The sequence below is a fragment of the Cajanus cajan genome, chromosome 8 (assembly GCF_000230855.2).
Source record: "Cajanus cajan strain Asha chromosome 8, NIPB_CcT2T_4, whole genome shotgun sequence".
NCBI lineage: Eukaryota > Viridiplantae > Streptophyta > Magnoliopsida > Fabales > Fabaceae > Cajanus > Cajanus cajan.
In genome coordinates this window covers 49,184,639-49,252,012 of record NC_138524.1, presented here as the reverse complement: position 1 = coordinate 49,252,012, position 67,374 = coordinate 49,184,639, and the positions used below count along the sequence as shown (strand labels likewise).

Sequence of the window (67,374 nt, the reverse complement as noted above, 5' to 3'; positions counted from 1 at the left end):
TAACCCTTGGTCCGAGAGCGAAGAGAAGTAGATGCCGACCTCCCCGTCTACCCACTCATACCCGGGCATCTCCACCGTGCCATAATCAATCTTTACCTTAGCCTGAGTACTCGGACCACCCACGCCCTTGCCTCGGGCATCACCGAGTACCTCCAACTCATCTCCACTTGCCTCGGCATGAACGGTTTCAGCGCATACTACATGGTGGTCGACCTGGTTGGAAACCCGAGCATCCACTTCAGTAGCCCGTGCCAAAGCCACTGCTAACGTCACCGGCAGCGACACCTCAACCACCTCATCCCCGTTATCCTCTTGCTCGGCAAAGTCCAAGGGAAAGACCACCTCGCACTGCAAGGGAGGCAACCTTGACACTTCACTTGAACCCGACCCCTCTTTTTCCGACGTAGCACCCGACGCCTCCGATGACATCCAGCTCCTAGCCGAGGAGTAACCTTCGTCCATTTATTACCAAAAATAAAGAATACAAAATTTACCTTGATCGGTGTGTTCGGACGAATCTGAATTCGAGAGCGTTCGATAAATTTACAGCAAGTAAATTCCCACGCAGCCCCCTATTTATAGGCAAGGTAAATGGAGGAGGTGAAAAGACGTCCCGAAACCGCAACCGTTCGATCTAGATCATCCAATGGTCCAGATTTAGTAACCGTTGGGCCTATAACCGTTAAGGCCAACGTGGCAGGCCACACCCACCGAGGTCTCGGCGTAGGCTCCAACCGCTCGAGGTCTCGGTGTAGGCCTCATCTGTCTAAGGTCTCAACATAGGCTTCGTCCAGCCGGAACCTCGGGTCGGCCACACTCACCAAGGTCTCGGCGTAGGCTTCAACTGCTCGAGGTCTCGATGTAGGCTGCATCTGTCTAAAGTCTCGGCATAGGCTCCATCAGTCTGAAGTCTCTGCATAGGCTCCATCAGTCTGAAGTCTCGGCATAACCTCCATCAGTCTGAGGTCTCAGCATACCATTAGAGATCAGCCTTATCGACCCGGCCTTTAACTTTAGAGCTCGGCCACTATCGTCACTCCTGAATAAGGATCGCGTTTTTGGCTAAAGTAGTCGGTAATACATGATAGTTGACGACCACAAATGCAACGTCCCGGTACAACTATCGAGGTCATTGAAAACTAGCTACACCAGGAACACGCACATTATCAATAGCGGTCGGAATCAACCTCTATCCTTCCACGCCGAGAACCACAGCCCTATGCATTTAGACCGTCTTTGTCTTTAACATCCTCGACGCTGCGGGGGTTGTATACCGTATGGTAACTGACTAGGCCTAATACCCAAGTCCATAGCCGACTAGGCCAAAAACCTGAATACCTAAGTCCATGGCCGACTAGGCCGAAGACCCGAATACCCAAGCCCACCGACCACTCACAATCTGAACAGAGCATGTCGGTGTGCTCGGCCAAGCCCTGTACTTATGCCAGGGTGATTACGGAGAGGTTAATTTACGTAATGCACTGGATTAACCCCCTAATCTCTCGGGGCCCAATCCTTAATCACGGCCCAATAAGAACCACTATAAATAAGACTCTAACGAGGTATGTAACTAACTTTGAACTACCACATTTATTATGCCGAGCACTTACTTGAGCGTTGGAGTGTCTTTGCAGGCGCACCCCCCCCCCCTCATATCGGACTACCCGGATTGGAACGAGAAGACTGAGACCCAGGATCTGACCCGCTACTACAAGGATAATTGAAGTGTGTATCCTAACACAGGAACAGAATTCATCACTAAGATTTTGGTTGCTTGAAATGTTGAGATTAAAATAGCGACCAACGGTTTTGTCTCTAAGTCGATCACTGGACTAAAAAAATTGAAAGATGCATATACGCAGTTCAGTCACTGATTTTGGTGACTAAAATAGGGACCGAATTATCTCTGGCTAATTAGGAACTGAATTATTTCGGTTGCTATATATAATGAAGAATTTTTTATAAAAAAAAGTTAGTGATCATTTGTTATTTTTTCTATTTAGTAGTATTTTTTTCTTTTTTTCTTTTTATATTTTTATAGCCTGTTTATTAATTAAAACTAAATAGCAAAAGGTAAATAATAAAACTATGAAAGTAAAAAAAAAAAAAATGTTAAAATTAATTTATAAATAAATTTGAGTTACACAATATGTAAATTTTAATACACATTGAAAAGTAGTTCACGGAAATACAGAAATAACATAATATACATAATTCATAACACGAAAAATAAAATTAACTAAATAGTTACCCATTACTTTATTACATAATCTTGGACAAGACGATTAGACTTTATTAGTAAAATGTCTTAAATCTTTTGACAATTGTCTTCGATCCATTGACAAATCTAAATTAGTCACCTGAAATAAAAATAAAATAAAATAAAATAAGGTAAAAAGTTAAATATGAATCATTGATTACTTAATAATGTTATCGCATAATTTTAGTAATAAATACTTTATCGAATTTTCCTTAAGATTCTATAAGTGAATTTATATACATATTTATAGAAATAGTACGCATACAGTTACCTGCCTTTCCATATATTATATGATTATGGGAAAATAACCAAAATAGTAATTAGTATTGCTGAAAAATTAAAAGGGTAAAGAGCCTTTTTTTATAATCAGGAAACAGGTCTATTGAGCCAAATAAATTTCAGATATACTAACTGAAATATAACAAATGCTTTTTTATGCGTATAGTTTATAATATTAAATTTTATCTTTTATAAATTTAAACTGTTTTTTTTATAATAATGGAAATAAAAATAGTAGTAACAATGTAGAGAAAAAAAAATTGATGAAAAGGAAATGTATCATATTTATTTATTTGCCAGTGTGAATATAATAAGGAACTATAAAGTAAAAACGAAAATCTGCATGCATATAAGTCATAAATTTCCTTTAGTCATGCTTCACATTATACAACATTTAAAAAAAAATACAAGCCCAATTATGATCGCATACATAATCATATTAAGTTTAATTGAGCTAATTCATATATACTTATTCATAAAAAGTTAACGTCTATTAAAGATAAAATATAATTTTATAATTTTATAATTTTAAATTTTACACTTGATTTATTATTATTTTCAAGATATTTTATATATGTTTTATATCTAACACTACAAGAAAAGTGTCATTTTTCTGCGACTTTTTTTACAAAAAAATATTTGTAGAAATTTTTTACTAATTTTCTTGCAATAATAATTTTACAAAAAACATTTATGAATTTATTTGCGAAAAATAATTTACAGATATTTCTTACAAATTTTTTTATGAAAAATAATCTACAAGAAATTTTTGCAAATTTTGCTACAATTTTAATGATCAAAGAAATTTTTTTTGTAACGCCATGGAAATACCGAGCTATTTGGTAGATATACTATATATATATATATATATATATATATATATATATATGTATGTATATGTTGTTTATATGGATATGGATTGGATTATGGAGATGTGGATTTGAAATGTACTTATCTCTGTGCATGTTGTATGTTGATGTGGTTTTGATTAGTTGTTTAAGCATGGTAGTGATTTTATAGTATGAGATGAGAGGTTGATGTTTTGAGAGGTTTATATAGGCATGTGTGTACATTTGTTTGGTGAATGATGCATTGTACACGATTATACTAAATTGGTACTAAGAGGGAAGAAGACTGATCACCTTCCTTCTCATCTTGGTTAAGTGAAGTATTATGGCATGTAACTCATTATTCCAAGCATATGTATCTGAAAGTGATGTTTGTTTGTGTGTTGATACATGTTTCATTTCATATGGTGGTGAGTTGTGAGTATTGCACGGAAAGGAATAAGATGGGTAGGAGATTGAAGGATAGGAACATAAGATAAATTCGGTCTTTCTGAGTGAATTTGAGGTTGTTTTAGAGCTTAGGGAGTTGAAATACTTCAAGGAATAGGATATTTGAGGTGAATAGGTGCTAAAGGTGAAATTTGGAAATTTCAAAAAATTGCTATATATAGGGACTTAGGACCGGAGGGTCTCATTTGTTAGACAGGGATAGTTCTAGAGAGAGAAAGTAGAGAGAGAGGCTCTGATCCGGAGGGAAGCTGAGGACACATTTGGGAAGCTTATCAAGCTAGGATCAATCTTCACAACTAGAGTTTCAAGAGATTCAACCTTTAAAGCCTTGAAAAGTGAGATTGAAGTTTGAATTGGGAATTTGAGGGTTTTGTTCAAATCTTCCATTTCTGAAGTTTCTGAGGTAAGGGTAGTACTTATAAGACTTAATCTGCTGTGTATGGGTTTGAAATATCACATTGATTTCATGTTTTAGGCATGATTGAGGTTGGATTGACTGGAAAGGGTTTCGGTAGGGTTTCCCTATGATTTCCATGGATTAATGGTTAATACTTGATTTTATTGCTTAAAATGTTGTTTTTGGATATTGTTTATGCTTTATAATGGTTCGAACTCATGTAATTTGGATTGGATTCATGATTGAAATGAATTTTCAAGGTTATTCGAGGGTTTATGGTTGTAAATGCGCCAGGTGCAGTTTTTGGTGCCAGGCGTGAATTCATTAGAGACCATCATTGCCAAATCATGCCAGGTGCGAGTTTAGTCAGGTCGGGCGCAATTTGGTTACTGATATTGCGCCGGGTGCAGCATAATTGCGCCGGGCGCAATGACCTCTGTAGGTCTCTGTTTGAGTTTTGCGCCGGGCGTGATATTAGTGAGCCGTGCGTGAGTAATTTGGTCTTGAAGTCTTCATAAAAGTTGTAGCCTTGGATGTTAGCTTTCCAATGGCGTTGGAATCACCCATAAAGGAGGTCTAGAACTCTAGATATGACTATTTTAGTGAACAGGGGTCAAGCTGCCAGCATTGGTTATAGCTGTTGCGGTTTTTAGAATTTTTAACAAAGTAGATGATGGAATTAGGACTTGATGTCTTCATAAGAGTTGTAGGAAATACTCTTATCTTTCATATGAGATAAGTATGATCATGATAGGAGCAGTATAACTCTTAATATGCTATTTTATGTGAAGATTATCATTTCACAAAGGGTAATTTGGTTAAGTTGATAGTTGTTTTGGGTGTTTAATTATTTATGTTGTTATATTGAGTAATTTGGCATGGTTATGGAAAATTTTGTATGTAATTATGGAATATTCTATGTGTGTTTGGTTTGGAAAAATATGGTATGGATTAGGAGATCTCTTGGTGAGATCAGGATATAATCTTTGGAAAAATATGGAATTTGGGAGTCCGATGGTGAGGATTTCAATATGGAACTTTTCCAAAGATTATATAATAAACCACTTTAGATGTTAGGTGGATTCTGAATTACTCTTCTAAGTATTATATTTGCTATCGGTATGGGGGCAAGGCCGAGTCATACCGATGGATGAAGTGGTCGCGATCATCAGGGTTACGTGACGACGTAACCCAACTGTATATTTTTCATGAGAGGTTAGGTGTGTGACATGGGCAGGTGACATGTTCAGGAATTCAATACTTAGTTTAGATGTGTTGAGGTCAAAATTTGGTTTGGATGTGTTGGCTACTTCATAGGATTATACAGTGGTGTGACTTTGGTTTGGATGTGGAATATGTATGCATTTGGTATGGATTGTATACATTGGTTATGGATTCTTTATTATCATAGAATATGTATGCATTGATATGGATGTGTATACATTGGACTTTGGATTGGTTTATATTTGGCATGGAAATGACTGGTTATCATGTTGTCATTCCCTTAATATGGATACACATTGTTGTTGAATATCTAGTTTAATGATATTTCATTTTATTGTACTATGGTTGGTTTTATACGTGCTAACCCTTATATTTCCATGATGTGGACTGTGATGATCTCACTATGTGGGGGAGCAGATCAGGTGTGAGGCTTTGGGATGGCAAGGAGTCTTTTGGTAGCTGCTTTGAGAAGTGGCTAGACTTAGAGCTTGACCAGCACCTAGGGTGTCCCTTTTGATGTTGTCATGATGTTGTACATTCATTATCTTTTTGGATGACTGTATAACCCTACTGATGATGACCCTGTTATAAAATTATGTTTTATATGATGAAAACAATTTACATGTCATTTTATATTTACACTCTAGTGTAGTTGGCCTTTTCTCTATTTTCTTTATTATATATTATATGTGTTTTAGTTGTCATATTGGTTGTTGATGTGATGGCCTAAGGCGAGTCATTACACTTGTTGGTATCAGAGCTGGTCAAGTCTCTTTAGGGTTTATGGGAAATCATAGGGAAACCCTACCAAAACCCTTTCCACTCAATCTAGCCTCAATAATGCCTAAAACATGGAATCAATGTGATATTTCAAACCCATACACAACAGATTAAGTCTTTTAAGTACTACCCTTACCTCAGAAACTTTAGAAATGCAAGATTTGAACAAAACCCTCAAATTTCCAATTCAAACTTCAATCTAACTTTTCAAGGCTTTAAAGGTTGAATCTCTTGAAACTCTAGTTGTGAAGATTGATCCTGGCTTGATAAGCTTCCCAAATGTGTCCTCAGCTTCCCTCTAGACCAGAGCCTCTCTCTCTACTTTCTCTCTCTAGAATTGTCCCTTTCTAACAAATGAGACCCTCCGGTCCTAAGTCCCTATATATAGCCATTTTTTGAAATTTCCAAATTTCACCCTTAGCACCTATTCACCTCAAATATCCTATTCCTTGAAGTATTTCAACTCCCTAAGCTTTAAAACAACCTCAAATTCACTCAGAAAGACCGGATTTATCTTATGTTCCTATCCTTCAATTTCCTACCCATCCTATTCCTTTCCATGCAATACTCACAACTCACCACCATATGAAATGCAACATGTATCAACACACAAACAAACATCACTTTCAGATACATATGCTTGGAATAATGAGTTGCATGCCATAATACTTCACTTAACCAAGATGAGAAGGAAGGTGATCAGTCTTCTTCCCTCTTAGTACCAATTCAGTATAATGGTGTACAATGCATCATTCACCAAATTCATGCACACACATGCCTATATAAACCTCTCAAAACATCAACCTCTCATCTCATACTATAAAATCACTACCATGCTTAAATAACTAATCAAAACCACATCAACATACAACATGCACAGAGGTAAGTACATTTCGAATTCACATCTCCATAATCCAATCCAAATCCATATAAACAACATATACATACATGCATACATACATATATATATATATAGTATATCTATCAAATAGCTCGGTATTTCCATGACATTACATTTTTCCATTGTAAAAATTTGCAAAAAATATTGTAAGAATTTTATTTTGTTTATTGCAGATTTTCTTGCAAAAATAAATTTGCAAGTAATGTTTACTAAATGGTAGAAAAAGTTTGCAAGTAACTTTTCTTGCGGATTTTCCCTCCAATTTTAATTCACAGGAAAAATCAAAAAAATATTTAAATTTATATGTTTAATATTTTAAGAAAACTTCAAGTCCCACATCGATTAAAAATAAAACAATTAAAGAGTATATAAGTTGGGGCAACACTTACCTTACAAATTGATTTGTATGGTTGAGTATTAGGCTTATAATCTACGATCTTAAAGTTTAAAAGATTATGTATCACATGTTGGAGGCTTTCCTAATTATCCACGAATGTATTATTTGTGGATAAAATTCGTAGGAATAATGTTTGCTGCGAATTTTAATATAAAATTCGTATAAAAAAATCGCATGTAATAAAAGAAATTCTAGTAGTATAATAACAATCATAGTGTTCACTCTCCCAATTTTTTCATATCTCTTTTTCCATTGTGCATATGAATCAATACATATATTTCATAAGTAATTAAGCCTACTAATATGATTTATAAGAAGCTATAACTCGTGAGGAATAAAATTGTTAGACCAAACCCGAAAATCTCAAGGCAAATATAGAATGATAATTTTAAAAATATTCTTTGGCTTAACGGCTCTATGCACTATGACAGCAATGTGCTTGGATATAAGAAGTATATTATCATATCATCATTAATGAAAAGGCAGAATATATAAACATTGAAATATTAGTAAAGCAAAAACACAGGTAACTACTGAAGTGTAGACACAATCAAAGCTAAAACCAATTCGATGAAAATCCATAGCTATAAATGTCAGCCTACAAAATATGTTTTGTTTGGTTTGGCAATTTATTCCCTTACTAGATACACCCCCTGGACTAAATTAATCGGCAGCCTAAAAAATTTGCTAAATGTCACACCTCCCAATTATTATGTATAACCCTTTATAGGTTTTTTCTAAAGTCCAAACAAATTTTCTTTATTTTTAACATTAGTATACTAGATTAGTACATATAATCTAATTACATATTATGAATTATTTAAAATGAAACGGAATTAAATTACAATATCTTGTAATTAATTTCCTTTGGATCAAAACCTTATTATAAGAAACTATTTTTATTCCAAATTTTTATCTAAACAAATGGAATAATTAAGTTTATTAAAAACAAGTTGAAAAAAGTGGTATATTCCTATAAGGTGAAAATTGAGTCATTACCATCATAATTAAAGCATGGGTATAAGTCGACACATTCTCAAATAAACTTCGATCAACATACATCAAATCGTAGCAACATCTTTGCAGTTCAAAAGGTCCTGATAGTTGTTTGTCTTTCCAACTAGCTTGTTCCTATCACCCAGAATCTTACCCTCCAGGACATATTATATACAAATTCCCTCCACTCTCAACTCTTTTCAACGGTGGAAAATATCACTTATAATCAAAGAGGAATTTCTAGATAGAAAAATTTAACTATTCTTATGTCCTGTCTTTATATTGTAAGGGGATATGACAACATCTATCAAGGCAACTCTTAGCAAGTAGATTAACTGTCCATCATCCAAATGCATTTACCATATTTCACCATCCTTAAATGTTAGTGATGCTCTTTAAGAGTTACATCTTAATATGCATAATTGTTAATTATTACTTATAGTGCTTCGTCAATTAAGGAATCCAAGACAAGTCTACCACATTCTTTTTAACTAACTTATTATTTCCAGGCAAAGTGTTAATATTGTGCCATGTGATTTCTCTACTGCCACACATGACAACAAAAGATAGACGACAGCATGAAAGGGCAGGAATGAGTTCTATTATATTTTTAATCTAGTTAGCCCATAAATTGTACAACCTTTTTATATCAAGCCTATAATTGGTCAGTCATCTGTCATTTACCAATTTACAATCAATCAATCAAAAAAGTTAAGAACATCTAGTTGAGAGCTAATCCTTTATATGATGTTTCAAAACATAGAGCTTGTAAAGTAAACGCATTTACAAAGCTGACTGATTTACAAGAGTTAAATTTGAGGGAAGCCTTAATTGCCCCTAGGAACAGAATCATCTTTTGGAAGAGCAACATAGTTCACTGGAATTATGTTATTCACTCTTCCACTCTCTCTACGATCCTTTCCTCCTGAGGTTCGATGGTGGCCGGAAGGAGTAAGCATTCGGCGGCCGATGGGTGTCCCAACATTGGTGTTAGCATTAGTGCTCTGACCTAGAGGCTTTTTGGTTGCAGACCTTGAACCATAAAGTGCCTCTTGCTCTACAGCATGTTGTTCCTGTAGTCGCTTCTGCTCCTGTTAAGTATATCAGATTAAGCAGTTGTGTAACAAAAAGTTCAAAGTTGGTGAAAACAACCAATTGTCATTCAAATTGATGTCATGTACATAAAAACTGGAATACTTGGTCATGAAGTGCACAACACTGCATCAGTAAATGATTGTGTAACATGCAAAAATACAAAAGGGAAAAATTCTCACAAGGTGAAGCAAAAAATTGCAGCCAACTTTCCAGTACAAAAAAAAAAAATCAAACTTAATATTAAAAGTGATTGGAACGAAAGATTCTATTAAAGATGGTCAGCCAAATTCTTCGACAGAGATTAGGCATTGACAAAATCAGTGGATACTCCATACCAATGAATAGTTTCCAAATAAAAGTAGTTCAGACCAAGATCTTCATAACAGATATATGGTAGATGCTCTGCTTTATATTTCAAAGATGAAACCCAACATTCTGCACTTTTTTACGTTTTACTCATTTTAATGCTTATCCATAGCTAAAAATACTTACCAAAATTTTTCACCTAAGCAAATGAGGAGCATAACCATAACAAGAACTGGCAGTAAAAAATTATTCGATAATATTATTAACCATGTGAAACAGAGTATTTCTAGATTCGTGAACATATAGACAATTCACATAATTATAGACAATGTTCAAATACAATTAGCGCAATAAGCAAATAAGATCAACAGGAACAACACATGCCCATACCAGGAAATCCAAATCAATTTTCATTTTGAATAGTCAAAAAATAAATAATTCAAGAGTTTTCTTTTTCCAATTGACATAAACGATGAAGGATTTAAGAGTAGAAATAGAAGAAAAGTTTCGGCAGCTAGGAATACCCGAGATTTGCGCTTCTCTTCTTCTCTCAGTTGCCGTTGCAAAATATATTCATCCAAGTTATGTAACAAAGGAACCTGAAAAACAATTGAGTTGGAAGTTGAAACTTGAGTACTCACTCCACATATCGCAATAAAAAATATAAAATAGAGATGATCATCACCTTTTCATATAAGAAGGGTATTCCTTTTTCCATTTCCCAGGCTTTTATTTTTGCAGTCAGATTCTCCACCATAGCTACCCAGAAAGTTAAACCAATGAGAACATTAGCTGGAAGAATTTTACGAGCAACAACCTAGAATCCTAGATATCCTTGGTGCCTATGCTTTATATATAAACTTTTCTCAGTTGAACCTTTTTGTCAATCCTTTATCGATAATATTCAAACTGCTGGAAACAAGATTAATCACCTAATTACACTAATCAGCAGGCTTGTATACTTAAAACTAAGGTTTTCATTTATTAACTGGACTTTCAGTTTTGTTCCAAATTAAACAATTATATATATAGGGGATAAAAAAGAACTAAATAGTCACTTTGGTGCTGATTCTTTCATATAAGATAACTATGGCTAAGTTTCAAACAGCAAAGCTTCAAATGAATATCAAACATTGCACAGGAAAACAGTTTGTAGAAACATCGAACAATAATACGATTTAGTTATAATATGATAACAATATCTTAGTTATTTTACCTCATTCATTACTAGATACACGTATTCCAAAATTAAATAGTCCTATTATGTCTTTAAAATTATACAGAATCTAACCTGAAATACCTATATGTAGCTTTGTGTTAGCTATTCTTAAAATTTGAGCTTAGTGCCTAACTCAACACCATAAGACTAACTTGTAAGTGAGGATTGTCCAAGCTTTATAACTTGTATTTAAGTTTTATCGATGTAGGACTAACCACCACCCATCAAGGTAAAAATTAAGGTAAACCACAAAGAGACCACAACTAAGGCGAGACTAGGAATGATCTTAATTAAGGCATCTTTCCAGACACTCTCCCTTACACCCAGGGCTATGGCTATCAGCCTAGAGCATGGAAAAAATGTAGGTGGTCCAACAATAAATCTAAAATAAACTCTAATACTATATTAGAATTCGAACTTAAAATCTAACTTAACCTCATAAAACTGACATAGAAAGATAGAAATGCTCAAACTTTTTAAGCTCTATTTAAGTGTTCTCTATAGTCGATGCGAGACTAACCTCCACCCATGAGGCTGCAATTAATTAAGGCAATTCCCAAAAAGGTCACAACTAAGGTGGGTTAAGGGTGACTGCAATTAAGGCGGCTAAACCCTAAGCAGTTATTCATGGATTAGAAATTTATAATTAGCAAATTATAGCAGCTTAAGGGATGCAGATTCACTACCTACAAACCAACCTTTGTGGCCTTATCAGGTTATGATTTTTCAAATAGATCAAAGTTTCTGTTAGGACCCTAGAAATATAAGAATACTTTATTGAATAAAAAAGAATTACAGGTAGTGATCACCTTTCTCTTTTTCCCAGAACATAGGCTCCTAACAATTTCTTAAAGAATAACTTTTCTCTCTTTGTTTTCCCCGAGACTGCCCCTAACCCCTTTTTTATATACCTCCTAGCAAACTTCCTAGATAATCTTATCTATTATTAACTTCCTAGATAATCCTTACTTTAATTTAAAAAGATAAAACAAAAATAATTATCAACTTCCTAAATAGATAACAAACAGATAATAAACTATTAAATCTTATTCCTCCTAGTGTAGACTCTCCACACCTTGGGCCTGCTATCTTGCCTTACTAATTGGGCTCTATCATTGCCCTCTCCTATGAAAGCAGCCTTGTCCTCAAGGCTGAAGGAAGGAAATTGACTAAGTATGACAAACTCGTCTTCCCATGTAGCATCCTCCATAGGCTTGTTCTTCCATTTCACAAGAAGTTGGTGAGTTTGTCTCACCTTGTTTGGATGACTTTCTTGCAGCAATGATGCTCTCTGGTTCTACAAACTCTGGTATCTCCAATTCTAGCCCTTGTGGAAGGTCTGGCTCTACAGAATAATTGTCAATTTCCTTCTTTTATTGGGATAAGTGGAGGATAGGGTGTACCCTAGAGGAAGGAGGCAACTTTAGCTTATATGCAACTAGTCCACAACGTTCTAGAACTTGGAAAGGGCCACAAAAGCGGGTAGCAAGCTTCTGATTTACTCTCTTGACTACTAATTGCTGACGGTGAGGCCTTAATTTCAAAAATACCCACTCACCTGTTTCGAAGGACAAATTTCTTCGCTTTTGGTCAACATATTTTTTCATTTTTTGTTGTGCACGATGCAAGTAATATTTTAGTTGTCTTAGAATCTCATCCCTATCTACCAACTCCCTTGCTACTGCCTCAACTCTGGTTTCTCTTGGAAGGTAACGAGTCAGGCTAGGAGGGTTTCTACCATACACCACTTCAAAGGGAGTAGATTTTGTGGAAATATGAAAGGCGGTGTTGTACCACAATTCTACCCAAGATACCAATTGAGACCAGGCCCTTGGTTGCTCTAAAATAAAACATCTTAAGTATGTCTTTAGGCAACGATTAACAACTTTTGTTTAACCATCGGTCTCAGGGTGATATGTAGAGCTCATTCTAAGGGTTGTACCTTGAAGTCGAAAGAGTTCTCGCCAAAAATTGCTAATAAATAGGGGGTCTCAATCACTAACAATAGAATTACAGATTCCATGTAGTCTAACAATTTTTCTTGCAAAACATTCTGCAATTCCCTTAGCTGTATAAGGGTGTTTCAAAGGAAGAAAATGAGCGTACTTTGCTAATCGATCAACCACGACAAGAATGGCTTCAAATCCTCTAGACTTGGGAAGACTTGTGATGAAGTCCATGTAGAGGTCCTCCCATATTTGATTAGGGATGTCTAGTGGTTGCAAGAAAACCCCTAGAGAGAGCTGCATATTTCTATCGTTGACAAACATCATAAGACTAGACATAGTCTTGGACATGCTTCTTCATACCTACCGAATATAGATTTGCTGCCAACCTTCGGTATGTTCACAGAAACCCCGAATGTCCTCCATGTGGTGTAGCATGGAATTCAGCTGGGGAATCTTAGGAGATTTTGCTGGTATTACCAATCTACCTTTGTAGAGGATTCCCTATTTATACTTGTTAGATATAGTTTGACCACTTGGGCTTAGGCCCATTACTTTGTATATAAACATATCTTTTATTTTGCAAGACACAAGGAAATGTTCATTGCATTTACCATTTCTCTCAACATGGTATCATAATCTAATCCTTGACCTCTAGGTGGACCATTGTTCATCAGTGCCTGGAAAATGTGTCTCATTCCATTTTCCGGCTACCCACCTCGCCGTGCTTCTTTCTGGCTATTTTTCTCTACTTTTCCGGCATTTTTCATCGCTGTCACCGTCATCCACCGTTGCCGTCGTCTGCTTTCTGGCCAGCGACCCACCCACCCAGGTCGCCTTGCTCTGGCAACCCCAACGCCACCAGCCGCGCCGCGAACGGAGGTCGCACGCGTCCACACGCGCCGATCCCGTTCTCGCGCGTTACTCTCTCCTCCCTATCGGTGCCGGACTCGTCCCAACGTCCTCTACGCCGATCTGTAATTTGTTTCGTGATCGGACTTGGTTTGTCACGGGTCCCTTCCTTCTCATTCCTTTTTCTCTCTCCTGTTGCTGTTTCTCTCTCCTCTTCCACCATATATGGCTTCTCCTGCTGATGTCCGACCTGACTCCTCTATTTTTACTAACTATGTCAATGTCCCTCTTTCCATTGACAAGTTAGATGGAACCAATTATGACACTCGGGCTTCCAATATCAAGCTGTGGCTTAAGGGACAGGATTATGTTTCTCACCTTACACAGTGAACTGCTTCCGTTGATGAGAAAGATCGTCCTCATTGGTCGAAAATTGATGCTCAAATTTGTAGTGTCCTTAAATCGACCATTCATCCCTCCCTCAAGCAAATTTTTTGTGCTCATGAGACATGTGTTGATGTATGGGAACAGGCACGATTTTTGTACACCAATGATACTCAACGTCTCTATGGTGTGTCAAAATCTCCAGAGTATCTATACAACAATCATACCCAAGTTGTGGGGTACTCAGATGCAGATTGGGCAGGCTCTCCCTCTGACAAGAGATCCACATCAGGTTATTGTGTCTTTATTGGTGATAACTTGATTTCCTGGAAAAATAAGAAGCAGAATGTAGTGGCAAGATCTAGTGCAGAAGCAAAATATCGTGCTATGGCCTCTGCTATGTGTGAGCTTATTTGGCTTAAACAGTTGCTTAAAGAACTGAGATTTGGCGAAGTTACACAGATGACTCTCATATGTGATAATCAAGCTGCCCTTCATATTGCCTCAAATCCAGTATTTCACGAGAGGACCAAACACATTGAAATAGATTGTCACTTCATTCGTGAGAAGATTTTATCTGGTGACATTACTACTCAGTTTGTTAACTCTACTAATCAGTTGGCAGATGTCTTCACCAAATCATTACAGAGTCCTAGGATTGATTATATTTGTAACAAGCTTGGTGCATATGATCTATGTACACCAACTTGAGGGGGAGTGTTAGACATAGTTTTATCTTATGAGCCTAGGGCCACTACTTTGTATATAAACAATCTTTTTGCTTTGCAATACACAAGGAATATGTTCTCTCCATTTACCATTTCTCTCAACAACCCCAATGGAAGTTGTCTTTTTTTGGTCAACTCGATCAAGGGTTTTGCTATCTTACCATAATCTTTGATGAACTTTCGATAATACCCGGTGAGACCCAAAAAACCTCTCACTCCCTTCACATTCTTTGGAGTAGGCCAATGTAGCACACCGACAATTTTTTCTGGATCCATGGACACCCCTTCCCCTAAGATTTGGGGACCTAAATAATCTATTGATTTCCTACCAAAACTGCACTTCTTTTTATTTACCACAAGTCTATTAATTTTCAGCAACTATAACACCTCAGCCAAATGCAATAGATGTGTTTCCCAATTTGGACCGTAGACCAAAATATCATCAAAAAAAACAAAAAAACAAATTTGCGTAAATAAGATCTAAACACATCATTCATCGTGGACTGAAATGTGGCAGGAGCATTCATTAATCCAAATGGCATGACCAAGTACTCAGTGGCCATTATGAGTTCAAAAAGCCGTTTTATGGATATCTTCATCCTTTACTCTAATTTGGTTAAAACCTGATTTGAGGTCAAGTTTAGAGAATACCCAAGCTCCATGAAACTCATCAAGGAGTTCCTCCACCATTGGAATAAGATATTTTTCTGGAATTGTAACATTATTTAGAGCCCTGTAATCCACACACACCCTCCACAAGTTGCCCTTTTTCTTTACCAAGATGATTGGGGTAGAGAAAGAACTATTATTGGCCCGAATTAACCCTTTCTGCAGTAGCTCTAAAGCCTATCGTTCAATTTCATCCTTATGGTGATGAGGGTACCTATAGGGCCTGGCGCTTATAGGTCCCTTTCCTAGGTCCCTTTCCTGTTTGAAGAACAATTGCATGATCATTGTCTCTATGTGGTGGTAAGCCTTGAGCTTCAGTGAATACAATTGGAAATTGAACTATTAATTGTTGGATCTTCTCATGTTGTTCTTGCGGTAAATCTCCATATTGGACTACCTCTTGATCTTGAACCTGTATATTCCAAAATAACCTGTCAAAGGACAACCCTTGCTAGCAATTAAGTTATGCAAGGAAGAAGTGGATGTTACCACCTCCGATTTAATGCCACACAAGGTGATCAACTCACTCTTGTTGTAGAAAGTCATTGTCATTTGCCCCCAATCTGTTTGCACCAATCCTAATGTTTCCAACCATTTAATCCCCAAGATTAAATCTAAGCCACCTATTTCAAAAACATAGGCAGTCACAAATGCTTCCATTGGGCCTAAATCAACCTTCAAGTTGCAAGTTCCCTTTGTCAATACACGATGACCATCACCCAGCCGTATGGCTACACTTGAGGCATCTTGCACAGGCAGATTCAAAGCCTTCACAACACGTCTTGATACAAAATTATGGCTAGCACCGCTATCCACTAAAATTAAAATTGGTAATTCATTCAATTGTCCCTTTAATTTCATGACTTTAGGACTAGAAACTACTTCTTTAGTGGAATGGAATAAGCTCATAGCAGTGCATTTCACTTCCCCAAGAGTGTCGTCATTGTCACCTTTAGCAGATTCGATCTCACCCTCTTCGTTGAAAATCTCGTCCTCTGCAAGCAATTTGAGTATGACCTGTTTTTCTGGGCATTGATGCATAGGATGGTATTGTTGACCACACCTAAATCCCAGCCCCTTTTTCTTTCTATCAAACAATTCTTGGGTAGATAAGTGGCGGATCCCTCTACTCTTTGTATCTCCAGGGCAGCTAGTAACAAACCCAGATCCATGTGACTTGGAGTCATTTTTCCCATTCTGGGAGTTATCTTGCTGATAAAGGGCACTTTTTTTATTTGAAAATACAACACCAAATTTATGCAAATTTGATCCATTGTTGACCATAGATTTTCGATTAGAAATTTGGCCCTTGCTATCAAACTCCTCGTATATTGCACACTCTACATCTCGAGCTAGAGAGATAGCCCTATTAGTTGTTTCTGGTTGGTGAATATGCATCCAACGTCTAATTTCAGGCTTTAACCCATGCATAAAATATCCGATGGCTTGTGGTGCAAGTAGGCAAGGGACTTGGGAGGACAAAACTCATATTCTTCAATAAATTCTGCCACAGAATGCTCCTGTGTAAGTGCAGCCAGTTGTTCATAAGGATTTCGGGTATTTATGTCTCCGAAGCGATCGAGCAACGCCTCCTTTAACTTTTCCCACGAAAGCCCTGGGTCACCCTCCCATAACAAGAAAAACCAATGGATGACATGCCCTTCCGTTGACAATTGGGCAAGAGGAATTTTTGTTTCTGGTGGGGTACCATACACACGAAAATACATTTCTGCCCGAACGATCCAACAGCGTGGGTCCGTACCATCAAAGGAAGGCAATTCAACCTTTCTCGTTACGAGCCGATAGTCATCAGAGAGGACTAAGGGGGGAGGAGGAATTTTAGGAGGGTTATTAGCCTTGTGGGACTGTGATGAAGATCATCAGACTGATTATCTCCATTCCGTTTTAACCACTGAGTGATCATGGATCGAAACTCAGCATTTTCACGAGTCTCATTCGCATGTGCTTCCTTGATGACAGATTGCTGGGGATCAGCAACCGAGGATTGTAATTCCTGAAGTTGAGCGTCTAAAGTTGTGACTTTGGATTCCAATCCATTGACCTTAGAGACCATGTTGAGGAATCCGACAGGTCGAACCAAAGGACCCTAGAAATATAAGAATACTTTATTAAATAAAAAAGAATTACTAGTGATCTGCTTTCTCTTTTTTCCAGAGTGTAGGCTCCGAACAATTTCTTAAAGAATAACTTTTCTCTCTCTGTTTTCCCCCAAACTTCTCCTAACCTCTTTTTTATATTTCTAGATAATTTTATTTATTATTAACTTCCTAGATAATCCTTACTTTAATTTAAAAAGATAAAACAGATAATTATCAACTTCCTAAATAGATAACAAATAGATAATAAACTGTTAAATCTTATTCCTCCTAGTATAGACTCTCCACACCTTGAATCTGCTATCTTGCCTTACTAATTGGGCTGTATCAGTTTCTCAATCATTTGATTTTTATTTAAACTTTTAGAAATAGTGAATCTTAGAAATTTGTAATTAGCAAGTCATATCATTTAAAAATATTATGTAAAGTAGAAGATATTTTTTGTTCGGTTACAATTATAAAAAAGAATTTTTAATTTGGAAAACGAAGCCATAATTATAGCTTTTTTCCTCAAGTTAATCAAAGTAGCTTCACAAAATTAAAAATAATTCAGCTTCTGATTCTTATCGAAAACACACTGATAAAACATGAAAGTGTTTTTTCTAAAAATAGAAGCGATTTTTCATGGAAAAAAACCTGAAACAAAAAGCTATTGTGTCTACCTGTGAATTTTAGCTTCTGTTTTGCTTGCTACATTTTGATATGCCATCAAAGAGCATTGCATTTCAAGTGCACACTCTCAAATAGTTGGTCAGAATGGATATAATTGGATTTTGGTGACTTCTTTCACTTAATAAAATAAGACAAAAAGGTCAACACAAAATCGAAATACATTCACTAATACTCTCAATGATCCATGGAACTGCTATAAATATTGAGCAATATTATTCATTCAAGCTTGTCGACATCATGCACTGGTCTACAATCTTGCGTTGCTTAGTATTTAAATATTTAATATCATTTTAAAACTACTAATATCATAAAGGTTTTCAGACTCAACTCTTCGAATATAAGCAGGTTCTAATTACCACAAGAATCCAAATTGTAGATCTTCCTGAACTCATATGAATACAAAATAAATTAAAATAAAAACATATGACTACTTACATGGTATCTTGCTGACAAGAATCCGTGCTTTCTCAGCGCGCTTCAAATTTTTGTGTGCTCCTCTTACTGCACTATATCGATTTTCATCCTGAAAAGAGGATATGAAATGATATAAGAATATTTACAAAATATCACGGTACAGAATGGTGCACAATAGATTAGGATAATAATACATATTATTTTAGGGACAATTGTGTTACCTAATTTTTTAGGGATTTTATCCTTTTAGGATCGTTATCTTATTCTTAGGGTTTTATCTTTTAATTAATTAGGATTAGGAGTCTAGTGTTGGTATATAAATAAAACTGCTAGGTTAGCATTTTGTAACACATTACAACACTTGGGAATATGCTGTCTATGTACTCTGAATTTCCTCCCTCAATGCCTAAAATCCTATAATTTCAACATGATGCGAAATTGCAAGTGGCCTATCTTCCATGTATGTTTGTCTAAATAAATCTAAAAATAATGCAGACAATATAACACATTTAACGCATCTTTTATCAATCAATGGAATATAAAACATTTGTAACTGCTGCATTAACCACAGATATCAAAGTCAAAATAATCAAATGACATTAATCTCCGTCGTAGATAGCTTAGAATTGCTGTCTGTAATAAGTAAATATTTTATTTTCCAGATAATGCAAAATGAGCGAAGTAGAGAATGCTTAAAATCCAAAATTTCTTTTAGAGATCCAAGCGCCATATAGAATGGGAGATACCACTACCATATCTACACTACACAATCAACATAACCAAGCAAAGTCAGCTATGAACAGTTCAAAATCTACAAATTCCTTATAGAACCAATATGGTGTTATACCATCCACGTGCATATATTACATGTAAATTGTCAATGATTAACTCTCCTAATAGCTTCCGTTGTACCCTCCTATTAACTCTCATCAATGATTTTAGGTCCCCTGCTAAACCACACAAGAACTTTTGGGGTTTGAAGCATGTATAATGCTAAGGCCCATCCTGCCATGTTTTGAAATTTAACTTCCATTTAGAAAAATGGGGGAGGCAACTTTCAAGGATCAAACCCTTGAATCTTGGTGTTGATACTATGTCAAAGATGACCAAAACGCTTAAGTCATTAAGTGAGGACTCATGAACAGTTGCATATATTTTAAAAAAAACAAAGAAACTCAATCGACTCACCATGTAACAATTAAAATATAATGACCAACGTGCACATGACAGACATTAGATTTGCTTCTCCCTTTATAAAGTGACATTTAGTTGGCAACACTAAGCTATAGATATTGATTAAAAACATTATTAATGAAAGTATTTGAATATATTAAATACCATATATCGATCTCCATACATAGTAATAAATTTTAAGCCGATTAAGTTGTGACTTATTTATTAATAATAAGCTTTTTAAAAAAAAAGTTATATACCCTTTCATATTCATCTAACCACTTTTCCTCCTCAGCTGCAAATTTCCATTTCTCTACCCTATCTAAGATATCTCTTCTGCTTAGAGCTTGCTCTTTGGCTTTTCTGATTTGATCATCCATGCTATGAAGCAAATTAGACAGATCAATATTACCTACAAAGCCATAAAAGCTAGTGGTCAAGGAAAAATAAAAGCTCGGAACAGACATTATGGACACATTTATAACAATAATTCTAAAAAGTATTTAAGAGGAAAGACTAAAAAAATAAAGGACTGTGTAAGCCTTCATAAATAATTTTGGAAAAAGAGAAAAATTTCAATAATAATATACCAGATTCAATGAGGCTAGTCAAAATCTGTCTAGCAGCTTCACTATCTACATCCATGTGAACTCCTCTGTAAATTTCTTCAAGCTCATTCTGCCTCTTAAACACTAAATCCTTCATCTTACTGGCTTTCACAACATTTAAGCGCTGAACTTCAACCTCGACCTGCAAAAATATAAATAATCAAGCAACTAGAACTCAAATCTTGAAGTGAGCCACTGCATGGGTATGTTCGAGTCAACACAAGTTTCACCTTCTCAATGACATCTGCAGAAAGGCATCCTTGTGTTGACACTTCATCAACTGATGCTGAAATTAATCTAATAACATGGCTAAAGGCCTTTTGCTCTTCAATTGGTGTCTCCATAAGATCCCATAGCTCTACCATAAATTTGGCAAGCTCTTGTATCTACAAGAAAGTAAAATAAGATGAATGAATCTTTAAAAACCTGTCGGAAATAAAGTGCTCAGCCAATAAAAAAAATTAGGAACATTCATTTTTATATGTTCATATGGGTTAAAACAGTAATACCTTCCAACCATATGATACATCTTCTAGCCATAGGGAAAAAAAAAAAGGAAAACCCAGTTACTTATACAAAATCCCTTCCACAATTTTGTTTCATTTATTGGTCTAAAACTTTTCATAACAGAAAACTAGAATTGGTTCTTGTAATTCTTAGAATTAGTTAGAAAAGAAGCTCTAGCAAGCAGTGAGAACAACATTCCTTATCATGAAGCTGGATACTTGATCATATGATGTAAGTTCACAAATATTATAAATAAAATCACTTAGACTCCGACAGTAGTGAATTTATTATTTATCTCTGGCATTAGATACACTTGAATCTGAATGATTTTCATGTTATTGAATTGATGGGTACAATAAAATAAATAGGCATAAAACATAATCAATCCCTAAAGTTTAGGGATTTAGATAAAACTGACTAAGGAAACTAAACTAGAAATTAAGAGAGGATAAACTAGTATATCTAAACTATATCTTATAGAATTATCTTAACACTCCCCCTCAGGCTGGAGCCTATATATCATATGCATCTAGCTTGTTACATATATATGTTATCCTAGGACCTCGTAAAGATTTAGTAAAGATATTTGCAAGTTGATCCTTGGAGCAAACTGAGGAGGTCTTGATGATACTGGAGAGGATCTTTTCTCTGATGAAATGGCAGTCAACCTCTATATGCTTTGTTCTCTCATGAAAAACTGCATTAGAGGAGAGGTATAAAGCTGACTGGTTATCACAAACTAGTTTCATATGACCAACCTTGCAAAACTGCAACTCTTGAATTAAGAATTTTAGCCACGAGCTCACATGTGGTGTGAGCCATAGCACGGTATTCTGCTTCTGTACTTGATCATGCAACAACACTTTGCTTTTTACTCTTCCATGAGACAAGATTACCACCCAAGAAGACACAATAGCCTGATGTTGACCGTCTATCACTTGCATCACCTGCCCAATCTGCATCTGAATATCCAACAATGTTTGTATGTCTTCTATCATTGTAAACAAGTCCTTTTCCTAGTGATCTTTTGATGTATCTAAGGATTCGAACAACTGCAAGCCAATGACTCTCACAGGGAGAGTTAAGAAACTGACTTACAACACTGACAGGAAAAGATATATTAGGTCTGGTCGTGGTGTTATAATTCAATTTTCCCACTAATCTCCGATATCTCCCTGGGTCAGGATAAGGCTCCCCTTGATTAGGCATAAGCTTCACATTAGGATCCACGGGAGTGTCAACTGGCTTACAATCTGTAAGTCCGGTCTCTTCTAGAATATCAAGGGCATATTTTCTCTGAGAAATAACAATACCGGACTTTGATTGAGCGACCTCAATCCCAAGGAAATAACGTAGGGGACCTAAATCCTTAGTTTGAAAGTGTTTAAATAAATGTTGCTTCAGAGCCTTGATGCCCTCCTGATCATCATCTGTAATGACGATATCATCTACATAAACAACAAGATAGATAAATCTATGTGTCGATGAGCGTCTAAAGAAGACAGAGTGGTCTGCCTCGCAGCGGATCATTCCAAATTCCTGTATAACTTTGCTAAACTGACCAAACCAAGCACGAGGTGATTGTTTGAGGCCATACAAGGACTTTTGTAATTTACATACAAGACCAGACCCCCCTTGAGCAACAAACCCAGGAGGTTGATCCATATAAATCTCCTCCTCCAAATCACCATGTAAGAAGGAATTTTTGATGTCTAATTGAAACAAAAGCCAATGCCTCATAGCAGCCATGGCTAGGAATAGACGAACTGAGGCCATCTTCGCAACTGGAGAGAAAGTGTCGCTATAATCCAAACCATATACTTGCGTGTATCCTTTAACCTCAAGACGAGATTTCAATCTATCCACTTGTTCATCAGGGCCCACTTTAACATTAAATACCCACCGACAACCAACAACAAATTTTCCAGGCAGAGGTGAGACAACTACCCAAGTGTGGTTGGAGTCTAAAGTTGTCATCTCATCAATCATTGCTTGTCGCCATCCTGGATGGGTTAAGGCCTCCTGTACTGTCTTGGGAATGGTAATAGAGGAAATAGCAGAGATAAAAGCATAACAGCTAGGAGACAAACGGTGATATGAAAGAAAGTTATAAATAGGATGAGGATTACAAGTAGAACGACTACCTTTACGAAGAGCAATGGGCAAGTCAACTGAGGTAAGTGAGGCCGGAGTAGGTGAGGAGACTAAAGCAAGAGTAGAATCACATGGCTCAATTGTAGAATCATTGGGAGGAACAACAGTATGTGATCGACGCTCATAGGTTATCCCAAATCGGTGTAGAGGATGGTCAGACCCTGGTAGCGTGGGAGGATCTAGTGCCTCTAAAGTAGCAGGTGTGGTAGGACGCACACTATAATCAAAATGAGGAATAGGCAATACCTGAGAGAGGAGATCTGAGTCAACTGGAGAGACATTTGTGGCAATAAAATATGGTGTATCTTCAAAGAAAGTGACATTTGCACTAGTGTAAAATCAATGCGTAGCAAGAGAGTTACAACGGTACCCCTTTTGGACACGGGAGTATCCTAAGAACACACATTTGATGGCCCGAGCAGACAACTTATCACGTCCTGAGAAAAGATCATGAACAAAACAAGTACAACCAAAGACACGAGGATGAACAGGGTAAAGGGGATCCAATAGGTATAATAGGGAATGAGGTACTTGATCATTCAAGACAGACGATGGCATTCGATTTATTAGATACCCTGCAGTGAGGACAGCATCGCCCCACAACTTTGGGGGTGCATTGGCATTCAATAAAAGAGTACAAGCAGTGTCTACAATATGTCTATGTTTTCACTCAGCTACACCATTTTGTTGAGGTGTATGAGGGCAACTAGATTGATGTAGAATGCCATGAGAAGCCATAAATGATTTGAAGCAATCTGAAAAATATTCTTTAGCATTATCGCTTCATAAAATTCGAATTACTTTGCCAAATTGAGTTTTGATCTCCGAATAGAAACTTAGAAAAATATTGAATAACTCAGAACGATTTTTCATTAAAAATATCCAAGTACATCTAGAAAAATCATCAATAAAGGTGATATAATACCTATGCCCCAAAAGAGAAGGAACACGACTAGGACCCCAAACATCAGAATGAATAACATCAAAAAGAGACATAGCTCGACTATTAACACTATTAGGAAAAGAAGCTCTAACATGCTTTCCTAATTGACACGACTCACACTCTAAAGACTCTAACCGTGAGAGATGAGGTACCATTTTCTTTAATTTATTCAAGCTTGGATGACCCAGGCGATGGTGGATTAAACCAGGAGACTCAATAGATGCACATATGGTAGAGGTAGAAGGCTGAAGGTAGTAGAGACCATGTGATTTAGATCCGGCTCCAATCGTCTGTCCCGTACTCCGGTCCTATATCAAGAAAGAATCAGAAGTGAAGGTTATGACACAGTTTAGTGACCGAGTCAACTTACTTATAGAAATCAAATTAAAGGGACATCCAGGAACTAGTAAAACAGATTTTAATGGTAGTGATGGAAGAGGTGATATTTGACCAATACCAGTGGCTTGGACTTTTGACCCATCTGCAAGAGTGATATGATGTGGAGTTTTAGGTGATGATAGGTTACGGAAAAGGGAGACATTACCAATTAGGTGATCAAAAGCACCGGAGTCCAAAACCCAAGGTCCAATAGACGTAGAATGAGAGAGACAGACTGTAGAATTACCAGTATGAGCAACAGCGATAGAGGAAGGGGCCTGTTTAGTCGCCTTCAGTTGAAGATACTCTTTGTAATCATCAGCAGATAATGTGATTGGATGATTGCTCTTGGGTTCAATCTTGACTTCTAGAGCCGAAGTCGGAGATTGAGCCACTTTAGATGTCTTGCTCAGAAAGCCATGCAAGGAATAACACATGTCTCGTGTATGTCCATCTCTTTGGAAGTAGGTACAATGGAGGTTTCCTCTACCCCCTTTACCACGACCACGACCACGACCTCAACCACGCCCTCGACTTCCACGGTCAGTTGAACTAGAGACAAAAGCAGAAGGTGTGTCATTCTTGGAAATCTCTGCCATGAAGAGAAAAAGGAGAAGAACAGCAACCAAATAATCCCGAAAGACCTCCGAGACAGCAACCAAACAGTTTCAAAATTCCGTGGTAGCAACCAAACAACCACGAAATTCCAAGCAGCAACCAAACGACCACCTACAGTGTGACCCACAACCTGAAAAGGGTCAAAACAAGAAAAGGGAGGGCTGGCGAGTCCAACGGTGCAAACGGCATCGCAAACGGAGGCCTGGAGGGAGGCACGTGAACCCCACACGTCGGCGAGCTTTTTTGACAAAAAACCGCGCGTGAGAGCGCGTGAGACATCGGTCTGGAGGCGGCTCGCGACGGAAAGGCCGATCGGCGACCTCTGAACACTCAGGCGGCGTCAACTTTGACGACCGCTGACAAAATTCGAAAAAACCCTAGATGCCTTGGTGGCGGCTGGGTTAGGGTTTCCAAACCAGGACCAGAATGCTCTGGTACCAACTTGAATCTGAATGATTTTCATGTTATTGAATTGATGGGTACAATAAAATAAATAGGCATAAAACATAATCAATCCCTAAAGTTTAGGGATTTAGATAAAACTGACTAAGGAAACTAAACTAAAAATTAGGAGAGGATAAACTAGTATATCTAAACTATATCTTATAGAATTATCTTAACAGATACATTTTTATCTTGGAAAGAGCACAACCAGCAGGAATGGATTTCTGAACCCGTGTAGTTTGTTAATTTATAGCATGTGCAACTGCAAATAAAACTTGTGCTTTAAGATTTGAAATTACATGTAGAATTTTACATACCAAAACAACAGACCATACCATATAACAACCTAAAACATAGACTAGAAACCTCCCCAATTAACTAGCAAAGATTGATAATTGGTAGTCACTTGTATCCCAAGCTGAGATAAAACACACTCATAGGAGACTAATAAACATTAGTCTTCCCACACAAATCCATAATTTCATCTGAATTCAAAGTTAACATGGGTATCACTCATCACGTTCAGTATAGAAGAAGAATTCGGGCTTCAATTGCTAACACATGCAACTACAATTTAGAACACAGTTAACTACTCATGATTTAGAGGTAAGTGTTGTAAAGTTTTATTCAATCAATAAGATAGTCCCGGCAAAACATTGACAAGCAACTTTCAGGCTGCAGCTGGAAAAATATTTCCTATGAAAAATGTTTCAATGCAAGAAGCCTAGAAGCTAATTAAAATGCCAATAACCATTTGAAATTAAACAGCAACTACTGATACAACTTCAAGAGTGATCATTTGCTGTATATCAAACAGAGATTAGATGATACACACACCTACATCTAAATTATTTACAACAGTAAGGCACATATATACACATGCAGTGATGCACAGACAAGTACAAATTCATTTGCATTTCCACTATTTCATCTAGATCAGAACAATTCACCTTTTGTAGCCTTTGTTGCTTCTCCCGCTTTAATGAATGAATGACCCCAGTTAATCTGGCAAGAGTATCATTGCTGATGCTCTGTAGCGTACCTTTTGATGAATCACCCAAACTTGGGTGAATTTCATTTAATGTCTTCCAAAAATCAATTGACATTACTCCTGTAAACTCACTAATAGTACTGATATGATTCTTCACTTTCTGCTGGCGCAAGATCTGGTGGGAGAAAAAAAAGAAAGCAGTAAGCGAATAGTGGGTAAAATATCTGGAGCTATCAATGTTATATATGACTATTTTTTGAATTAGTGGAACCTTTTCATTCTGAAGCTCCTGGAGATGCGACTTGAGTTCCCCTAGTTTTTTTGTTGTCAGATCACTTTCATTACCATCTGAATCTGTGACACTTTTGTACGATCCACAGCCAGCTATTTCAGTACATATCTGAGTAATTTGGGACTTTATCTCTGAAAACTCAATGACTCTATCATCTTTCTTTGACCTCAAGTCCTCTAGGACAGGTCTAATGGTAGCTATTTGCTGCTTCAGAGTTCCCTTCCCCTATCAAATGCAGAATCAAATTAGTCGAATAGGTATCTTGCTGAGGGACAAACACAAGATCTTGGAAACATCATGCAGGAACTGTAGTAAATAATTCAAAAATGAGAAAGAAAAAATCAATTATAGAATATCATAATGTCTACACTAAACAGTAAACACTGTTAAAAATCGCATAAAATACCATGTTATAAAAATATAATACATTTGTAGAATTCACTTTCACAAATTAAAGTACAAAGAGGCACATTAACGCTTCTTATACAGTCATTATTAAGAGTTAAGACTGCCTAGTGTTTCTATCCCAACGAGGGAAAGCTGCGTAGTTGATGTTCAGCATCTGCCAAAATTTCATTTTCACTTACATTGTTACATAAAAGACAACAGAAGACAGCATCTCACACCAGCACATTGAAATTCTCATTCCCAACACTACAAAAGTGTGCAACCAAACCAATAGACAGCACAAAACAAAACGGTACTTGAACCTAACCAAACCAAACCTACCCTTGGGAGCACGGTACATTCTTCAAGGGAAGAAACAATATTTGCAACTTCAGTTTCTGCTTCAGCCAACCACTGATACAACTCAGCCTTGTGCTTCCTCGTCTCCTCAACTCTCCGGTGATAAATGTCAAGGCACTCTTGCTCCAGTTGAAGAAGCATGTTGTCCCTATCACTGTCACTTTCCCCAATCTCATCCCATATCATCTATCAAAACAATTCACAAACCAAATGTCATCCCCAAACACACCACATACACTTGACACCATCTTTCAACAATCTAACACATCACATTCATGACTAAATTGCACAATAACAACAAAATGAGAATTTTTTTAATTATTATTAATAAATAAAAAAAAAAACACAAATTGAAAGATTAGGGGAAAAAAACTTGAAGTGCGAAACCGAGTGAAGAACCTGCAATTGGCGGAGGAGAGAGGCGCATGTTGTGCCAGAGGGAGAAAAGGAAGCCATTTTTGGGAGGAAAAGGGGGAGAAAGTGGATTGTGAAAACCCTAATTGAGAGAGAGTGTGATGATGAAGAAGAAGAAGAAGAAGAAATCAGAGTTTTGAAAACTGCAAGCGTTACGCGCGGTGATGAAAATAGTTGACTTTGACCAGAGGAAGTATTAGGGAAGATCCTATGATTTGAATGTTTTTGACAGAAACAGAAATATTCCTCTGTTTAGTGATACTGCACGCTTTCGATTTGGATTTTGGCGCCAACTCACATGTCCTTCAAATTTTGTCACTCTCATTAACCTTTTAATTAATATTTCACTATCATATTATCCTTTTACTAAAGCAATAATAATAAGTTGTGTCTCGTAATGATATTTTTTTAATGTTTTCTTAATTATTTTTTTGATTTTATGTGAACAAATATTAATAATAAATATTTAAAAATATTATAACTAATTATGAATATTAATATACATTAAAATAATTCTATATTCATATGTCTTAATTATAATACTTTATTTTATATAAATAATGTATGTTTCAAATAATATTATCTTTATAATATATTTTTCTTTTCTTTGTGTGTGTGTGTGAAGCATTAAAAAAAACTGGATAATAATATAAATAAATAAAAAACTGTGTTAACATTGATTTTTATTTAAGTTTTTACTTAATACAATAGAAATGGGAAATTTCTTAGTTTTTATTTTTTATCTGTGTCTTTTTAATATTTTAGTTGTCTTTATTTTTAAATTAAGTGTATTTGGTCTTTAATTTAAAAATAAATAAATATGTATAAGCGTAAATTAACAATTTTTTTAACAGAAAAGTGGTATCAGTGATCGAAATCATGAAAATCATCAAAACCATTAATCAATTGAATTAATATGCAATGATTGTAATTATATAAAGTAAGTCTATCAAATGGTGGATTGTATAAGATTGAACGCTTAAATATTATACGATATTATTGATCTTATTTTGTTTTGGCTAATAAGTAAGATACTCATAATTTTTTCTCTTATGTATATTATAGGACACAAATAACAATTAAATGACATACCATTAAAATTTTAAAATAAAAAAAATACAATATATATTAATTTGGATGAGTATTGATATATCGACAAATATATTTTAAACAAATTAACAAAAAAATAATAATTTTGAAAACTAACGCAATAGGACCGTAAATAAAAAATAAAAAATGAAAACTTTGGAAACGTTTGTTACATGAAATAATATTGTATTCCTGTAAATCATATTCTTAAGAATAAGATAACCTCAAATATTATTCTTAGGAATATAAGAAGAGCTGATTAGTTCATTTTAATATTTCTAAGAATATTTTTAAAGTTTAAAATAATTTAAATAAAAATAGAAATTATAAAGGTTATAAAAAATAATTTTTAACATTTTCATGAGAATATCACTTATTCATCTCTTTATCATGGGAATAAATTTTTCTTACCCATAAAAATATCATTTTATCATAAATAAAAGATATTCATAAATATTATTACATAATCTTCTAGCAAACATAGAAATAAATATTCTCATCTTCATATTTTTAAAAATAGAAAAGACAAGCCGAAATAAAAACGTTTTGATATTAACAATAAAAAGTTGCTTTTATCATCGGAAGACGAAAAATGATTTTGGTTCTCAATTTCTCATCTCATGTTTTTATGTAACTCCTCTCTGCATGCTTTAACTGTCTAAATTTTAAAGTTAGTGTATGTGCCCTTGTTTTATATATATATATATATATATATATATATATATATATATATATATATATATATATATATATATATATATATATATATATATATATATTACTGAAGAGTGAATCAATGATAATAATTATGATAATATTCTAATTAATTAAGGCATGTATTATATTAGATTTTTTTAAAAATTATTATAAAAAATTGTGATATTTAATTAAAAAATTAATATAAAAAAGTCATATAGTATCTAATAAAAAAAATTCGTAATTTTTTTAAAAGTGTGTCAAAATCTGATAATATTTTATTAATATTTTACATAGAAATTGAATAATGGATTTTGTGAGAATTTTTAATAGACTTTATATGTAGTTCACTCATCTAACAATCTCATCAAAATCTTTGAGATTTTACATGATTTTTTTCTTTTCTATTTCTCCTCTTCCTTTTTTGAATTTAAGCAACCTTGGTTGCCTAACTTACTCCAAAATCTTCCTAACTCTATATAAGGCCTTTTCCCATTGTAACTTGTCACTTCCTAACTTGCCTTCTGAAATCTCTTGAGTCACTTAGGAGAATTTCTCTCCTTAAGTACTTTCATCAAGGAAATACTCTTTATGGCAAGCACATCGTCTCTAGCTTATCCCTTCCTTTGGAAAGTGGTGCACCAACTTCACTTTCTTTCTCACCATTTGATTCATTTTCTTTGAGTTTTTGGATACATGGAAGCAACTTGAAGAGCAATGAGTCTTCTAAGGAGAATTCAAATTCCATTCACCTTAGAGATTCCATCACCAAAGGCACTCCAAATATAAGGCAGCCTAGGAGCATAGAGACTAAATCATCACACACTATGTGACCTTTTCAATCCACTCTCAATTAGTGGAGATCTATCAAGATCTAGACAAAGCATTATAGTCGGTCATGGTCACCTCCCTTACTAGTTAAAGGTTCCTTACCATAATGCCCCAAGGCCAAGGTAAAAGACCATAAAAACCCTCTTGCATAGATTTGCACCACGTCCCAAAGAAAATATGCATGAATGCATGGACTCTTATACAATATCATAAAATATAACAAATAATGGAAATGCTTGACACCAACATCATCAATTTTCCAAACCTTTATATTTAGATTCCTCCTCAAGATCAAGTCTTGCCTGGATTTCATCATCTCATCACCAACATCACCTCAAATACACCAAACATCTCAAACGTTGCACATAAGGTCCTAAAATGAATCAATACATGCATCTTATAATGTTCTCGTATCACACCTCATCACACACATTATGCATGAGCATCTCATACCACACATTATCATCATCTCATATATATATCATCACTCACCAACATCTCAAATATTGAATACAATATTTTTAAGTCAAACATCAATATTTCACATCACATCATGCACAACCATCTTATATTACATATAGGCACAAAGTCTTGAGCATAAAGTCTTACAAACATAATTTTACATCTTCATCATAACCCACTCATCACTCATCCACAAATATCCCCTCTAACATTACAAGTCACAAACTATCTCTTCATATTTTAAACTTCTATGACATTGTGTGGTCTAAACACGATATCTAAAGTTATACTTATGATATCATCTTGATCATAATTTTATTGAAAAGATAAGACAATTATCAATGACTTTTATGTTGACCTCGAGAGTTGATTTTACCATCTACTATTTTTAAAAATTACAAAAAAAAAAGTATTTAAGCCTAAATATGACAGTTTGACCTTCTTTCACTTATTTGATCACAACTTGAGTTTTAGACCTCATTTTTTGATGATTACAGCACCAATGAAAAGTTAACATCTAAGACTATATAGTAACAACTTAGAAACATCTGAACAAGAAAGACCTAGAGATTCGTATAGGTGTGAGATTGTAAAGTTGAGGATGACTTAAAGTAATTAATTAGTACTATATATACCAACAACATACATCTACTTTTAATAACTCCATAATTAAACATGCTTGACTTAGAATGATTTAAGAATGGGTGACCTTCTAGAAAGTTTCCCAAAAATGTGTGTGAGTGAAGACAAAGTACATTAAAAAGTCTTGTGTTGGTTTTTAGGGACAATCGTTGATCCTAAAGACAGTCAAACATCTTAGAAAAGGTTACTCGTGGAGGGTTTTGACCGATGAAGGGTGAGGAGTTGTGAAGTGTCACCATGTGAAGAGTCATAGAGTGGAGTTGTTGAGATGTCAATCTTAAGGGATATTACACACAATATTTATGAATACCACGAAACTTAATTCGATCACTTAAGACTCATTGCAAGGCTTACAAGGTACAAAGATTACTTTTTGCACACTATACATGAGTCTCATCTTCTAACTCGCGTAACTCAATCATTTCTTAAAATTTTTATGTGATTCTTGATTCTAACTAGTTGCCCCAAATGTCTATTTTCTAGCCCAATAAATGAAACTTTATTTGGTTAATCATACAAATAGTAATCTCATAAATATTAGACATGTTCATACAAAAAATTTTAGAATCAATCAAATTGCACAGATATTCAATTGTACAACACATTATCATAATCATACCCTTCCAATAACAATAACAACAACTTCGTATAATTAATGCATGCACCAAACAAATTTCAACCAATTATCCTATGAGGCTTAGGGGTTGTCTCACTACCCATATCCCTTATAAGTGCCCACAAGTGAGATATCCTTTTACTCCCCCTCTTACCTTAGATGATGATCTTCAAGGCACAGGCACACTCCTTTGCCATCTTTGTATCTACTTCACGCACTCCTCAAGGTTTCCTCCACAAACACTCGTAGGATTTAAAAATAGACATGCAAAACTGACCTAACTCTCTTCCTCTCACTTTAATAAGACTACAAGTTAGGCTTAAGAGTTCAAACCCAAAGGCTCCTATCTAATCCACCACTTATTTATATTTTATTTTATTTATTAAAAACCTATTTTTTATATTATAAGCTCAATTAAATAAATTAATTTAGTCTATATTATAAAAATATTATTTAACAATTTTATTTTATTATTTATTTTTTAAAAGAAAAATGATGTTACAACTTTCTCTAACTTACTAAAAATTTGTCCTTAAATTTTACTTGTAACAAGCAACTCAAGATACATTTCCTTCATCTTGCTCTACAACTTCGAAGTAGCACTCTTAGAAACAGTTCCTTTCTAAATAACCTTAACTAAAGGGTATCCTTACCTTTGAGATATTTAACCATTTGGTCTACAACGCTTACTGATAGGCTCAAAAGTCAAGTTGTATTTAACCTCAAGATTGACTCAATCACATGTGACAAATCATAGGCATACTTGCAAAATTAGGACATGGAAGACACTATGAAGGTTTGACAAGTGTGGAAGTAAAACAACTTGGTAAGCTATTTCACTAACCCTCTTGAGAATCTATAATATAAACAATTGAAGGAATCACAGACGAAAAAAAAAAACACACGTCACTAGCAGAGTAAACCACCAAAGGAAAAGGAGTTCAAAAATTATCTACAAAAGGAAAAAAGGAAATGAATACGAAACTAAAGCCCAAAAATTCAACTGTGGACAAAATCATGAAGCCCACTTTGTACAACCATAAGTCCATCTCATTCATTTCTCATGCTATATCTTGAACTCTCATTCTCCAACTCATTCATTTCTTATTTGCAAAAAGTGAGCTAAAACGTATTTGGCAAATGGACACATATTTGATAGTTATGAAATACATATTTGGCATCGTGGTTTGCTCACTTTTGGTCCTAAACAGGGTAAATTTGAGGTCTATCAAGGTATTCTTGTATTGCACGTCAACCATCTAAGCATGGAAGAAGAAAGATTATGCTTTCCCTACTTTTCTTTTTGTTGAACAATTTTATAGCTTTGTGACTGTCCCCAAATTTTGGTTTTGTCATTAGGATTTGAATAAACAACAAAATGCAATTATTTGGGCTCTTGACAAGGTTGTAGCCTGCAGGTGTATGACAAAAAGCTTGAATAAGTAAGTTTTGTCTTTCATTGCGAATTTCATATTTCAAAATGAATCATTTTAATATTTTGATTTAAAAATTTGAATGTTTGTCCTACCTTATTAGGGTTTTGATAAACATAGAAATGGAAATGTTTTGTGTTGTTAGGTACGTAGTATAGTCCATGTTTATGACAGTAAGCTTCATTAATTAATTCATTCGCTATATTTCAATTCTCACATTTCAAATTTGAATTTTTTAGATCTTTTACTATAAATTTTGAATGTCTGGCTTTTCTACTAGCCTACTTTTGGGGCTATATAAATTATGTTGTCCTGAGGTGAGTTGTGCAAACAACATTCTGTCATTTGAAATCATGGCCAACCAATTCAACACAATTTTTGAGTTGTGTCTCGATAAGTAAAATTGGAAAATCAGGATAAGGGTAATTCGTGCATGGACAGTCTTTGATTTCAACAAGCAAGCTATCCCTTTCTCTATGGAGTTGGTTTTGGTGGAATGGTAAACTTTGCATTAGCTCACTTTGCTATATGCAATTATTATAACTTCTTGAAGCTATGATTTCATTTTTTGTATGCATGGAGATAGAATACATGCCTCTGTTTGGAAGACACTAATCTACAAGTTTTAGAAAGACATAAAAGAAGGATTTGTATACTCCATTCAGTGCTTTGGATTCTCTCTAAACAAAGGTTCTATTAAGACCTCAAATCATGCCTACAAGATTAATTTCCAATATTGTACGAAGGTCACAATGTTGGACAATGGAGTAGTGCCCTCAAAATATCTTCCAATTTATTTCTATTAGTTAAATCAAGAGTGGTGATTGGGATTTTGACTACTTAGTAGGTAAGTGTTTTTGCAATTGTGATTGATTATTTTATCAAAAAAGTAGTAATAGACATGTGAATTTATGCAATACTTTAACTTAGTACTAACAATATCTATTTTTGCTAGATGTGATATGTTTGTTCACTGGTGTTGGTACGAAGAGAGAGCATGAAAAAAATGGTACCAAAACAAAGATGAATGTCAAATGTTTAGAGGTTGATCGGTAAACTTTGTTATATCTATAATATGTAATATGTGATATTTAATATGTGAATAGAATAAATGATACTCCTATATTCATTTGATGTTATCAATAGTGATCGTATCGAATGTACTTTTTTTAAAAATTATGTTGATGAACTAAATGCATTTCTTGTATCTAGAGAAGTACAAAATGTTGTAGTTATAGTACAGTTAGCAAAATTGAAAAGCTGGAAAGGTATAAAGTTATTCTTTTGCATTTTTAATTAAATAAAATTAAATAATCTATAAATTAATAATGTTTGTTGTGGACCAAAAATACTTGCAAAACTGTATAAATTGTACAAAGCTAATTTTCAGGGCAGAATGTGAGGAAGCTATAAATATAGCAAAAAGGTTATTTTTGTCCGTTAATAAGACTATTACTTATTCTAATGTGTTTCTTGATTTTTTATTTTTTTAATCCTTTTTTATTTTTTTTTATTTATGTTGTAGGATGTTTTAAAATATGGAGTTACCTACACAAGGTTTGAGCTAACTCTCTACAAAGGTTTCAATGACGGAAGAGTTCTTGGATTCTTCTAAAAAAACAACCTTACAAGGTTGCAAAGATGGAAACAAGGTTTAATGATGACGATTGTTTCTTTTTTTAAGTTGACACATTATTTCATGCTTCTTTCATTTATATATCATGATATTGTTTAATAAGATATATGTTATGTGGTATTTGATACCATAAATAACATATTTGTTCAATGATGTTGAAGAATCTCAAAATCTAAAAAAAAAATAATTATGAAGGATTTGACATGTTGAAGAATTCATCCATATAATTCCATCTGAATGTGGTTCTGCAACTCAGAAGAAGGAAAAAAATGACAATGATGTTGTGACAAAGCAAATGATTTTAGAAAATGGTGTGCTGCAAATTGATGAAGTTAAGGGCTATGTTGATGCAAATGAAATGACAACTCTAGATATCACTGTTCCACTCAAGTTGTTGAAGAAGAAAATCAAGGTTGAAAAAAATAAAGTTATAGATTGTAATACTGTAATTTATTTAAGTTTTTGATTTCTTACATTTTATATTTATGTTGTTTATTTGTTATGGAGACTTTTTGTAAGGGTAATAATTTTAAGATCGATTCTATATTGTACTACCTTCTCTATGATCATATTCTTGGGCAACTCCTTTATGTGTACTACCTTCTCTATATGTCACTCCCATGAGTTAGAGAAAGTAAGATATTTGGTTTAGGGTTTCTTGGTCAATCATCTAGATGTTTTAAAAAAAAGGCACCTTTTTTAACAACTCATGTTATTATTTTTTAATAGAATATTTCAAAAATCTTTAGTGTAAAAAAATGGCATGAAGAAACAAAACTTGAGTCAAACCTATTTGCATCTATGCAAATAACTAATAAATGACCCATTTGAGTTCAAAAATCTTATGAGAATCAAGTGGAAAAGTTAATAAATTAATAAATCATCGAATAAAATGATATAAATGGCTCGGTGTCGGCCTGATGTTGAGAAACCGACATAATTATCGAAACTCTTGCATAGCGGCCCAGCTATTGGGATGAAGCTGTGTCGGCGCTACATTAAGAAGCCGAAGGACGCCCATAAAAAATTCATCAAAAGGGAGAGTCACTCCCAGATCCCAGAACAAATAGTCATATACATAAAAGTATTGATATTTGCGATTCCCCTGATCCAAAAAGACGAAGTCAGGATTCGACCCTCCATCGTTTCGGTAGGGCTGAAAGAAAATGGGCGACAACTCTTCATCCGACCGAAACTTCACGAACTTCTCGACATCAACCAACAAAGATATGGAATTCCTGTCGGTATACCGAGAGAATACACTCCCCACCACCCCATGCACCCACTTAAAACCTGGAATCTTAATGGGAGGGAAACGGCGGGAGGCTGACCCAACCTTATGCATGGACGACCCTCGGACACGGAAGCCGATGATGACTCCTCCCTACTCTCGGCATGCTCAAACTCTTGGATGATCTCCACATTCCACGAGTCATTCAAAGTCGAAGCCAAAGCATCAGATCAGACAGAAGATGGACCCGACCTAGTATCGGCAGAACCATTTGTATCCTTAGAAGAACTGACCTGCACAACCCCGACACCTGCCACTCCCTCAATGTCGGCCATTACAACGTACCTTGAGCTGATTTGGTGTTGGTAAGTAGTCTTGGTTCGGAGTGCTCAACCTAGTCCTTGATATCGGCTCGGAGCAAGTGAACAATGTAGGTGTGCATTGGTCCCCACCACACGCCTATTTATAGCATTTATGAGAAGAGAATTCCAAACGACGCACCCTTTCAACCGTTGGATCAGATTGATCCAACGGTCATAAGTCAACACCTCTTCACATCCCCTTCTCTTAAATGTGCAACCGTTACAACCAAAGGGACACGTCGACACCCCTTCAAATTCCTTCCCTTAAACGCTCAACGGTTATAACCCCAGGAACACCTTGGCACCCCCTCACGTTCTGACACCCAACCGCCACGGATGAAGAGCCAAGTCTACCCTTTACGTCGCTTCGCTCCTCAAGGCTGGGGGACTTGTGTACCGGAAGGGTCCTATCAACCACATGGAATGGCACGTGCCCTCGTATCGGCCACTGAGATGGCTGAAACATAAGATGTTTACGCACTAGCCTCGGCCATCTTGATCGCCGATATGACTGGACCATAAAGATAGCTAGTTCGACATGTCTCTCGGACACGACAATGGCCGTGATAGCGAACCTACGAGACCATCAAAAGCTTGGCTAGAATAGCGTAACTTGCTAGCCTTCTTAACAACGTCTCGGCTCGGCAAGAGGCCGAAACCCGAAAATGCAACCCTGATCTTATATTTCTCGGCTCAGCTAGTCGTTGATAAGACCAAACAAGGATTAAGATGACAATTATGATTAATAAGGACAAACACGTGATTAAGACATAATCAGTCGATTAGCACCGTATTACCTAATTTGGTAAGTGTCAGAAGAGGCCCACCACGTTCAGGGCTCATCACAAGTAGTATAAATAGGTCACGTAAAATGAGGTATGTTACTGTTCATTTATTATTATCGAGATTCATGCTTATCCTTACTTGAGCGTCGGAGTACCTTTTGGAGGTACCTTCCCCTTGTGAAACATCCGCTCAGAGCTCTCATTCGACCCTCAAATTACTAGAAAATTACGAGTGTACCTTTAAACAGGCATACATATACAATTTGTAATTTTGGATTTTTGGGAATCTTAGAGTCTCTTAATTGTACTTAAACTTCCAATACAAATAGACATATTAATTTATCTCGTTATTAGACTGAAATTTTTCATATTTTTAGAAACATTCATTTCAAGTTTAAATATTATAAAAATTAAAACACGACAAAACGACTAAGGATTAGACTGCATAAAATAATAATTTAAAAGATTAAATATATTTTAATCTTTGATATTTTTCTTCAAATAAAATAATAATAATTGATACAAATAAAATAACAATAATTGATACAAGCATCAAAATTTTAATGAAAAAAAACATTTAATGATTAAAAGTAAAAATTACCAAAATAAAAATAAAAATTAGAGACTAAAATTAGTAAAATATTTATTTAAGAACTAAAAAAATTAATAAAAATTTAAAGACTAAAAGTATATATAATTTAAATTTAAAATATCAATAGAGAAAAATATATTTTAATTAAATAAAAATAATAACTAGTAATAACTAGAATAATGCAATTTAGGATGTCTATCCGCCTTCGACTCCCCTATTACGTGAACTTTGCAAGGAAATCTGACACTCCTTTCATAGTGCGAGTTTTTAGTTTTTCATGTACTACTATTATTTTAGCATGATAACTAAATTTTATAATATAAAATAAATTATATGTACAAATAAATACTATATTTAAATATATAAATTATATTTAAAATTTATATAAATAAATATTTTAAATATATAAATTATATTTTAATTTAAAATAAACAACTTGTATTACAACATAAATTTATCTAAATTATTAAAATTTATTTTAAAAATATTAAACTTGAACTCTAAATAAATAATAAATAAAAATGAATGAAATAAGAAATTAAAAATTCTTTTGAAAATACTCTTATAAAAAAATAGTTTATGCAATATAATCTTTAAGGTTTAAGATATTTTACCAATACTATTAACTGAGTAAAGTTATTTTTTTTTTTTTTCTCTATTCCATCATTAAAATTTCAAGACTAGGGAACTGAATCCATACCAGGGCCTTATCAATATGCACTTCAGCTGCTATGAAATCTGGAACCCATTCTCGAACTGCGAGATAATGATCAAACATCATCCATGGCCCTCCAGTAATGACTTTATCTCTATCCTCCTGCATATCAAATTTGACCAAGAAGAAGTCATGGCCAATATCAAATTTTATTAATTTTTTAAAAAATTTAAGAAATGAAAAAAATGATAACCATAGAGGAGACACGTGTTGGCGTGTGAGCACCGTTTTGAGTCGGTTAAGATTGAAGAAAAGCAGCATGAAGCGACGCGTGTGAGAAAATATCAAAGGAAGTAAACGTGGCGTCCCAACCAAGGCAGCGCGTGAGTGAGCGCAGTTACAAACGCTTTAGTGCATCACACAAAGTTACAAAGCAAAAAAAGAGAGAAACCGAATGAGAGCGCCCTCTTCAACATCAACACTTTACTCCTTCCTCTTCCTCTTCCTCTTCCTTTTCCTAACCCTTCCATCATCCTTAGGGGACGACTGCTCCCAATACCACCACGCGCCCATGGCCACGCTCGGAGGCCTTCGCGACTCCCAACCCTCTCAGAACGCCTTAGAAACCGAACCACTCGCGCGATTCGCCGTCGATCAACATAACAAGAAACAGGTTCCTAACCCACCTTTTTTTTAAAAAAATTTCATCAGAATAATTAAACAAAATTGTGTTTACTGTTTAACTTGTTATTCGGCATTTGGGATGATGCATGTTGGATGGGTAATATGTCAGCTAAATTATGTATAGTGATATTGCGTGTGTGTGTGTTGAATTGAACATTTTATCATCTATAAATAATCTTGATCAAAGCTTTTTTTTTTTTTTTTTTTTTTTAAAATTTGAATTTTAAAGTTTTTTGTTGAATAGAAATATAAAAACCTAGAAGTAAGGACATGTTTCTGAACAATTATGTGAATGTTTTGGTGTTTTTACGTTGTCACTGTCATATAATTAAAAATTATTAGCTTTTATTAGTTTAATAGTCATCCACTGTCGAATATCGATCAAACTCTTAAGTTAGGTATTACAAAAATCAACAAATTATCATGTACGGTAGTTTGTTTAAAAATATTTATCATTATTATTTATATTTATTCTTATGAATTATAATAATACTGTAAAACTTGTATTTAAAGTGATCCTAAGTAGCCATGCTTCTGTCGTTGATTTGCCATCAATACCAAAAATATTCCATTTCGAAATCTGGTGCGTCAATTGATATGCCAAATAAAAAGAGACAGTAGTATGGAAAGGCTTGCTGAGTTTGTATATTCAAATTGGGAGTCTAGGCTCTAGAGTGTATTCTCTGACTTGGGCAGAAAGGAACCTTTTCTTGTTTGAGGAGCTCTTGCTCTAGGATTACAAGAGTTTATCTTGTAATATTTATTACATTTTCAATCAATAATATAGTTTCCGTCCTAAATCAGGTTCCTGTCAGCTTACATATTAATTGGATTGCTGAACTTGTTGTTGTGATCGCAGTATTTGTTCTTCTTTGTCATGTCTTTTGTTCAGTATGATGAACAATGTTTTATTTGAACTAAAAGTGTTGACTTGTGCTGGTTGGTGTTGAAGAATTCGCTCCTAGAGTTTTCTAGGGTGGTGAGGGCACGGGAACAGGTTGTTGCAGGTACCCTGCATTACCTTACCCTTGAGGCTATTGAAGCTGGTGAGAAGAAGATTTATGAAGCCAAGGTGTGGGTGAAACCCTGGATGAACTTCAAAGAACTGCAAGAGTTCAAGCCTGCTGGTGATGCATCAGTATTTACCTCTGCTGATCTTGGTGTCAAAAAGGGTATGACAGTTTCTCAATCAACCATTTGTGGCCTTTCTATGACTAAGAATTTAAGATTCAAAATTGGGGTATTTATTATTTTTTTATCCTCCAAAATTGATACTGTAATACTAGCAGCAGGGAAAATGTCATTCTCTGGTTTCTGTATTATTTTTATGTGGCAAGTATGAAGTGGGTCTTTTCTTCCTACAATATTCGCTAGTTGCACACATCAAGCAAGGTTCAACAATATCATGTTTATATTGGTAATTGCTGGATAGCAATAAATGTTCAGTGCAGGTGAGTGATTATGTTAGGAACCAAGAATTAGGAAAGAGAAAGAAAAGAAAGGTTTTATTGAGTACGTTGAAAAGAACACAAAATAGGAAAGAAATATCTCCTCCAAGGGTTTTCCCTTCACAAAGGATTTCTCCTTTCACTGAGGAGTGAATGCTCAGTTTACAAATGTGAACAAATCACCATCTTCCCTCTACCAAGTAACCTCCTATTTATAGATGTGATGGCCTAGTCCATGATATCTTTCTGACTAATAACTATTCTAGTTCCCTTTATTCTATATCCTAACAGATTACAAGACTCTCAAAAGGCCAATATCTTGTGCATCATTATAGATGCTTCTTGTGTCATTCTCAAGTTTAGTGCACCACTAGGATGTGAATATTTTGAGTTCTCGTTATGGTGGAATTTCCACGCACTGCTATTTCTTCACGAGCAATTTCCATTAAACGCCTTGGAGTTGCTTGCTTTCAGTGTGTTGGATTATAGTTACAGTTACGGAGGATATTCTTAATATAATCAGTTACAAACTCATAATTAATGTACATGCATTTGGTTGCCGTCATTCTCATGTTCATGTATCTCTTGTAGAATGTTTAAATTCAAAGTGATTATTAACGCCATCTACTGTTTTGTTTTTGTCATCAGATGGCCACAAGCCAGGATTGCAATCTGTGCCAACACATGACCCTCAAGTTCAGGATGCAGCAAATCATGCAATCAAGACAATCCAGCAAAGGTCTAATTCATTAGTACCCTATGAACTTCATGAGGTTGCAGATGCTAAGGCTGAGGTCAGTGCCTTATTTTTGTTCGTTGTAGTTTTCTTGATCCAGTTTGTCTACTCAACTGGTTTTGGAATGTCAAATGGTTGAATTGGATTGCATTGTTGGTTGTAATTTGATGTTTAAATTTGTAGTAATAGAAAAGTTATTCGCAGAAAATTAATTCTTTCTAGGAAAATTTCATCGATGGTCTTGAGTTTTGGGCAGATTTGTGATATTTTTTGTTTGTGGTCTGGTTTTTTGTTTGTTCATCTCGTGTAGGTCTTTGTTGCTTGTATTCTTTGGCTGTATTATCTTACCTGCATGCTTAATTGTTTACCAGAAACCTTTTTGTGAAATATTTGTCATATAGCATGTATAGGATTATGCTATAGTCTTCTTATAATGTACATTGGAAGCTGCTTTTATGTCTTGCTCACAAGTTTCTGGGACCAGTGAAGTACTGATTAGTAGTTAGTTGAGTGTGAATTTTGTTGTGTTTTATGGTTGATGTTTTTTAAATGATTATATACTGAAACCAAAGATGTATCACTAAAACCTTAGATAAGAAAATCTTCATTTGGGAATATAGCTTACAAGCTTATTTTTATAACTGTTGTGGTGTATCCTGAGGGTAGAGTTATCGGTGTCCCATGGCTGACGGATGTATAAATTCCTATGCAGGTCATTGATGATTTTGCCAAGTTTAATCTGCTTCTCAAGGTCAAGCGGGGAGAGAAGGAAGAGAAGTTCAAGGTAGAGGTACACAAGAATAACCAAGGTGGCTTCCATCTAAATCAAATGGAACAAGATCATTCCTAATTCTGATCTGAAGCAATATAGGCCTGGGTGACTTTTAAACTATACTTTCTTTTTCAATATGGGGTGTACGAGTCATTACGACTCATTATCTATATGTTTCACAGAATTTATACTTCTCGGGTATTGCTCTTATTTCTGTCTCAACAAGTATACTGGTTCTTACCCGTCTCTCTGGGCCTTGGCAAATAAAACGTGTGTATTGAGTACCGACTTTGTTTACAGGGAAGCTATAGCTACCATGAAGTATTACATTAGTAACTCTTTTTAACGAATGTATTGCATTAGTAACCTAAAAAACTGTGGATGTTGACCATTTGTTTTTAATATTTTTTTTCATCAAATTTTAACATTTAATATGAATAATACTTTATTTTGAACCCAAATGATTTATGTATATTGTTACGTTATTAACTACAGTTTTTGATTTGTTTTCAATAGTGAGGAAAACTTATGTCAAAACCAGACTATAATAGCTAATAAGGAGAAACCAAAGCTAAAAGAATATTGGACTTAAGGCTTCCCAAATAGTTTTTGATATTGATTGGATTAGTTTTTTTTTTTTTTTTTTTTTAATGTTTTTGATGAACAAGGAGAATAGAGATGGCCATGCGAAAAACTCGCTTTACCGTTTGCGTTTGGTGCTGCGTTGTATTTCTTTTGACGTGCGTTACAACGGAAGCTACAAACATACATTTATACGCTATTAACCTTGTTTGACATGATTTTATTCTCGTATTTTTACACGATGCAATCATATTAATTCGTTTGTAATGACAGATCTGTACGAGTAAGCTTTTTCAAAAATATTTCTATAAGAAAAAAAATTGGAAATATATTTTTTCATTGATTTATGCATAAATTAAAAAATAAGATTTTAGAAAAAGTTAATAAGTTAATTTTTCTAAAAATTAATTATGCACAATTTAATTTTAATTTACTGAATAACTTATGCTATTTTTTTTCTCTAAGAAGAGTTTCTAGTTAAAATTGAGGATATATTAAAATATTTATGAAAACTTGGTATGTAATTGACTCGGTATATTTTGTAAAGATAATTACTTGTTAGTTAGAGAGAACTTTAAATAAATGTGACATGAAGTAAGTTTTATACAAAGTTGCATTAAAATTAAAGTATTTTTAACTTTAAAAGGCAGTTATAATTTAGGTAATTTTGGTATATTAATCAAAATGACTTGTGAAAATAATAAGTTACGTTAAAAAATGATTTTTCACACGGTTGTAGCAACAATATTTTGTAGTAATATTTTCTTTTACAAAATAAAAATGTTCTTTCACAAAAAATCCGAAACAAAGGAACGTAAAGATTGTTTCCGCGGGCTCACTAGCATCCAGAAAACTACTCTCGTTGCACGAGAATGATTCAGCATGGTAGGCATTATACATGCAAATTTTCTTCAAACAATTTGACAAATTTGCTAGTACTTACTGATATCGATACTGATAGACATGCTAATAAGTGGAGTTTCAATTTCTGAAAAGGGTTACAGACATTTAGCTAGACTAACAAATAGTTATTCAGCAATACTAAATTTGGTTTGGATGCATAAATTTCACTCCATCTAAAATTGTGATATACATTGTAGGCCTAAAAGTACACGAAGCTAACATTGCTGGTCAAGAGAAAGATACATCAAAGCTACAAGAAAACATACTAACACAGACAAACCGGATTATAAAAAAGAACATTCAGATATCTCCAACATGACATGTTTCGAGAGCGAGAGCTAGAGGGTACTCAATCATAGCACTAGTATGTACTTATTCTACAGTTATGAGCATTTCACTAATCTAATCACCCAAAGACAATTATTCACCCCTCCTCCTCGTCATAATCTTCCTCATCCTCTTCTAGTGGCCTACTTAGTTGTGCAAGGTTCATTGAATCAATGGCCATCTTGTCCACATCAGAAAGGGACCACCCCGGAATTTCTTCATGCTTGCTCTCTGTTGGAGGTTCAGGTAACGGGGCATCAGGTTCAGGCAATGAGGCATCAGCTGTTGTGCTAGCCTTTTTATCATCGCTTTCATTTGTACTGGCGTTCAGATCAATATTCCGCAGAGAATCAGAGCTTACAGCAGCAACTGCAATATTCTCCTTTGATATCTCCTTTGGCTCAGAACCACCAGATACTGCCACATTTGTGTTTGTATTTTGATGGTTGCCCAGCTGAACTGAAGTGCATGGCTCAGATTCAGCATCCTGATGATATGTATCTCTTTGTAGAGGTGGTCGCCCTCGGCCACGACCTCTTCCTCTGCCTCGACCTCTTCCCCTACCAGTACTGCCAGTGTGGCTCATCTCATGCTGGAATAGAAGAAAAACATTATTGAGCAAAACATGGGATATTAAGGGATAGCCAGGCATATACTCTTCTCGCACAGGAAATTATAATTCTAGCAATATTTAGGGATTTAATTGTGTTCCACAGATGACAAACTAGGCTAAAAGCAATGGTACAGTCTTGGAGAGGCAGAGACCAAAAATGTGTTTACTCACAACCTAAGGGAAGAAAATGCATTGTTATGCAATTGTTCTAGGCAAGGTTGTCAAACTCGTTAAATTGCTTCTTAACTCGAAGAGTTTATAAAAATTTACACAAGTTTATTCAGAAAAGAGTTTGCTATAGAGTTAACTTGTTTCTTACTTAGGATCATAAAGTCATAAGTGTTTACTAGTTAACTCAAGAGTTTGACAACCTTGGTTCTTGGGACTTCCTTTTTCAATAAAAGTTAGAAATAACTGGGCTTTTATGTTACTGATACGAGGTTTTTTGTGGAAAATTGATTTGAGTTAATCATGATTCATTGGTTGGTGCAGAACTATGCCCAAGATACTAAACACAGGGAACTTTGTAAGCAGAAGGGGAAAAACTGGTCGCCCCAAACAATAATGCAGAAAGATAACATGTTATTAAGGATTTTTGTGCAAATACAAGGAAAAATGCAATTACCATCTTGCTCCTCTTAGCCTCTTCATCACTGTCATTACCATCATCACCAACAGCTTTCCTGGAAAAGTATATAGCTTTGCTAAATGTCAAGTGCACCAATAACATGTATATCAGAAGAGTAAAACAACAAAACAGAACAAAACAAAAAATATTGAACTTCAGACCTTCTTTTTGAAATGGCCCGATCATCAGGACCAGCCTCAGCATGGCCATGACCATGGCCGTAGTCAGGAACCCTGCTAACAACGTCCCTCAGAAAGTCAAAGACATTATAGCTTTGTACACAGTGTTTTCTGCAATTTACATTCACGACTAGTTAGACTTGACTTCAGAGTTCATAGTACTTTTAGAAGGCAAATGAGAGAAACAGTATAATATTGTAACAAACAGGATCTGAAAATTACAGTAAAATTAATCAACTTAGAAAGAGATGTATGAGAACACAAATGAGAACTGCTAGGGGCTGTTAAAGGCAGTTTTCCAGTGCCATCAATTCCTTAGATTTCTGGGTCAGCAAAGTTAATCACCTCAAAAATATAGCACACAATTCAGAAAAATGCAGGCTATGCATTTTGTAACCTCTCCATCACCACATGTGTGTCATATGACTGAAGAAACTTCTCCAAGAGTTAAAGTTTTGTAAAGTAGGCCCTATGAGTCTTGGGTGATACTCAGGCATCCTTGCACATTGTTTCCTTTCCAGTTTTTCATAAGCAAATGAAGCATATATAGATTGACTGTCATTTTATTTGTGAGAAGACTAATTTGGGGATACCACTACATTTGTTGGTTCCAATGATTAACTGCAGATATCTTCACTAAATCACTAAAATGGGACTATGGGAGATTGAAGAAAAGTAATACATAGCATAACAGACTTACAAATGCAATGAATTCATGGTCTTTGCTCCTCTTTGAAGAGTTATTTCATAAGTGCGGTCACAAAGATCTTGCAAAAATAGTTCTAGTGCTTTAGCTGAAATGCATTCAAGAACAATGTCAAAAACATGTATAAGAGAAACAAACAAGCCACAGCCTAAAGCTAACAACATAGTGAGTAAAAGCAACTCACAAACTAAAACAGGCACAGCCAGTGCTATCTTTCCAACATCCTCATCTGCTTGCATTATCTTCTTTATTCGAGCCTGCAATTTGAAGATTTCATCCCATCAAATAGTTATTTTAAGAGAGCTTACTTATTGTTAAACTTAATAGATAAGTAGAAGAATTTAACAGAGTCCAAATTAAAAATTAAAAATATAATTACAACTTAAAACTTGATTATAGAAGCAGTGTCTCTCCCTGTCAGCCCCCTTTCTTGAAATTAGGAAAAATTATTATTATGCCTCCCGACTCTCTAATAAACAATAGCTACTGTAAGTTTTTTTATTAACTATACATGATGACTTTTGTATGCAGGGAAAGTATAATGAATAAAACTACTAGATAACTGATAGAAGCAAGATATTTATAACAGAGAAATACGTATAAACCCCAATTACTGAAATCAGAATCGCTCACAAAACTAGAAAACAAAATATAGTACGCTACAAAACTTATGCATCTATCTTTTCAAAGGCCTCAAAAGTTAAGCAGAAGATCTATTTCAGAGAAATTATATCAATACAAATTATGATTCACAATTCAAAAATTAGCTCAGTGATTCACAATTCAAAGCCCAATCGATAACCTTGCTCAAAACTCACCCATTGGCTAGATATCCTCTCCCTTACCTTTCCCTCCCTTTTTTCCGTTGATTGTTTTCCCTTCCCTACTACTCTCCTTGCCATGTAAGGCAAGTTTATTACAACTTACAACCCAAACCAAAATCCTCTTCTACCTCTCACTCATATTTCCCACCTGGTTCAGCAAAGGAGTGCCTAACAATAGCACTTGGTAAAAAATGATCCGAGATTGACAAGTTCCACTGCCATTATACCATCATATATTCTTCCCAATTTTTGACATCATAATTAATATAAATAACTTTATTTTAAAGACATATGTCAAAAATAATTAACAATTTTAGAATATTTAATCAGGCTTTAAAATACTAAAGAATTTGAAGTAGACACAGGTTTCAAACAGAATTCGAGTTAACTTGCAAAACAGATTTCAGAGAAGGTGTATTTTAACAACGGATAACTGAATTACTGAATTTAAAAAAGATTGGTTCTTTGCCAAGTCAACAATACAAAGGAGGATGGTAGGAGAATCACAATTATCGAAAATAAAATAACATAAAACCAACATTTCCCTCAGCAGTCTCAACTGATACTTCCATCGAAAAACCTCAAACCAAAGTACCCAAATAAATCCAAAAGGTAAAAGAATAAGAAAAAGAAAACACACAACCTAAGCGAAGCGAAGCACCTTAATGTAACATCACACATCTCCATAACAGTATAATACCCACTTCACAAAAAACCCATACAGTTCAATTGTTAAGCACCATAGGCCAAAACAAACAAACCCCTTAATTCTAGCAAACTATAAACAATTTCCATGACCCAAAACTTCCTTTTTCAAAAAAATAAAAATAAAACAAAACATAACATAACATAAGATCAAATCAAATCAAAATCAAAGTCAGACAGCTTTTCTTAAACTTCCACAGCTTCCCTTGTGTCCGAATTGCATAAAACTACAAAAAAGAGCAAATCTTTACGAAGAGAAAGTAAAAGACACTCACAGCAGGGAAACGGGTATCGAGCTTCTTCCTCATGGCAAAAGATTAGGGTTTTGAACGCTGAATTGGGGGAATCAAACGGAGCAGATGAAGGAGACCCAGAAAGCAAAATCGAAAGCTTTGAACAAAAAGAGAGACCCCATCATCAACACGATGAAATCGATGAAACCCATTTCAGATCCGAAGGCCAATCTCTCTCAGATTCATTCTACGAAATATGCCTCAGTGGGAGCTTTGTCAAAGTGACGCGTCGGTCACGGAAATCGCGTCACGACCCAATAGCTGCAGAGCAACTAGGCAGAAGAAAGGGATGGTTTCAAAAGAAGGAGTCAAAACGGTGACGTGTTGAGATATAATTGGGATATTACTGGCAGCTACAAGGAGGACTAAATAGTAGTGTGTGTGCATAGCTCAGCCTACGAAAATTTAATCACCCACGTATACAAATAAATATATATATATATATATATATATATATATAATTTTATATTAATTCAAAATAATTTGATATTTAATTTTTATAAAATAAAATTAATGTAATATATATATATTTTAAAATATATTAAAATATAAATAATTTAATTATTTTTAAGTTGTTATTTAATTTTAACAAATTTTAATATATATATATATATATATATATATATATATAAGATAGGATTTATTTATTTTGAATATAAATATGTATAAACTTATTTTATTTAGTAACTCATATTATATGTTAAACTTTAATAATTTAATCGTTAAATTTAAACTTTTTAATATAATATATAGATCAAGTTGTATTTTTTTAAAAAAATTAAAAATTATTTGATATTTAGTTTCATTAATTCAAATCTACATATAAAATACTTTCAAGATTATATGTCAATATGAATTAATGAAACTAAGTATCAAATAATTTTCAAATTTTTTATAAATGTGCAAACTTGATCTATGCATTAAGAACTTCAATTTCAACCGTTAGATTGTTAAAACTTAATGTAGAACATGAGTTATTAATTAAATAGAGTAAGTATATATAAACTTACTCTTAAAGTAAATAGATATTTTCTCATATATATCTATATATAATGTTTTTATCATTATCTATAAATTTGAATTAATGAAATAAAATATCAAATAATTTTTTAAATTTTTTTTGTAAAATTGATATATGTATTAAAACTTTTAATTTAATGATTGGATCGTTAACATTTAATGTAACATGAGTTATTGAGTGGAGTAAAGTAAATATAAGTAAACATAACCTTAAATTAAGTGAATCTCTTTATATATATATAAAATGTTACAGAAAAGCTTTTTTAAGAAATTTTTTAATGAAGGTTCAACTAGAATTCATTATAGTTGTAACACTAACACCATATGGATTCATACTTTCTCGTTTCAAAAGTAATTAGGAGTACAAATGTCTTGAACTATAAATGGTATGATTTCATCACTGGGATTAATCTTATTGTATTAATGGGACACTTCCATGTCCAAATTTTGGATGTACTCTAATACCAATCCCAGAATGCTAGAGTAGTTCTTGGGGTTGCTGAGTTAGTTAGGTGGAGATTCCAGTACAAGGTGCTACTTTCACCTTTACCTTTCTCAATAATGCGACACCTTACTCCCTAGGTATTCCTACTAGTATGAGACCCTTTACCTTTCATCCCTCAAATTTACTAAGCTATAACTCAGTGTAGGGTACCATGCTATCAAATGTTTCTTGTATCATCATATTTTTTTACATATAATTATAAATATCTTTTTCTAGATAATTCCTTGGCCTTAGTCACTTTAAGCACTAAGTCCTTAAAAATGTACCCTTACTCTTAGGATTTCTCACGTGATACGTTAGTGTTCACATACAACGGTATCAATTTACAATTATAAATTCAATTATTATAATAAGAATTAGAAGTAGATAAATTAATAGGAATTAAATATTGAAACTATCGTTCTTTTTTTTTTCATTAAGTTTGAATAAATATATAGCAATACATTTATTTATAAAAGAAATGATAACTATTTAAAATAACAACTTATTTAATAATATCTAATTAATCTTATCTTAGAAAAATAATGAATTAAATGATAAAGTATATAAGATGATCATAACGATTTTCTATTATATATTTCTTATCCTCAATAGTAAAGAGTTAACTTAGTAATAATTGGAGTAAGACACTTTAAATTGTATTTATTTGAGAAACTAGTTGAAATGCATCTTCACTTGTTTGCTTTGAGCAACCAACCAGTATATAATATATTTTTAAAATAGAAAATAAATTTTAAAAAGTTAAATATTTATATAATTGTAAAGATATTTGAAAATAGTTTCTGAAATGATAAAATTTTTATTTTTAGCAAAAATCTAAAAAAAAATGAAAAAATTCATACAAACTCATTTGCTCCTCAAGAACATTTAGTGAGCTAATTATATAAAATTGAATTTTTGAAGTTCCTAACGTTACCAAAATAATTAAATAATTTTACTAGTGTTTAGCACATGTAATTAGGTTCCCAAAAAGAAAAACATCATAATTTAATATATACTACATAATTTATAGTAATTAATTTTTTGAATATAGCATTCATACTTACCTAGAATTCTGGAAACTCCATATTCATTTCCCAGAAAACCATTTTATTCAAAATAGAAAATTAGATCAAGAAATTATAAATTTATATGGATGGAAATCTCATCAAATCTAGTGTTTGAATATATAAAAATAATATTCAAAAGCATTTGTAGTTGATACAGTAAAGTTATAAAATCCAGATAGTTCAGTTTGGACGCAAAATTGAAATGCTAAATTATGTAGCCATTGTTTCCATCATTTTAAAACCATTTTACGTAATTACAAAGCCTATATTGAAGTTTTTCGAGTCTACTTTTTTGAAAGAAAAAAAAAACAATTTTGGATCATTTGGATAAGTATAATAAAGTTATGAAATTTTGATTTAGTCATGTTCAATTTAAATTTGGGTTGGTAGATTTCTTGGTAAAGGTTCTTAGTCTTAGAAAAATATGAAAAACCTTTAAAAATTCTAGAGAATTTTTGGCAGAGTCTTCCCTTAGTTTGTTTGGAACATTTCTCAAAAAGTTAGAGAAAAATGACATCTAGAAATGTTCTTACAAAATTTAGAACAACAACAGACCCATGTAGAACTGATAAGCAAATTTTTGACAACAACACACATATATATGATAATAGAGTAAAATAAAAGCATAAAAGGATCAATCCTCACTCTCTCGCACCTTGTGTAACATATGATATTTCTGAAATAAAATAAAATAAATTTCCTTGAATAAAATTATATTATAGGCTTAGTTAGTTAGTTAATTAATCTTATAATATAAATAATGTTTTATTTAAATAGAATAGTAAAAAAAAGGATTTAGAGAGGAAAGAAAGTTTGGGTTGGACTTTGGGCCTAACCTGGAGGCTAGTAAAAATAAAATGAGGGTAAATTAGGTTTTACTTGTGCATCCTTCTAAAACCCTAGGAGCACTTATAAAAGAGAATCATGACATCATACAAAGGGGCCAAATCCACATGGAGCCAAGAGGTGTGGGCTATGCATAAAGGAAGAAGGCCCAAACTTTTATTAAGCTTCGAATCACTTTTAATAGCTTACTTTTTCTTCTTGTAATAATTTTCCTTATAAATATTTTCTTAATTTTGACTTTGTATTTTTGGGTCAAGTAGTGTAGGAATTTATTTTTTTTGGAAGCCATGGAAGAAGATTGGGAGCACTAGAAGCTAGTTGAAGGGATTCTCCAACCATCTCCAAGCTAGTTTCATCATATTTGGTGATGAGTCAATATTTTTCCCTATTTTCTTAACTTTCTGTACTTATTTTAATCTCTGATTTGCGCTTAATTTTTGATTATATGCACTGTTTTCCATTTGGGCTTTAATTGGACCGGTAATTCACATTTTAACTAATTTGAATTTTCTGGATCTAATTATTCCATATTTTTATTTTCAGGGCAGTTTAATAATTAATTGAGCTTGGAATTAATTTTTGGACTTCAAGAGGAGCTGCCATGTCATCTGCCATGTCATGCTGCACCATTTTCCACCTCAACATTCATTTTTAGTTTTTAGGCTATTTTATTGTTATTGGGTCAAACATGTAATTGTTTTGGGGCCCAATCTCATTTTAAGTCATTTTAGGCTTAGGCTAGGGCTGATTTGGCAGCCACTAGAGGAGGGGTCTGATGTGACCACGTGAACAGTGCCTCCTTCATATTTTTGGGCAGACGTTTTGCTCTCTTGTAGCCTAGCTTCACGTTTTGTTCTCCTGGAGCTGCCATTTTTCGTTTTACTCTCTTCTTCTCCTCTTATATGCATTTTGTATCTGAACTGAACCTTTACATTTGAAATATAGATTGTCATTTTCGTTTCCTTCTCTGCCTTGCATTTTCGTTTTCTGTTTTCATTTTAATATGGAAGGCTAAAAAACCCCTGGGTTGGGTTCTTGTTGTGGATTGTAATCTCTCTTTGAGGTTGGGTATGTTTGTATGTCTCTGTTCTGCTTGTTCTTCTCCATTTAACCTCTCTGTCCATGCTTAATGGGCTGTGCTCCAAGCCACAGTTGCTTAATCTGTGAAGAGGTTGATGTTGTATACGTTTGCTTAATTCGTGTAGGGAAATCTTGAGTTAATCTTCGCTTAGTTGGTTAACTCGGATGGAACAAGGATTAAGTGGTTAATAGAGTAATGTTTGAGAACCAGGGATAAAAGAGTTACAATCCGAACAAGGAGCCAATCCATTTTTACTTGTTGTTTTATTTCGTTTTATTGTGTTACGAACTGAAAACCTGAAAGCAAACCCCCCTACTGTGTGTTTAAGCCTTTAACAGTAAACGACGGTCCTTGGGAGACGACCTAGGAGTCACTTCCTAGTACTACATTTAATTGTATTTATTTGACCGGATACGGCTCCGATCATTTGGTATCATGAGCTTTGGTTCTTCCATGGAGGTTTTCTCTAAATCTTTTTGTGTTGCATAGTCTTCTTATATGTCTTGTAGTATACTTGTTGCTTAGATATAAATTTTTGCATGTTATATGATAGATCTAATATGTCTTGAAAAGCTTTGGTTCAAAAAATTTTAGTACTAATTTCTATGAACCAAATCTTTGTGTTCTACGATAGTATTCTTGTTCTTTGAGCTTTCATTTATTTTTTGATGTCTAATATGTTGTTTAGAGCAAGTATATGATTCGCATGAAATCTACGAGGTGTTTGTGTCATTTTCTTTCGAAATCTATGCAAATGCTTATGTACTAGTAGTCATGTGTAGTCCTTGTTATGTTATCACTTTTAATAGTACTTTTTATTTTTAAATCTTGAAGATATATGCTATATTTTGTGCTGGCCAAACAATATGTCTAGCTTTTTGATTATGATCTTTGAGTTTATAGGTGTTATTAGATCATTAACATGTTCCTAGTAGAGTTAGGTTTCCATATGTCTAGTAGTTTTCATTAGTTATTGTTTTACTTGAAAGTTTTCTATTCAAGTTGATTTCAAATTTTGGTGAAACATTTAAAACTCCTGAGGCTGCAGTAGTATGATATTTTAATTCTCTTTTTAGAGTTCAAAAAGTTTGAAAATCAAAGGCCTAATAAAAAACAAGAATAGTAACATTATTTTCACCAATTTTTGAAGTTCTTTTGAATTTTCTCTACTTCTAATTTTTTTTTTGTAATTTTGTGTTCTTGCTTTGGAACATTTTGTGACATTATTGCAATACCTAAAACAAAAGAAAATAGTCACAAAATAAATCCAAAAGAAAAGAAAACAAAAGTGTAAAAAAAAAAGATAAAAGAAAATACAAAAGAAATTATAAGAGAATATATATATATATATATATATATATATATATATATATATATATATATATATATATTTGTGATATGGGAGACAATGACTGGATTATTGTTATGGAAGAGGAGCTCCATCAATTTGAAAGAAATGAAGTGTGGAGAAAAGATAGACACTAGAAAGGGAATTGAATAATGTATATAAAAAACTCGCACGTTTGCAAGTAAGTGAGGTAGTATCTACAATAGACGAAGGGTTAGCAAGAGTAATCAATGAACACAAGAAGTTTTTATACTGATTCACCTCAACCACTGAGGCTGCGTTTAGTTCTCAATCCAACCAAATTGAGTTTCACAAAGTTACAAGTATTCTTTCACTAAGTCACTTCTATCTCAACACAAGTGTTTTTTGACTGGCCTCTTCAAGCCACTACTTAAGTATTCTTTTACTTGGGTAGTTTCTTGAAGAGGCAAGTCAAAGAATACTTTGGATTAAGCTAAAAGTGACTTGTTGAAAGAATACTTGTAGCTTTGTTGAAAGATAGTGGAACTCAATCTGGTTGAATTGAGAACTGGTCGTAGTCTCAATGGTTGAGACGAACCAATATAAAAATGCCCAGTGTTTCGTCTAACTTTTCTTTGTACTCCATTTAACTAGCTTTACTACTTCACTATGAAAAAATGCAAGTTTTTGATACACACTATTCAACCTCTCCTTCTAGTGTTTATCTTTTCTCCACAACTTTTTAGGAAAATGATGTAGCTTTAATGCCCTTAACTGGTGACCAAGTATATGAACGGGTGAAGAACTTATGTGTTGTACTTGGGAAGAATAAAAAACAACCAATTGAGAAAAGCATATGGAAGAAAAGGTTGATATTTTTTTTATCTGTCGTATTAGAAGATGCTTAATGTTGGACATTGTATAAATGTCAAGCATATGGAGAAAAATGTGTGTGACAATGTTCTTGGAACACTTTTTAACATCCAAGGAAGACAAATGATAGTGTAAATGCTCGTTTAGATTTGGTTGGCATATATAGGTATAAGAGAATAGTCTGTGGGTTCATGGTTGTAGACACCTAATTTTGTCTAGGGCACACTAACAAGGAAATGGACATCGAGAATGAAGAAAAGAAGTCCTTGAAAGCTTGGAAACCACACGACAAGACATCAAGAGGCCCAAAGTCCGATAAAGGTGAATTAGGAGCCCGAAACGAGCCGTTCTCAAGCTAGAATGGGCCATTCCAACCTCTTCAAAAGGCCCAGAAACCCTAGGTCATAATGGGTTGTTCCCGATCCAGTATGGGCCGTTCTAACACAGGTTGTTACGAGTAAAATTCAAATCCAGAACGGGCCATTCCGATTCCAGAACGGGCCATTCCAAATTCAAATTTTACTCGCAACAGAATGACCCAGAATGGGTTGTTCCAAAACCAGAACGGGCTGTTTTGGTCAGTTACGACGTCTATAAGTAGCCGTGTCAGGCACTGTTTAGGGGACCGAAAAATCATCTAAGAAAGTCCCATAGTGTTCAAGAATTTTCTCTCACTCACTCTCTTATTGTATTTCTTGAGATTTGTGAGGCAGTATGTAGTGTGAAAGGTATCCAAAAAGCTCATAGAAGTCCCCATACTTGAAGAATTAATAAAGCTCGGTCAAGAGGTATTTCAGTCAATACTATTCTCTTTCCTCTGCTTTCTCATCTTGATAAATATTGTTCCAAGTAAAAGTAATAACCATATAATTCCTTATGATAATTCGTGTAATTTAAACTTCATCCATGTAAATAACCATTAATAAAGGGGATTTGATATTTAAACCATTATTCATTATTACGCTAACTTCGTCATATGGTGTTGTAGGATGCTTAATATCTTCCTTACACATAATCGACCTCCAAACCCAATTTTGGTTATCAAAGACATCATGGGATTTTCAAACATCTTTTCTTTTTCCAATGTTTTACTCAAAACATTGGTGGTGATTCCATGAACCTACTTTCAAAACCATTGATTAGGGATTAGTCTGGCTTTGTTTTGTTTTGTATGCATTTTTATTTGGCTTTTATATTTATATATCTGTTTAAATTTCGCACCTGTTTAAAATAACAATTGTACACAAACCTTTGCATACAATAGTTCTCTCTATACCCGAGGGCATGAGCGCGTAAACATAGGGAGTGGTTGACGTACGACCGGCCCAAGTGATGGAGGACCATCCTTGGTACTTCATGTGAGACCCATCACATGGTTCATGGCTAGGAGAATGGAGAGATACCATGTATGGATCCATCTCCTAGGCCCAATTTGAGTAGTATAGAATTTTATTGCTTTATTCCAATTTTACCCTTGTATTTTGGGGTGTTTAGGACTTAAAATTTATTTTCTCTTGTATTTCCCATTTTACCCTTGTATTATGGGGTACTTTAGATGATTAGGGTTTCAATTTTGGGCTAGGGTGTTAAATTAGAAGGGTGACGCATTTTTTGGGTGCTTTTGGATCTATTTTTGGTGTTAGAAAGGCTTAGGCCCAAGTAGAGGGCAAAGGTTGCATGATCTTATCATGCACCTAGATATAGCCAATCTAAACCCAAAGATTCCATCCTTGGCCACCAAGTTGCATCTAGGGTTCATTTGCATTTCATTTGGAGTGCATTTGCCTTATGAAATGCAACCCTAGATGCCTCCCCTCCTATAAATACCCAATGCTCCACACCTTGTAAATACTTTGGATTATATTGATATTGAGTGAGCATTTTATGCCTCAATATCTCATCCTTAGTCCCTAGGTTAAATTCGTCTAACCTCCTCCTATCTCCACCCTTGGAGAGTAGGAAACCTAGAGTGGCCTCCATCTATACTTGGAGTGAGCCAACCTTGAGCAACCATACACCATTCACCAAACACTTCCGCCACCCTACACCTATCTCATGCCTACCTTCCTTTCTCCACCATAAACCTCCCTTTTGTCTAACCTTTGGTGAGCCTAGATCATGGGCAAGGTGTCTCCCTTCAACATACCATCATCAACCATGGAAGGAGGGACTCCATCAAGTGGTATCTAGAGCCAAGGTTCATCAAGGGTAAAACTTTGTCTTCCTTGTCTTCTTGCTTTTTTTTTCCTATTCGGTCATTTCTCTTCTCTTTCTCATTTCTTGTGTGGCCGAATAGTTTAGGGCTCATTCTTTGTTCCTTGTGAGCCTTCCTTGAATATTATAGGTTTCCATTGTTAGGTGTTGCCATGCTTTTCTATTTTTTTTTAGGTTGAGTCTTACATGAACATGCTATGAACATGCTTTTGATTTTTGAATCCACCTAAATTTTGTCATTTTATGTTTCCTATAATTTGTCTACAAAATTCCATGTATGTGCCAAACACTTTGCATGAATGCATGAATCAAAAATACCATAATAGTGGGCGTGACATATAGAAGCTTTCTAGGGGTCATTCATGCATGCTACTTAGTCCTAGCATGTTCCTTGTATTTTTGAGTTTCCATGTATGAAATGCTTCCTTGCACATGCATCTAACTTGCTGCCCACTTTTCCCTTGCATTCCACTTGTTATGGTCTTTATTTGATGCTTAATAACCCTAAAAGAATCTAAGAGGTGTGCTGAAAAAATTGTGCAAAACAACTTGTACTAGATAGTACAAATCATTTTCCACTCAAAAGATACCCCAAACACCTCTAAAAACACGCCACTTGTCTCCTTTCTATTTCTCCTAAATTTGACCTAATTTTTCCCACCCACAAGTGCAAAACCTAAGCAACAATGGGTTGAACATTAAAGAAAAGAAATTGGACCCAAGGAACATCAAAAAAATTTTTTACGTGAAAATAGAACAAAAAAAAAAGTATCAAAAAAAATTTTTTGGACCAAAAAGGACTTGTTGCTAGACTTGTGGACTTGGACCTTTACCTAAGCATTTGGGAGTTGGACTTGTGACATTTTGACCCTATTGTGAGACCTTAAGAGTGGCTGGACCGAATCACTTAAAAGACTTAAGCAAGTGGACTAAACACTAATCCATTCTAGTGCCATTCTAGGATTACTCTTTTGTGTGCTTCCTATTTTTAATTGAGTCTTAATTTTAGTTTGTCTTTTCTTTGGCCTCTTTTGTTTTGTCTCCATCAATTCTCTCTGAGTTTAGCCTTTCCTAATTGTGCTTTCAGTTTTGTTTCTTGGACTCTTGCTCTTTGGGTTGGTTTCATTTTGTTTGTAGGTGAAGAACCTCTCTAGCAAACTAACACACCTTTGGTGGATTTGAGTGGAGGAGTGAACCGAATCCAAACCTAGCCTTTGGAGGGATTTACACCACACCAAAAGGAGTGTTCAAACACTTGGAGAGGACTAACAAGTTTTCTCTTTGTGAAGGAACCCAAGTGGAGGAGTTGAAGACCCAAACTTTTGTCTTTCATATTTTTGCTTGATTTTCTTTTCGGCCTCTTGTGTTTTTTGGCCTTGGTTTCTTTCATTTTGGTTTGTAATTGGCCATTTCTAAACCTCTTCATTTTGGTTTTAGTTCGTGTAGTTGAAGGTGATTTGAAAACCTTCACCTAGGACTTCGACTAGAGTATGCTTTAAGTGCTTTCCTTTTTGCATGTTTTAAAGCTTTTGGTAGTATAATTGTTAGGGTTTTATCTTTGTTTCCAATTACGTTTAGAAGGCTTGTTTTTGCCTACTAGGGTAACGTGTACACACACACCTTTATTGTTGTGCCAAATTGTTTTGTAAGAAAAGTGAAAAAGGCTTAGTGATTTTTACTTGATAAGGCTTGGTTATTAAGTGATTCATAGTAGTCCACCTCCCTTTGATAGTTCACTTTGTACACTTAGGCCTTTTCATACCATTCTTGCACCTTGAAAACCTTTTGTGAAAACCTTTTTATCACTGACTCTTTGTGAAAACCTTTTTGAAAACAACTTTGTGAAAACCTTTTTGATCAAAGATGAGTGATCATTCTAGTGTACATGGTCATAATTCTTGTAGTACTAGGTCTAGTGTTAGGGATGAACTTAGGCAACTAAAAGAGTACCTAAGAAAAAAAGAAGAGGAAAATATAAAAAGAGAGGAAGATTTGAGAAGAAAAGAAAAAGAGTTTGAAAAAAATAATGAGGAAATAAAAATGTTGCTTGCTAGGCTAGTTATGGGAGGAGAGGCTAGTGGTTCAAAACCAAGAGTCACTTCTCCTCAATCCTCAAAAGGCAAGGGGCATATGATACATTCAAGTATTCAAGAGGAGGAAGGGCATCATACCCAACCTCCAAGTGATATCTTCTATAGTAGTCATCACAATGATGATTACTATCAAAGACCCCCAAGGCAACATAGACATAGGGAGTCTTCCAATAAGGAACCCAACATCACTCTTCTCCCATTTCATGGCAAAGATAATGTTGAAAACTATTTAGATTGGGAAATGAAAGTGAAACAACTTTTCTCTTGCCATGGAGTGAGTGAAGAAAGAAAGGTTTCTTTAGAAACCCTTAGCTTCCAAGGGCATGCTATGTATTGGTGGACCTCCTTAGAAAAAGAAAGGAGAATAAATCATGAGCCCCCAATCCAATATTGGAATGAGCTCCGTAGTGCCTTAAGAAGGAGGCATATTCCTCCATACTATGACTGAGAGCTTATGGATAAGCTTCAAAGATTGAAACAAGGGTCCTCTAGTGTGGAAGAATATAGGCAATCTATGGAGTTGCTCATGATGAGGGCTGGGATTAGGGAGGAAGAGAGGACCACAATCTCTAGATTTCAAAGTGGTCTTAATCTTGAGATAAGAGACAAAGTGAACTTTTACCTTATAGGGATTTGAATGAACTAGTTCAACTTTGTTCAAGAGTGGAGCATCAACTTACAAGAAAACCTTTTCGAAAAGACTCCACTCCCTCTTATTCCAAGAGTTTTAAGAAGGAGGGCCACTCTTCCCTACCTTATCCCAAAGAAGAAAAAGCAAAAGAAAAATCATCTTTTAAAGCACCTTCCAAAGAGTCTAAGTCAAGTGAAATCAAGTGCTTCAAGTGTCTTGGAAGAGGACATATTGCTTCCCAATGTCCTACAAAGAAAACTATGGTTTTAAAAGCCCAAGACCACTATAGTAGCCTTGATGAAGCTACTTCTTCTTCCTCTAGCAGTGAAGAAGAAGCCATAGACTCCGAGGAAGAAATTTTACCTTGTGAAGGAGACTTACTATTGGTTAGAAGGCTTCTTAACAATCAACCTAGTGACATTGACCAATCTCAAAGAGAGAACTTGTTTCAAACAAAATGCAAGATTCAAGAAAACACTTGTTCTCTCATTGTAGATAGTGGGTCCACTTCAAATTGTTGTAGTACTAGATTGGTTGATAAGTTAGCCTTGACTACAAAACCTCATCCTAAACCTTATAGAATGCAATGGATCAATGAGGAGAGAGGTATTGTAGTTAACCAACAAGCAAGCATACCAATCTCCATTAGAAATTATAAAGAAGAAGTTTTGTGTGACATAGTGCCATTGGAGGTTAGTCATGTATTACTTGGGAGGTCATGACAATTTGACAAGCAAACAATCCATGATGGCCTCACCAATAAAATAAGTTTCCAACACTTGGGAAAGAAATTTGTGTGGTGTCCTCTATCACCTTCTCAAGTGAATGAGAACCAACTCAAATTAAAAGCTAAGAAAGATGAGGAGGAGAAAAGCAAAAACAAAAACAAAAAGAAAAGAAAAGAAAAAAAGAATTTTTCCTTTGAAGAAAAAGGGCTAGGTTCAAGCGAACCTTAACCCTTGTGCCATCCTCATTCTTTTGGTTCCAAAGAAAGATGGAAATAGAGGATTTGCACCAATTTAGAAAGCCATCAATAAAATCTAGGCACCCAATCCCTAAGATAGACAATTTGATGAATGAATTACATGGGGTCACCACAACTTTTGAAAATTTTCTTATATGGTTATGCCTTTTGGCTTTCCCCAATGACCCTAACACTTTCAGTCAACAAATTTTGTACTTAAGGATTGCATAGTTAAGTTTTAGTATTTTTACTTCCCTAATTGTGGTTTCACATCTTTTGAAGGATCAATGGAATGGAAGAGCTTAAAGATTTGAAGACAAATCCTTCTCAAGAAGGAGGGGATGATGGAGGACCATCCTTGGTACTTAATGTGAGACCCATCACATGGTTCATGGCTAGGAGAATGGAGAGATACCATGTATGGATCCATCTCCTAGGCCCAATTTGAGTAGTATAGAATTTTATTGCTTTATTCCAATTTTACCCTTGTATTTTGGGGTGTTTAGGACTTAAAATTTATTTTCTCTTGTATTTCCCATTTTACCCTTGTATTATGGGGTACTTTAGATGATTAGGGTTTTAATTTTGGGCTAGGGTGTTAAATTAGAAGGGTGACGCATTTTTTGGGTGCTTTTGGATCTATTTTTGGTGTTAGAAAGGCTTAGGCCCAAGTGGAGGGCAAAGGTTGCATGATCTTATCATGCACCTAGATATAGCCAATCTAAACCCAAAGATTCCATCCTTGGCCACCAAGTTGCATCTAGGGTTCATTTGCATTTCATTTGGAGTGCATTTGCCTTATGAAATGCAACCCTAGATGCCACCCCTCCTATAAATACCCAATGCTCCACACCTTGTAAATACTTTGGATTATATTGATATTGAGTGAGCATTTTATGCCTCAACATCTCATCCTTAGTCCCTAGTTTAAATTCGTCTAACCTCCTCCTATCTCCACCCTTGGAGAGTAGGAAACCTAGAGTGGCCTCCACCTATACTTGGAGTGAGCCAACCTTGAGCAACCATACACCATTCACCAAACACTTCCGCCACCCTACACCTATCTCACGCCTACCTTTCTTTCTCCACCATAAACCTCCCTTTTGTCTAACCTTTGGTGAGCCTAGATCATGGGCAAGGTGTCTCCCTTCAACATACCATCATCAACCATGGAAGGAGGGACTCCATCACCAAGTATGGCCTTAGAGCCTACAAGCACTAGTGCAAAAATTAGATTTAAAATCACAGTTTTAAGATCAGTTAAAAGGTAACCGATCTTAAAAGTGACGCGGTGACAATTTTGTAAATAATATGAAAATTTTAAGGTCGGTTACAAAAGAACCGATCTTAAAAGTTGTATTAGACATAACTTCTAAGATTGGTCATAAAATAACCGATCTTAAAAGTACTTTCAAGATCGATTATTTTATGACCGATTTTAAAAGTGCTACTTTTAAAATCGGTTATTTAAGAACCGATTTTAAAAGTATTACTTTTAAAATTGGTTATTTAAGAACCGATTTTGTATGTAGTATACAAAATTGGTTCTTAAATAATCGATTTTAAAAGTATCGTCAAAAACCTTTTATCTTTCCCTCCATTCTCATTCCCTTTGATCTTTCCCTCCATTCCTTTTTTTACTCTCTTGTGCTCTCATCTAAAGTCTCTAACTTCTCATTTTCTTTGCAAGACTACTATATCAAGGTAGCATTCTTATGCTCTTCTTGTGTCTCTAGTTTCGTTGTTGGTTTATTCTGGTAAATTTCAAATTTAGGGTTCTGCAAGGAGAACGACCCGTTCTGCAAGGAGAACAACCCGTTCTACAAGGATGACAGCCCATTCTGAAAGGAGAACAGCCCGTTCTACAAGGAGAACGGCCCGTTCTGGATAGGTTTTAACTAATGACAAACTATGCTGGAACGACCCGTTCCAAACAACAATTTTAGGCCTTTTTAACAATCTGGAACGGACTGTTCCAGTTTTGGAATGACCCTTTCCAGTTTTATTTTTTTACAAAGCCAGGACTTTTAAGATCGGTTATAAAACAACCGATCTTAAAATTTAAAAGCTTTTTTTCCACTAGTGAAGCCTTGTCGAAAATCACACTCAAGGTGATAACCGGTTACTCTAGCTTAAAATATCGTGACAAACCCTAGAGTTTGCCAAGTGATGGCGATAGAGATATTGGGTCCCTATAATGGGGGCACCTTCGGAGCCTGTAAAGACTAGTGAGATTAGAATAATCTATACAACACACTTTTCTTGACAAGGACCACAGATCAAGGATTTGAACGTGATTGTTTATGGGCGTACATTTGTTTGAGCATATGTGTGCTGCATTTGTTGTGCTTTCTCTGTTCATTTCAAATAGATAAGAATTATAGGCATCGCAGACTGAAAAGAAATCTTGGATCTTAGAAAGCTCGGGATAATCGATTACCATATCCCGTAATCGAATACCCTGGTGATTTTGTGTTTCTAGTTCATTTTTAAAGAGCTGGTAAGAGATTACCACATTAGGTAATAGATTATATCTGTTATTACTCGTTATAACTAAATCACTTCTTGCACTTTAAATAACTATCTTTTTGAAATTAAAAAGAGAACTTTTAGAAAATATTTTAAAAAGAAGAACATTTGAGAAAAAGATTACTTTCAAAAACAAGAATCAAGGCTGATCAAAGAATTTTTTTGAAATATCAAGAAGTGCAAAGATTGAACATGAGTTCTTGAAGGAAGAAATTCAAGAAGTGTATTCAATTGTAAAAGATCAATATCTACACGAAATTAGGTGATATTTTCTGATCTTTAAACATGTATTTTCATTTTGAATGTTGTACCTTATGAGATAGGGTATCTCAACAAGAGATCTTGAATCTTGAGTAGGATTTCTCAAGTAATTTCTGTGGGTTACAAAAATTTTGTGTGTTTCAATCTTGTGGTGTCAAGATTGATGTTTGTTTGAATTCTTGTAATATTGTGTGTGCATGGTGTTTGTAAACAATATTATATAGCGAATGATCTTTGATTTAGTGGGTGCTAAATCAGGAAAAACTGGATGTAGGCCAAGTGGATGGTTGAACCAGTATAAATTTTTGTGTTCTTTAAGAATCTTGTTAATTTCTTGTTTAAAGAATTTAAAGATTTGTGAGATATGAAATTTCAATTGCAATACAAACTCTGATCATTATTCTTGTAATTGAAATTGATTAAGAAGAAGGTAATATAAAATCTACCTGGATTACAAGTGATTGTTTTGTTGTATTAACTTTGATATTCTGATACTTTGGTAATAAACCTTGTACTCTATTGTTATTTGTTAAATCAAATTGAGTAAAGGTTGAGTTTTAGATATCTTGGTAGGTTTTTTTTTATCAAGAATTGTTGAAATTTGAGTTATCTTAGGATAGAATCTATTCAACCCCCTTCTAGATTCTAGTAAACTGGGACCAACAAAAACTTGAATAGAAGGTGTGAGAAAAACAATTAAAAGAAGTGTTAAAAACCTAGAGAAAACTAGAAACAAAATGCAACCAACATAGAAGTAAATTCTAACTCCAGTTCATATTCATTTGATTCTGAAAGTGATGAGATGCCTTTTGAGACTCTCTTAGCTAATTCTCACATGATTTCTCTAAGAGGAGTTTAAAGAAAAATATAAAGCTTTGGAAAAAGAAAATCTTGACCTCAAAAGAAAAATGTCAAATGATGCTAAAGAGATGTTATGTCTCAAAAACAAGATTACCAGTCTCGTTCCTCTTGATGTAGAAGCCTTGAAAAACGAAAACAATCAACTTAGGAAGGACTTAATGAAGTTTGTAGATGAGTTTTCTAAATTAAATATGCTTTTAAAACATAGAAGACTACCATCTAACAAAAATGGTGTTGGTTTTTAGTCAAACTCAAAGATGTTCTTAAATAGGCCTAAGTCTACCTTCTATGCTAATGAAAAAGGAGTAAAAACTCTTGGTAGACAAAAGGGACAAACTAAGACTAGTGGGACTAACATAAAAGGACACAAGAAAATTTGGGTACCAAAATAAAAAATTATTCTTATTACAGATCTCCTTAGTAGGAAGAATGAAGGATTCAAGCTGATATCTGGACAATGGCTGCTCACGACACATGTGTTAAGTTAGACGAAGCAATTCATAAAGCCCCACTGAGGTTTTGAATGAAGACAAATATAATGCATGTTGTTATTACTAATGTGTGTATTAGTGTTTCAGACAAATATGAGAACAGGGATTGGGCTGAACCAAATATCATACAAGACCAAGCCAATGTACATGATTAAAGCTTGCGAAACCATCAGATGAAGCATGAAAAATAACTAGACAAAGAACAGATAAAGACGTAGGTCTACTAAGGTGCCAGAAGAACAAGTAACAAAAGATGAAGAAGCATTCCAGACGAAATCATAATCGTCTATTCTCACACTTGACCAAGACGGAGTGAAAAGCTAGAGTCTACCTCTCAGACGAAGATTTAAGTATCCAGATGAAGTCAGAGAATAGTGAAGCACGTTTGAAGCTTATAACAAACATCGTCCTCAAATCACAAAGGAACACACAAGGACATCAAGTCTGAAAAAGAGAAAGATGAAAGAGTAGGCAAGCGCAAATCCACAAGTCAAAACTGCGAATGTTAGAGGAAGGACACCTACTCATCATAGAAAGACAGCGTTGTGCAGTCACACTAACGCACAAAGTACAAGGATGCCCAAGTCATGATTAGAATCAGACATTAGAAGGAAACAAGCCGTTCAGAGAAATCTCAAGTATACAGACAAATGCATTAAATGAGAAGATCTACATAGCCGATCTCCTATCTGCATCAATAAAAGAGTTCCTCATCAGCAGGCACATCCAAATTCAAACGACGAGCAGATTTATGTGGCCAAAATCATTCAAAAATGATAACGACAAGATAATAGGACGAAAGGGTTGAACATGCACCAAACGATAATTAATAACAGATGAAGATGTACTATGCACAATCGAGAACGCAATATACCAGGTGAAAGATGGTAAAGACAAATAAGAAGAGTCAACTGCATGACAAGAAAAATAACACAAACCAAAGAAGAACTCAGACGGAAACAAAGTCTATCTACATAATTGACTAAACTAATGGAAAAATCAATGCATCAATACTCAAACAAAGTCCAAAGTTCTGAATTACACATTGACTAATCTAATCAGAGAAAATCAGACGAAGAATATGTCTAAGGTCAGAGAGAAATCAAACATGGAAGATGAAAGACAACACAGATTGAAAGATACTCTAGACAAAGACAAGCATGTCCATCTGTAATACTGACCAAACCATAGAAGCCGCCAAAGCATCAACGTCAAATACTCAGATAAAGAACAAAACGTAAGACACATGAGATTAATAGATGCAGACGAAGACTGCCATGCCAACAATTAAAGAATGAAGTCTCAAAGGACTACTCAGGCATCGTCTACGACCACATAAGTGCTATCAATGTAATAGCGTGATTAAAAGAAGAAAAGAAGAATAAGAAATGCAGGTAAAAGTAAAAGCATGCATGTGTCAGAAAAAGTACATTACTTTTTCAGAAAAGGATAACACTCTACAAGCTACGAGACCAGAAAAGGACAAAAAGGTTCCTAGGTCCTTGCTAAAGTCAGACACAGCTGCTAACAAGACAAAGAAGACTTTACACAAGGTCTATCATGTTGAGACTCATAATGGTGAATCAACTCACATCTGGAGAATGAAGGTTTTGATGATAACAAAGTGTGGAACAAAGCTGACCAAGGACATCAACATGTCAAAAACAAAGTCAAGGAAAAATGTGGCTATTATGTTATGTAATAGGAGTAGCTTGTAAATTGTATTGTTTTGTTGAGTTTATTTTTCGTGTGTATGCTTTGTGCATGAGCTAATCTTTATCTAATCTGATCAAGAGTGAGTTGATGATGAGTTTGAAACTTGAGAAGTTATTTTGAGACATAAAACAGAGTTTTTGAAAACTGACTCAAAATAATCGATTATCATTAAATATAATCGATTATTCCAGCAACAGGTAAAAAGGATACCTTGCTGCAATAATCGATTATTTGTTAAATAATCGATTATCCCAGGAATCACTCTCTGGAATAATCGATTATCCTGCAAAATAATCGA

At 34.6% G+C, this 67,374-nt stretch overlaps 4 protein-coding genes across 4 annotated transcripts; 1 reads left to right on the top strand and 3 right to left on the bottom strand.

Annotated features, from left to right (window-relative positions):
• Nucleotides 1–9,116: 9,116 nt before the first annotated feature.
• MAP65-5 (microtubule-associated protein 65-5) lies at nucleotides 9,117–28,319 on the bottom strand. The gene is made up of 11 exons (XM_083061903.1): nucleotides 28,189–28,319; nucleotides 27,772–27,975; nucleotides 27,022–27,267; nucleotides 26,710–26,925; nucleotides 20,946–21,101; nucleotides 20,698–20,857; nucleotides 20,368–20,519; nucleotides 18,956–19,043; nucleotides 10,619–10,692; nucleotides 10,458–10,532; nucleotides 9,117–9,623 (listed from the first exon to the last, which is right to left on the bottom strand). The coding sequence occupies exons 1-11, from the start codon at nucleotides 28,243–28,245 to the stop codon at nucleotides 9,360–9,362; spliced, it is 1,692 nt and encodes a 563-aa protein (XP_082918029.1). The 5' UTR covers nucleotides 28,246–28,319; the 3' UTR covers nucleotides 9,117–9,359.
• On the bottom strand, nucleotides 15,946–17,129 carry LOC145950728 (uncharacterized). The gene is made up of 2 exons (XM_083062405.1): nucleotides 16,224–17,129; nucleotides 15,946–16,143 (listed from the first exon to the last, which is right to left on the bottom strand). Exons 1-2 carry the CDS (start codon nucleotides 17,127–17,129, stop codon nucleotides 15,946–15,948), a joined length of 1,104 nt encoding a protein of 367 aa, XP_082918531.1.
• Nucleotides 28,320–39,657: 11,338 nt separating the features above from the next.
• Nucleotides 39,658–43,334, top strand: CYSB (cystatin B). The gene is made up of 4 exons (XM_020346868.3): nucleotides 39,658–39,906; nucleotides 40,870–41,089; nucleotides 42,014–42,159; nucleotides 42,814–43,334. Exons 1-4 carry the CDS (start codon nucleotides 39,688–39,690, stop codon nucleotides 42,949–42,951), a joined length of 723 nt encoding a protein of 240 aa, XP_020202457.2. The 5' UTR covers nucleotides 39,658–39,687; the 3' UTR covers nucleotides 42,952–43,334.
• A 1,149-nt stretch (nucleotides 43,335–44,483) lies between these two features.
• On the bottom strand, nucleotides 44,484–48,936 carry LOC109788195 (uncharacterized). The gene is made up of 6 exons (XM_020346866.3): nucleotides 48,616–48,936; nucleotides 46,996–47,068; nucleotides 46,806–46,899; nucleotides 46,088–46,216; nucleotides 45,924–45,981; nucleotides 44,484–45,277 (listed from the first exon to the last, which is right to left on the bottom strand). The coding sequence occupies exons 1-6, from the start codon at nucleotides 48,646–48,648 to the stop codon at nucleotides 44,783–44,785; spliced, it is 882 nt and encodes a 293-aa protein (XP_020202455.2). The 5' UTR covers nucleotides 48,649–48,936; the 3' UTR covers nucleotides 44,484–44,782.
• Between the last annotated feature and the right edge of the window lie 18,438 nt (nucleotides 48,937–67,374).

What these genes read in the sequence shown, in the direction of transcription:
- LOC145950728 (XM_083062405.1), bottom strand. Translation starts at nt 17,129, where the DNA reads ATGCATATTCACCAACCAGAAACAACTAATAGGGCTATCTCTCTAGCT. An exon ending in TGTGTGGCATTAAATCGGAG is followed by an intron (nt 16,144 to 16,223) that starts GTGGTAACATCC and finishes TGGAATATACAG; the next exon opens with GTTCAAGATCAAGAGGTAGT.
- MAP65-5 (XM_083061903.1), bottom strand. Translation starts at nt 28,245, where the DNA reads ATGGCTTCCTTTTCTCCCTCTGGCACAACATGCGCCTCTCTCCTCCGC. An exon ending in AGGAGCTTCAGAATGAAAAG is followed by an intron (nt 26,926 to 27,021) that starts GTTCCACTAATT and finishes TTCTCCCACCAG; the next exon opens with ATCTTGCGCCAGCAGAAAGT. An exon ending in GGTTAGATGAATATGAAAGG is followed by an intron (nt 19,044 to 20,367) that starts GTATATAACTTT and finishes TCCTCTTTTCAG; the next exon opens with GATGAAAATCGATATAGTGC.
- CYSB (XM_020346868.3), top strand. Translation starts at nt 39,688, where the DNA reads ATGAGAGCGCCCTCTTCAACATCAACACTTTACTCCTTCCTCTTCCTC. An exon ending in TGATCTTGGTGTCAAAAAGG is followed by an intron (nt 41,090 to 42,013) that starts GTATGACAGTTT and finishes TTTTGTCATCAG; the next exon opens with ATGGCCACAAGCCAGGATTG. An exon ending in TTGCAGATGCTAAGGCTGAG is followed by an intron (nt 42,160 to 42,813) that starts GTCAGTGCCTTA and finishes ATTCCTATGCAG; the next exon opens with GTCATTGATGATTTTGCCAA.
- LOC109788195 (XM_020346866.3), bottom strand. Translation starts at nt 48,648, where the DNA reads ATGAGGAAGAAGCTCGATACCCGTTTCCCTGCT. An exon ending in CGGGCCATTTCAAAAAGAAG is followed by an intron (nt 45,982 to 46,087) that starts GTCTGAAGTTCA and finishes ATACTTTTCCAG; the next exon opens with GAAAGCTGTTGGTGATGATG. An exon ending in AGGCTAAGAGGAGCAAGATG is followed by an intron (nt 45,278 to 45,923) that starts GTAATTGCATTT and finishes CTTCTATTCCAG; the next exon opens with CATGAGATGAGCCACACTGG.